This window comes from Martes martes (assembly GCF_963455335.1).
Source record: "Martes martes genome assembly, chromosome: 12".
NCBI classification, from domain to species: domain Eukaryota; kingdom Metazoa; phylum Chordata; class Mammalia; order Carnivora; family Mustelidae; genus Martes; species Martes martes.
In genome coordinates, this window is record NC_137900.1 from 19,517,866 (window position 1) to 19,589,954 (window position 72,089).

Consider the following 72,089-nt stretch of genomic DNA (forward strand, 5'->3'; position numbering starts at 1 on the left):
CGTAAAAAAGAGAGAGAGAAAAGTTAACTATCAAAGGAATTATTTTTTCCCCTGGGATGACCCTGTGCTTTCCAGGTGACCGAGTTGACAGAAGAGAGCATTCACTAATGAATTCCCATAAATAAGAAGAAAGCCACATGCCCAGGTGGCACTTTCTTGGAGGTACTTAATTTATTAAACAAATATTTATTGGTAAAGTATGAGGTGAATAAGACTGTGCTTTGTTTTGTGTTACTGTGGCATATTCAAATAATTCTGATACGTGGCTGGATTCCCCTTGCTCCCTTTGGACTTACTCCCCTGCCTCTCCCATTGGTGGGGGGCGGGGAGGGGGCAACTGTGAATGGAGGATGCCAACACAGAGGGTGTTGTGAGCATGTTACCAGGGCAACTCGGGCTCTGTCTGCTGGAGGCCCTCTGTGGCATGGTATGGAACATGCCTTAGCCTTGTCCTACGTTAAGGGCAAGGAAGGTAAGACATGTATACATCACTTCCCACTGTCATTTGGTGAGAGGTCCTCATAGGGCATTAACTCCCAGCCTGCCTTGTGTGTGGTTTGGGCACACCCCCCAGAGATCAGAGGAAGCCCTCAGACAGTCAGTGGCTGATGTTTGCCCTCAGAAGCTGCCAAATTGTAGGGAAGCAGTGAGTCCTGAGGGCATCTGGGCAGGATACCCATAACCCCCACTGTAATACATGGTCACTGGATATACTGAGTATAGTCTCATTGCGAAGATAATAATGAGTACATTTATTGAACGAATGTCTGTGTTTAAGTCCCTATATTTGGCATTTTCCGTTTAACCTTCACAAGTGGATGAAGTTAGGTCATATTAGGATATCCATTATGTGGATAAGGAAACTGAGGCATGGAGGCATTAAACAAGTGGACCACGTTTGCCCTAGCTAGTAAGTGGTAATTGTCATAGTCATCCAGACAGGATGGCTCCAGAGCCCACATTTGTAACAGCTTTTCTCCATTGCTTCGCTCTATGACTCATGAACAATTAAAAAGACCAATATGAGGCAACATAAAGGGATATCCTTGCATCAGAATGTAGTCTCAAGAGATGCTTTCTTTCTGGAGGCAATTGCATTTCATGGAGGACAAAGACATAATCCAAAGGAATATGTGTCTAATAATGGAACCACCAGCCCCGGCGACAATGATAGAGCTTTGAAGGGACTGGAGGACCTACCGCACTGAAAGCTCAGTGTGGGTAATGACTCTGAGGGGACTATCACTTCCCCTAGCCACGCACATTTGGAATAAAAAGCCTCTGACCCCTGCACTGAACTACAGTCCAATAATGCTGACCTTGGATAATCAGAAAAATGAGCAAAGTTATATGAAGAACGCTGTCCATCCCAGAACTCTTTATGACCACAAAATGTCCAGCAGCAGGGGACTGCTCAAAATGCAATATACCCAGATGGTGGGAACAATGCAGCTTGTAAGCAGCTGAGGGAACACTCTAGAGACAATTCATGTACAAACTCATTGGTTTCCAAAAACCTGTTTGGAAATTTACTTGTTTACAAACCCAGTTGGACACTATAAAAATGACTCCTAATGCCTTCTGTTTGTGGCAGGCAGAATTGGTATGCTTTTAGCTCCAAACATTAGCTTTCTTTCATTCTTTGAACTTTGTAAATCAAAAATTTATCACAGGGAAATTTCTGTATTTATGGACATGAAGGAGATGTGCATAAAACACAACTAGGTGAAAAGCCGTTAAAAACAGCATTTTTGTCATGAGACCAATTTTGAAATTAGGTATACTCAGACACAGAGGGTGTCAGGTACGTAAATCAGAATGCTAACAGGGGTTATCACTGCCTGGTGAGACTCTGGGTGATTTTTGTTCTGTTTTCTCTTTCTATGTTTCTAACTTTTCTATCCTAAATGTATATTCATTCTCTCTCTCTCTCTCTCTCTCTCTCTCTCTGTGTGTGTGTGTGTGTGTGTGTGTGTGTGTGTGTTTACCTTGAGCAAGATTTAGGATTTTCGTAAAATATGGCGGCATGAGAAATTGGGGAATCTTCTCTCCTTTCTGCAACCAATATAGCAATTGTAAGGAAGAGTTTGATATTAAGAGAACCTGAGTCCCTGACTTGGTTCTGCCATTTGTTACCTTTATATCTTGACCTCTTGACCCTTTCTCTCTTATATCTACAAAATGAGGATGACAAGATGTCCCACTGGGTAAATTATAATACATGACACTGGTTTGGGGGATTATCAGACTCTCTGGGAATGGTCTTCATTCAAGCACAGTGGGATGACAAGGAAACATGCTCTGAAAATTAAAAGGCGCGGAAGGCATGAATGCTAGAAAGGGTACATCCGGGATTTTTAACCCACCGAGCCACCCAGGCACCCCACATCTGGGATTTTTAGAGCAAGGGAAGATGTTAGTGCCCAAAGAGAGCCGTCAGTCAGTGATGGGCGCTCTAGGAGGAAGAGCCCAGACACCATGTTCCAATCAGCCCCACCAATAGCCTGACTTTCAGCAGCCCCAGAATTGCTGGCTTGGGCTGCTCAGCCCACCACTAATTGGGGAAATTTCCAGAATCTTCCTGCGATTTTCAGGAAATCTTTCCGAGATTGAATCTCAAGAAGTGAGAGAGTCTTCCTGGCATTTTCCCTTCTGAAGAACTTGAAGTAACGGGTTAGTGTCCGCTGTAGTAATTACGCATAAGGCTCACTGCTATTTTTCTTGGGGAAGCTGACCCCCAGAGGCCTCAGATCAAACACTGCATCTGCCTTCCCTGAATGATGTGAGCAAAGGGGAGGCCTTTGTCATGTTTGGCTCCTTTTCTTGCGTTTTTGTTTTGTTTTGTTTTGTTCTGTTTTTTATCTGCGGTCATGCCTGCTGCTGCTGTTTGCTTTTGTAATTGTTCTTCGGAGGCCTCGGGCGAGAAAGCTGTTCTAATTGTACAAATCACAGTGTCGCTGAATCACAGGAACCGTCCCAAGTAATCTGTGCAGTCGTGTGACTGAACTTTCAGACTAGCTGGGGGCGCTTCCCGTCCTCCCGGGAGGCCAGTGTCTGATGGACAGAAAGCGGCCGCCAAATGAGACGCGGGAACAGTTGTGTATTGTAAGTGTTGGAGATTCGGTTCTGGGCAGTCAGAAGTCAGGCTGCCCTCAGCCACGTGGGATTGGCGGCGTGCTAAGGCAGACTCCCAAGCTGTACCCCGTCTTGTTCAAGTGGGGTGCTGGATGCAGGCTGGCATAATGAGAGTTGATGTCTCATGGAACCAGCTAGTGCTGGGTTCAAATTATTCTCTGCCACTAGAGCTGTATGAAGGAGGCAAGCTTTTTGGAACTCGCTGAATGGATTTTTCTTTTTTTCTGTTGCCTTAGAATTCCAGCTAAAGCCCAAAGAGCAGACTGATCTCTCCCACGACCCATCCATGTAGGATCAAGAGATGACTCATAGCTCATCACCCCAAAATAAGTCACCCCCAATAAGGATACATTGAGGAGATTGATCAGAACAGGGGTCTTTGGAGAACGTCGTGTCCTAGTAGGAAGTTCCCCAGGAGAGGAAGCAAAAGGATTGCTATCCACTCCTTCAATCATTTAAGAAATTTGAACTGAGTCCCTAATGGGTTCTAAGCACAGTTCAAGGCTCTGGGGATATAGCAGTGAAGAGAAATTGCTAACCTTCAGGCCAGGTGAGGAGGGCTCCCTGAGCTGCTCTTGGGAAAATGTGGTTGTTAGGGAAAGAGTGAGGGTCCATCTTTAGGTTCAACTACGTAAGGTGAGAGAGTATAGGACCAAAAATCTTCTAGGGGCAACCTGCAGGAATGCAGTATTTGAGTTTTTCTGGAGGCTGAGTGACTTCTGTGAAGGACAGATGGGTGGAAATTGTCTTTAAAGGCCCATGCTCAAGACCAGTAGCACCCTAGGAAAGAAGGAATTTGCCCTGGCGCCTGCACTTTAGTGAACTCCTCTGGCCTTCCTCCAGCCATGCTCCTTTCATTCAGAGAAATTGGTTCATGACACCAGGAAGACATGCCCACCTTAAGGATATGCTCACCCAGAGACTATGCCTTCTTCTAGACCATGACTCCTGTCCCTGGGACTGCAGAATTCTCTCCCCAATGGCCCCAAGACAGGTCTACTCCCAAGGGTCAACCTCATCATTGTGTGCATATGCCTAGGCCCAAGGGCAGTTCAGGAGCTAGTATTTTGCTGGTGGGTGTGAGAACAGGGCTGTCTACACACGTATGCACAAGACCCTTTGGGATAGCCACAGATGAGAGAGAGCAGAGATCAATAGTAGGCCGAGGCCTCAATCTTCAGGAGCCGGATTCTAGTATGAAATTCCAGGGAGTGTAAGAATTCTAGATACAAGTCTCCCTGGCCCTCTGAGTAATTAAGAAGGTATGGTTGTTAGGGAATAAGGATAGAACACATTTTATTAAATAATTTCTAGCTTGACTTACAATTTTAAGACATACCTAAATATTTACAAGTTGTGGGCTTCTGTTTATACTCTTGCCTTGGGCCCCATGAGTGTCAGAAATGCCTGGATCCTTAAGGGCTGCCTGCCAGGTGAGACAACCCCCTAGAAACAGGCTGAGAAGGGGAGTCGTAAGTGGACAGAGAGAAGATTCATCTCCAAAGTAAAAAAGCACAGGTCAGAAGTGCCTGGTGCCAAAGGGAGGGATAGGAGTGTGAGGAAAGGTTAGGGGAAGTGAAGTGGGAGGAAATAAAGGGGTTAAGAGGTGTCATGGAGGAAACCATAAAGAACTGCCCAAAGCCTTCCATATATAGTGAGAATTTGGACATATGCCTTAACAGAGGGCATTGAACAGCCAAGAGAGAATCACAAACACAGCTCTGTAAAATGCACACACAGTCTACTCTCCTTCCTTTCATTGCCTGGACCCTAGGGCAAGGGGAGCACAAGTGCTAAAATTATAAACCAGCTTTCATTCCCCACTGTACTTCCCAGAGCCTAGGTTCAGCCCGGGCTTGGGTAGACGAGGAGCTTTTATTCAGATGAGAGAGCGAAGTTTGATTTAGATTTCACAGGACTTCTTAAAAATATGAAGAGGAGGCTTTTTGAATATCTGAAATGAGCTTGGAAAGCTCTGGGATCAGCCAAGATGTTCTCAGGGAGCAGGAAATGGTGGTTTGACAGAGGGGGTTTGAATAGCAGTGGGCAGGACGCAAGTAGCACTGTTTATTGACTGTACCCCCTTTGATTCACACCATTCAGTTGATACTGACTTTTCTGACCTTCGATTTCCTCATCGCCAATAAAATGAGAACATTTGAAAAAAATGTTCTGAAGAATAGGGATAATACAAGTAACATTTCTAGCACATTCCACGCATCTAGTGAGACAACTAGTATAATTGTTGTTGTTATGAAGAGCATCATTATTGAAATTCCATGCTAACAATATGGAGCTTCACTTTAGTTCTCTTCACCCACTCCTCGTTTCCTGAGGGGCACTGAAACTCCTAGTAAATAGAAGTTTCTAGAAGGCCCCACCTTTGAATTTTGTAAGGCATAAACGTGGCAGCATTCTAATGGAGAGTGATTGTCCCTGACAGAGGGATTTCAACACTGAATCAGTCAATAGCAAGAGTAGTGAGAGAAGTTAATATTCATGGAGAACCTACTAAGTATCAATGCTACAATGCTGGGTATTTTACAGATATTTTCACCATTTAATACAAGAACTAGGGCCAGCTACAATGTGCCCTGAGCACCACCCCCGCACCCCAGCCGATTCTCTGAAAAGTGAAAGAAGCCCAGAGAATGTTTCTGAAACTTCAAATCTGAAATCCTGGGAACTGGAAGGTTACTGCTATGTAGAGGCTGCCTGGGAAGGCTTTCGACTTTCTGCAGCAAAGGCCACTAAGAGCTCTTCAGAGAGCACTTACGGTGACAGGAAGGGAGGGACAATGCGTGGAGGATGCGCCTATGAGCCAGACCCACTTGAAAGCTCTGCGAATTGGGGAATCTTGCCTGATGAGGAGAATGGCTATTCACTCCTCCTCTAAAGTCTGCCATTTTGGCCAAACTTGCACATTAAATTGGTGCTTCATTAGATAGTCAGTAATGAATTTTAGAGCAAGAAACCAGTGCCAGAGTGCCGGAACACAAGAACAGGCAACTGGTCAGAGATTTAATAAAGCCGTGAAACACCCCTAGGGGAGTCCTGCCAGGAGTACTCTCTGGGCAAAAGACTCTTTCGGTTTGCTTCAGTGGGTGGCTGAGGTCGAACTGCCAGGACCAGCATTCCAGCCTTCATGGAGTTCGGAGAAGGATTTCAGGGAGGGGCTTTGTACCTGAGGGATTCAAATGGGTTCCTCCTGTGAGGACTGGAACACATCCTCTGGGGAGCATGCCTCCCGCATGGTGTCTTGTCACCACAGGAACAGACATGACAAAATGGCCTGGCAGACCACTCACAGAAAAAAACAAAACGTGTATACACTAGAAAACCAAAAGGGGAAAGGATTCAACCAGCCCTATAATCAAGAAAACAAATTCCAGTAGCAACTGTTTCCCGGCAAACATTCCCTAAGCCCCTGCCTACCCCGTGCCAGGTTGTAAGTCCTAAGAATTCAAAGATGAAAAGGCAAGTCCAGCTCTCAAGCAGCTAGCACTCTGGTTGGTGAGAAAGACACATTCATAGATGGGACCAGCACAAAGCCATAAGGCACAAGATATAGGTTGACTTGTCCTATAAGGTGTCATAGGATACCTCACTCGAATCTTGAAGGTCTGGAAGAACTTCATGCACCAGGGGAGTGACCTCTGGTTGGAGACTTGAGACAAGTGAAGGTTAACGTGGAGAAGATAGGGCAGGGGTGGGGGAGAGGGACAGGGAGCCAGAGAGGCACACTGAACAGAGGGCACGTCTTGCGTGCAGGCCCTGGAGGAGGAGAGCAGGGCTGGTGGTTCAAGGACTGGAGCCAAGGACCAGAAGCGTTAAGTGTTGAACAAGGAGCCCAAAGTACACAGTAGGTGGACCACGGAGGGCGTTTGACACCCAGCTAAGTCCAAGGCATTGGGACTCCTTCCGGGGAACATGGCTAAGTCTGGCGATGCCCAGAGCAGATTTGCATTTGAGTAGGATCACAGGGATGCTGGGTGGAGAAAAGCTAAGAGGTCTGAACTAACAACAGAAATAATGGAATAAGTAGAGACACCTGTGATTAAGGAGGAGGACTTATTCCAAGACCCATCTCCCCTGCCCCCGTGCACAACTTGAGACAAGGATTTGCTTGCAAGTGATTTATTTAGGATGTGGGTCCTGCAGTATGAAGAGGGTAGGAACAAGACAAAAGGAAGGGAAGAGGACCAAGGAAAGGTATGCTCACAACCAAGCCTCTGCTGTGGGCAATTAAGTATGAAGGAGACATCTAGGAAACTGAGCTTTTTATCCACCAACATGCCTCTCTAATAGGTTGGCTCCCTGGCATTTCCCAGGCCAGAGGGGAATCTCCAGCAGTGAGATACAGGAGCTTGGGGAAAGAAGCCACTAGGGGACTCTCCACAAAAGCTGCAGGGGACCTCCAGGGTGGGCCGAGTGGCTCTGGGTGACAGCAATGAGTCCTTTCTCTGCACGGAGCTTCCAAGACCAGATCTCCCGACGTCTCCGCATTTCTATGGAAATTTACACATGCCTGAGGTGTAAGCAGACTGTGAGTTTAGACTCAAGGAAAGTGGCAGAGTCCCTGGGGCATCAACCTAGCTCACTGTGTATCTGTACAGACGCCCTGCCTGGATCTGAGCTGGGCTAACAGCCCCTGATTTCCATAGGTGTCAAATATTCACAATAATTACTATTGCAAATATTTACTGACTGACAGGGTTCACATAGAAAATGTTTTGTAAAATAATTAACGTTGTAAAAGATGCAATTACTTGAATTTATTTCTTGAAACAGATCCAAAAGTACTAGAAATTACCACCTGTAACAGGAAGGAGGTGCAGTAGCCAATGAGAAGCAGGTTGTGTGTGTGCATACAACCTGGTTTTCACCAGACCTAAGCAGCCGTAGGCACAAGACATAATGACCCAAAGCCAGATTATTGTCTCCTCATTTTAAAATAGTTGGTACTTCTGGGTGATTAGTGTGTATGTGAAATGGTTGAGATTATGCATGTTAGCATCATGAGACCCAGAGTCTGATGGTCCTGATTCAGTTGCTTCCTGGCCGTGTGTCTTCGGGGATGCCTTCTCACTTCCCGTTCAGCCTCAGATTATACAATTATAAAATGGAACAAATAATCCCTTCCTCCCTGTACAACATCTGGATCACAGTAGACACCCATGTTCGTCAAGAGAATGAATGGAGAAAGATGTGCAGAAAGTATTGAGCACATAGTAAGAGAGCAAAAAATGTTAGCAGTTATTATTGCTTTTGTGTTTTATAATAACCCCAAGCTATTTGACAGTCAGACTCATTTCACTAGAATTCCTACTGCTATCATTACTTGGTAGATCATATAATAGCAAAGTAAGCTATCTTGTACAAAGTGCTAAATTTGGAGGGAGAAGACCTGGGCCCAGGCCACGGCTCCATCTCTTACTGGCTGTTTGATCTCGAGCAAGTCACTTAACCTCTCTGAGCTTGGGAGCTCCACTGTCTATAAAATGAGATGACAGTGCCTGACCTCTCCACCTTGCAGGTAGGGGGCAGATTTAGAATAAGTTCTCCGAAAGCACTCATAAGCTGCAAAGTGCAATGTAGATAAAAGCTTTTGTCATTTTTCCTCTAATGTTGTGTGTTATGTGGGATTTAAAACATTAAAACATTTGAGACACTAATTTCCATCCTTGGAGGCCTGTTCTGTTAAGGAAAGCACACTGAAGGACCTGCTGGTCACTGGAGGCCCACGGGAGCTTTTATGCTCTCCTTTGCTTGTGACAGTTCAGCCACTGGCCTCTCTGGACATGCTTTCTGGTAGCAGTGACGGAGTCTCCAGTCAGCTCCACAAGCCCTCTGGGTGAAGAATCTGCAAGGTGCCCATTCAGGGTTGGGTTTCAGGTGAAATTCCAGAGAACAGAGAGTGGCGGATTGTTCTGAGCCGCTCTGACACAGGCAGGCATAGCCGAGACTTGGGATGCGTGCTGAAATCCCCGTCTTACAATCTCCCCATCATCATAAAAAGGAAAGAGCTTGGAGAGGACTGTATTCCCATCTAGCAGACATATCCGTGAATAGCTCACATTGGCAGTCCAAGAGCCAAAGCCTTGATAGCTGTGTGTTGTCCATTAAGTCACTTATCCTCTCTGAGCCTTTGAGTGTTGTAATCTAAATTGTGGGTAAGAATAGCTCATAGCATCGTTCTAGCAATTAAATGTGGTAACCGTACAGAGCCAGGCTTGGCATCTAGCATGGCCTTATTAACCCTCGTTTCTCTCTTCTTGCTCCCCAGGCCCCCTCAACAATTAATAATCCAGGGGGAAAGTGGAGTCTGATTAGACCAAAACAAAACAAAACAACTTTCATTAACATGACAGGCAGCAGAGAATAGCGATCAATAACATAGACCCTGGGGCAGATTTCTAGGGCTCAAATCCCAACTCTGACCATTACAAGCCATATGCTATCTCCACCAAACTAGTAACCCTCTCTGGGCTCCGTCTCCTCATCGGTAGAATAAGAAGAATAAGACCCGAGGTATGAAGATTAAATGAGTCCACATTTGGTGTCTGGCACAGTGTAAGTGCCAGATGGGCACTCGTGAACTCAAGTCCAGTCTTGCCTGCCAGTCTTAGAGCAATGACATGAGCCATGTCTGCCCGGAAAATCTCTTGCAGAGAGGACCAGCACTTCAAAGGCATCATTTGGCCTCATTTCTTGACTGACAGCCTCAGAACCACAGATGCTGCCTCTCGTACCATCCCCCAATGCTACATAAATCTTTATAGAACTGGATTGTAAAGAGCCAAGTATTGGAAAACTGAAAACCCTAATATCCCAATCGATTGCCTGAGAGTAGTTCAATGGCATTTCTTTAAGCTCTGTAGCATCATCCAGGACCCGCTGTAATGGTCCTCCACCTCGGGCTCAGAAGGCAGAAGGCAATACCATCCTGCAGTTTGTCCCGGAGTCTCTCTGACTGCTGTCAGAACAAAATAAATGTTCCACGGAGTCAGGGTCTTCTCATTTAACACCAGTGCACGGGATCCAGCTGTGGGCACTTACTCCCTCTAGCATATCCCCGGATTGGCTGCATCTGATTGTGTGTTGAGGGGCAGAAGGGGAAAGAGAGCCAAGGAGGAAGTAAGGTGCTGAGGGAGAGGAAATGCCACATCGGTTATAACTACACTACAGTCTGGGTCTGGGCCAAAAAAAGGAAAATTAAAAAACAAAACAAAAACAACAACAACAAAAAACCTTTAAAGAAGCAGCACTCAGCAAGAGGTTGGTGTGGGTCTCCTTTCCTTGGGTTCTGTGACTACAATTCAGAGTCTCTTCTCTCCTGGACTGACCACAGGTAAAAAATGGTGGGGTGAAACCTCCTCCAAGGATAGCAGCTGTCCCTGGTCACGGTGTGTGCCTTCCAGCGCACCCAGCCACAGAGCAGGCTGAGTCCCGAGCTCCCCACCAAGAGGGGCACAGAGCCCTTGGGAGTCTGAGCCAGGCGAGAGGAAAGGCTCCGAAATCCCATTTGCAGCAGGTCGTTATCCTCACCCTGTCTTTTGTTTCCTCTCTTGGCGATCCTGAGCCAGTGCTGAGCAGGCGGTCTTCAGGCCTGTTTGGATTCCCGTGCACTGAGTTCTCGGCAGCCCTTAAAAGCCTGAGAGGAGGCAGTGGAGTCGCAGTGATTGAGGCCAGCTGCGCTGCACCCCCGCCAAGGCACGCGAGCCACCCTTCACCGTGCTCGATTCTGATTGCTGTGCCGCAGGGGTCGGATCGCCGCAGTCCGCAGAGAGGGCCGGGGGCGGGGTGGGGGTGGTGGGAGGCGACGAGGTGGTCCAGGCCACCGTCCCCGAGGTCATGCCAGTCCAGGAAGTGTTCCTCCCGCAAAGCAGCTCTCCTGCAGACGCCACTCTGAGCTTTTCCAAAATGACAAAATCACCTCAAGGGAAAGAGAAGAAAGAATGTGTAAAAATGTCTTCTGAATGCTGGGTCTTTCATCAGCCTCTCAATTGCCTGGTACATTTGCTTGTTAGGCTGCATCTCGCCTCTCGTATTAGTCATTCCGGCGGCCCCCACGCAGGCTGCGATTTGGAACTCTCAGGGTGCAGTAGATTGTGAAAATGGCTATAATCCTTCGTCTCTCCCTATGTCAGATCTCTGGGCGCTGTGACTTTGTAGGTCAGCTCGTGAAGAGAAAGCGTCTCTTTGCCCTGCCCTTGAATCTGGACTTGCCCTGGCTTGCTCTGGCCGGGAAGTAGAATGTTGTGGACATGACAGTGTGACATTTCCAAACTCTTGGCCTCAAGAAATACTTCGCTTTCTTTCTCTCTCTCTCTCAGCCCTGCCCATCTGCCATGTTAACAAGCCCAGGCTGGCCTGTTGGATGCCAAAAGGCCATGGGGAACAAAGACAAACCATCCCAGCTGAGGCTTTCCTATACTGACCAGCCCCCGGCTAACCCACCAGCTAACTACAGACACATAAGTGAGTCCTGCTGAGATGAGAGGGAAGCCAACCCAAAAGGCCAACCCGAGAGTCATAGGCCAAGTAAGTGTTTACTCTTTTAAGTCACTAAATCTTGAGGTTATTACAGAGCAAAAGCTCCTCATGTAGCGGTTATTTTTCCAAAATGACAAAATCACCTTAAAAGGGAGAGAAGAGGAAAAAGAAATTTTGAAAAGGGTTTGGCGGGGGCGGGGGGGAAATGCAGAGAATTTTTGAATGTTCTTTCCTCCAGCCTCAATTACCCGAGATAGACTTACTCTGAATCTCACCTGCCACGTTAGCGGCTCCCGTGCCCTCCAGGCATGTGCAGCTGCAAATTCCCGGGGCTCGTGTCCGTGTAAAGAGGTTTCTGTTCACTAGGATCCCCAGCCCGGCCGACCCATTTCTGTTCCTGGGGAGGTGAAAGCCTACTGGGTGGACAGTTGATAAAATCCCACCTGTTTCTTTTATGGTAATTCCGCCTTGTAAAGTGGAAAGTGGTGTGCTCGGAATATAAAGTAACTTTATTAACATAGAAAAACACCGTGTCTTATCTCTGGGGCTGAAAAACTGAGATGCAACAGAGACCGTAAGTAGACTGTCTTGAGAAGCCGCAGATTCCCGGGCTTGGGTGTGCATGCGTGCGTGTATGTGTGTTTTTGTACGCCCCTTGCTAGTGGTGGGGGGAACAGATGTTTATTTAGTGCCTATTATGTGCCTGGTATATTCTAGGTCTCTGCTATTTTTGATAAAATCTCACAACATCACCATGAGGTGTTTTGATTAGCACGGACTTGTAGGTGAGGACACCGAAGTCCCAGAAGGTTAAGTCGTTTGCCCAAAGTCACACAGCCAGCAAGTTGTAAAGCTATAGCTTGCCCTGTGCTATCTGTCACACCTTGAGCTTGTTGAACTGTATTGTCCAAATGGAAGGCTTCTGGATACAGATATCAGAAGTTCTACAAATATTTGGTTAGAATAGTTTTATTTCCCTATCTAAAGGACTATAATAAAAATCCATACACCCTAAATATGCTACATTCCAACATTTAACATATTAGAGAACACCATTATTTCATCATTTGAGGGTCTCCATATGCATTTGATAGTACACACCTCAGAATAAAGCAGCCCTGGTATATCTGGCACATATTTGAGTATCTGTAGGGATGCCTGAGTGGCTCAGTCGGTTAAGCATCTGACTCTTGACATTGGCTCACGTCGTGATCTCAGGGTTGTGAGATCCAGCCCCACGAGGTGAGAGTCTCTCTCTCCCTCCTCCCCCATGACCCCCAACTCGTCCTAAGTAAATAAATATATGTATAATATATGTGTGTAGGTATATATGTTATTGCTTGAGAGTGTAAGAAATCTACATAGTTCTTTCTCTTCTTTTTTTTTTTACGTATAAGCCTATGCATATCAGCTTAAGTAAGTGAGCATGTGACCATGCATATATACACCATCCTTTTTTAATTTTAACAATATTTATTTATTTATTTGAGAAAGAGAGAGTGTAGGGAGAGGAGCAGAGGGAGGGGGACAAACAGACTCTGCCCTGAGCATGGAGCCCAACGTAGGGCTCCATCTCACAACCCTGAGATCATGACCTGAACTGAAATCAGGAGTTGGATGCTTAACCTACTGAGCCATCCAGGCACCCTGACACCATTTTTAATGAAATACCAGGCTTGACCTGTGCCCAGATGTAATTCATTACACAATTATTTGGGAATCCATCATGATAAATCTGTATTATGGATGATTTCAAACTTTTTTCTGAGAGTTTGGAGTGCTCCCATCCTGCCATTTATATTTATGATAGAAGGGCAGGCATTGGGTGGGAAAGGAGAGCCAAGGTTCAGAGGGTCATTATGGTGACAGTGTCCAACCAAGCTTGGAGTTACAGTTACTGAGGGTCGACAGAATCACCATGATTTAGGTGATAGCTCATCACCAGGGTCTTGGCTACCAGCCCAGTGTTGGGGCCACAAAATTGGGAAGGGAGAACTGCCCTCTGGCCTTCAAAGTGGGCCTGGATCACCTCCTGCGTAGGGGAATCCTCCCTCACTGGACCATTTCCACCTTCCCCACCTTTCCAGTGGGAAGAAAGGAGTAAGTACAAAACAGTCATGACCATGTTGCATAGAAAGGGGGAAGTTGCCTTCCTTGTCAGAGCAGAAGAACCCTGGCTAAGTGAGACAGAAGGCCAGGTCTGGCTCTCCCAACTCTTGAGGCAGTGGGTGATTCAGCTTTGAGACAAAAATGTCCGACTATTCCTCTTCCAAGCTTCTTTAACATTTAATTAAAGCCTCTTCTGAGATTGAAAAGCAAGTTACTTACAAAAAATAAAACAACAAAAGAATCTGCTTCTATTTGTATACTTCCATGAGTCCAGACTCTCTGCTAACAAAAAAAGAGTAATAATCTGAAACAAAGTCAATGAAATTAGTAAAGTTGGTCTTTGTTTGCAAATACTGTAGTATGAAGAGCATCTGTTATAGGATCTGACAGATCTAGGCTTGAAGCAGCTTTGCCACTTAGAAGCTGTATGAGTTTGAGCAAGTGAGTTCTTGAAACTCAGATTTCTAATCTGTGAAAGTGTGGCTAATACCAATTCACAGAGTTATTCAGAGAAGTTAATGAGATAAATATGTGAAATTTCCTAGCACAACAAAGAGGTGACAAATAGATCCATTTATTCCATTTTCATCCCTAGGGCCCTCTCCACCATTGCACTTGATACGCCATCTTATTTTCCTCCTACTCAACAAAATCTATAAGTCTGATGAACTAAATCCATTCTGAGTTGTCAGTGATGCTCAATGATTTTAATTTTCACAAAGGTCTGGGGCTGAAATTGGATAATTTCAGAATCAGATACTCGGAAAGTCAGACATTATTTTGGACAGGGAGACCTTCCTGACATCCCTGAAATCACTCGTCTATCTAGTTAGTGAGCAAAATCACCCACCGTCTTGGTCAGTGACCTTGAAAATGATCTTCAAGTGTGTTTTACACAGGGGTTGTACCACGCATCCCACTAAGGGATAGGGAGAAAATATTGAGCCCTTTATTTATATTTGTCTTAAAAAGTAAGAAAGAAATTAAGCTTTCCTAATAACATATAGGTTGGTGCTAGCAGCATCCATGGGCTTTTATGTCTAAATGTCATATGCAGAGAAGAGTCTGATTTCTGCAACACAATGACACATTTTCTCATTCTTTGGTTTCACTCTGTACCTGGCTGGTGATTCAAACTTTCATTCTAAAAGACAAACCATTAGTTGGCCTGATAGTAAAGAGTTCTGCAGTTTTCCATTAACATATTTCACTGGACTTGGGATGAATGAAACTCTGTGGAGAATATCCTGGATTCAGATTCATTCTTCCACTGTATGGAAGCAATCTAAATTTCCCATTGATTTTTTTTTTTAAATGTAGTGTTCCGTGATTCATTGTTTGTGTATAGCACCCCATGCTCCATGCAAACCATGCCCTCTTTAATACCCATCACCAGGCTCACCCATCCCCCTCCCCCCATCCCTTTTAAAACACTCTGTTTCCCAGAGTCCATAGTCCCTCATGGTTTGTCTCCCACTCCAATTTCTCCCCCTTCATTTTTCCCTCCTCCTAATGTCCTCCGTGCTATTCCTTATGTTCCACAAATAAGTGAAACCATATGATAATTGACTTTCTCTGCTTGACTTGTTTCACTCAGCATAATCTCCACTAGTCCCATCCAAGTTGATGCAAAAGTTGGGTATTCATCCTCTCTGAGGGCCCCAAACTCTCAAAAAAAAAGTTTGAAATCATCCATAATACAGATTTATCATGATGGGTTCCCAAATAATTGTGTAATGAATTACATCTGGGCACAGGTCAAGCCTGGTATTTCATTAAAAATGGTGTCGGGGTGCCCAGGTGGCTCAGTAGGTTAAGCGTCCAACTCCTGATTTCGGTTCAGGTCATGATCTCAGGGTTGTGAGATGGAGCCCTACGTTGGGCTCCATGCTCAGGGCAGAGTCTGTTTGTCCCCCTCCCTCTGCTCCTCTCCCTACACTCTCTCTTTCTCAAATAAATAAATAAATAAATATTGTTAAAATTAAAAAAGGATGGTGTATATATGCATGGTCACATGCTCACTTACTTAAGCTGATATGCATAGGCTTATACGTAAAAAAAAAAAAAGAAGAGAAAGAACTATGTAGATTTCTTACACTCTCAAGCAATAACATATATACCTACACACATATATTATACATATATTTATTTACTTAGGACGAGTTGGGGGTCATGGGGGAGGAGGGAGAGAGAGACTCTCACCTCGTGGGGCTGGATCTCACAACCCTGAGATCACGACGTGAGCCAATGTCAAGAGTCAGATGCTTAACCGACTGAGCCACTCAGGCATCCCTACAGATACTCAAATATGTGCCAGATATACCAGGGCTGCTTTATTCTGAGGTGTGTACTATCAAATGCATATGGAGACCCTCAAATGATGAAATAATGGTGTTCTCTAATATGTTAAATGTTGGAATGTAGCATATTTAGGGTGTATGGATTTTTATTATAGTCCTTTAGATAGGGAAATAAAAGATTAACCAAAGAACAGATCTTAACTATAGAGAACAAACTGCTGGTTACCAGAAGGGAGACGGGTCGGGGGGTGGATGAAGTAAGTGATGGGATGAAGGAGTCCACTTGTCTTGATGAGCACTGGGTGATGTAGGGAATTGATGAACCACTATATTGTATACCTGAAACTAATTAAAAAAAAAAAGTAAAAGAAATTTGTGTAACCAGAACATTATCCCCACTTCATCAGACCCATAGTGATAAGATTCTAGAGCAACCCATTCAAACCTCTAGGCCTGCCTGCAGCAGAAGCTGTGTGCATCAATGCAAATCATCAAGTTTTTACCTTGATAAGAAAGAAGCAGAAAGCCCAGTATGCCTATTATATAAACAATGGATACAAATGATAATCAACCTACCCAAAAAAGAATAGACACTTAGGCAAAGCTCAATATTAAAGCCACTAAGGTCAGGGCTACAACTAGCCCATATAGTGCCTTTGTCATAATTAGAAATGGACATCCCATGCCTCAGGTGAATGCACGCCCACAGCAGTGAGCTCAGTCCTACCCACCCACTAATTTAGTACCCTTGTGAAGGACCCAGTCTCTAAAACCATTTGTTCACAGTGACCCTGGCAAAAATCATGCATGAATGCAAGGACATACATCAGCCTATTTAGAAAATGCTACAAGAAAGAGCAGACATGTATATTTTTCTCCTGAGTTCCTAGGCTCTTTCTCCATGACTTGTGAGGGGTGAAAGCTCATGTATGCAAAGGGAGAGGGAAAAAAAAATCTAGTAGCCTAGCCATCCAGGTAATGTTTGCTAGAATGGATTTGGGTAGGATTGAATCTCTCTAACTTGACCTTGTCTAGATGTCTCCCTCCCTTTCTTCCTTCCTTCCATCTTTCCTTCCTTCCCTCCCTCCATTTCCCCCTCTCCCTCTGTTTCTTTCTTTCTTTCTTTCTTTCTTTCTTTCTTTCTTTCTTTCTTTCTTAGTATGACCACATCAACCAAATAATGAAAATAACTTAACCAATTCATTTTGCAAATTAATTTTAATCATCTAGTAGTTATTTAGTACCTATGATATATTTGATTCTAGACTAGGGAATATAAAAGTCTCATGAGAAATAAAATCCTGGGGATTTTAGCCACCTAGCTAGGGAAATATTACTGATGCACAAGAAATAGGATGATTTAGCCCTTAAGCATTATTTACCCCAACTGGCAAGGAATGTGACGATGACATTTGTTTGAATATTCTGCAAGTTATTTTAAAATATTTATCCCCTAACCTTACAAAATATATAGTTCTCATTTCACCACTTTTTTTGGTATCTAAGAAAATTTCATGGCCCTGAATATTTTTTCTACATCAAAGTTTCCTCTAAGCTAAAACTGTAAAACCAGTCTGTGATTTGGGCCTGGGCAAGAGTGCTCTCTAAATATTTATACAGTTGAGCCAAAGGGAGAGGGAGCTAGGAACATGAGAGTTGGGCCTCCAGGAATATCATATCAGTGGTACTCCATGCATCATTAAATTTGCTGAGGCGTCGAGGTATCTAGCCCCCATAATATTTCTAGAGCCAGCAGCCTCTATATGTGTCCACAAATATAAATCACTTGCAGAGATGGATCCCTGCATGGCCTCTGCTCCATCCCATTCATCACTAGGCAAGCCTGCTATTGGTGCTCCTGATACTCTCACCCTGACCTAAAGGCACCACCTTTTCTGTGAGGCAGAGGTGAATGAACCTACTTTATCCCTAGTGTTTCCAGAATGTGAGTCCTTTCCCTGACCCATGAGTCATGCTCCTTCCCCTAGCTGCACAAGGCAGCTTGTTTTGAAGTTTGAAACACTACAACACCTAACACTAAGGTAATGTTCAACTACAAAAGAAAATGAAAATGAATAGGACTCTGATGGTTTATGGGGAGAGAGAGCTTGATGACTTTTGCTTTTTGTTTGTTTGTTTGTTTTGTTAATGAACGATCAAGGCACTTTACAGGTTTCTTTCAAAGGTGAAATTACAAATGGAAAGTTGTGCTGTGTCCATTTTAGTCATATAATGGTCCTCAAGACTAAGGGTATTTAAAGATCACCTAGCAAAATTGTTTAAAATGTGAATTCCTGGGCCTCCAGTCCTGAGAACCTGAAACCCCACAACTGGGGTGAGCACACAACTGGCATTCCTATTAAGCATGACAGGGAAGATTCTGATGCAAGTGATGGTTGGATTGACCTGTGAGAACATTAGCATATGGCCATTGCTCTTGTTGCTGCTGCTGTATTGGTATTTTTGGCAGTGTTGTTTTCATGTGTACCCATCAGGGGCTTACTTGCTATTTACTGGTGTTGGTGGTGGTGGTGTTGCATTTCAAGTCAGAGATAGGTGTTTGGGACAGAGCATTAGCCAGGAGTCAGGAAACCTGAGTCCAGGTTCTACTACTAAACAACTGTATGACCTTAGGTCAATCAATTAGCCTCTCTCATATAAATAATTTTCAAGGCCCTTTTCAGCTTAAAAGTTTCAGATATAATGAACCTCAATTACAGTGACCAGTCTGTACTTTCTTTATTCCATCTTTTTGAAAGCATCGGAGAGCTCTGACTTCTGTTGTTGCAGCTACCACTTTACCATTTATGTTTATTTGAAGAAGTTGCTCAAACTCCCAAATTTCATTCTTCTCATCTGCATAATGAAAGATTAACTCCTCCCCTGTTTACCTCCTGGAGTAATGTTAAACTCAAATGGTATTAGGAATGCAAGATTTTACAAAGCATTATGGAGGCATAGTATCTCATGCCCTCCAAATCAGAAAATGCAACTGCAGGTCATAGAGCTGGGTTTGTCTCATAAATATATCTTGAAGAAAGCCTGACTGGGTTGAGTTCAAACAGAATGGAAGGTAAGAAAATGGAGACAGGAGGTATAGATAATATTTTTAGGAGTTTGTTTTGTGAAAGGAGTAGAAAAATAGGCCTGCGCTGTAGGGGTTCATTGAGGCAAAGAAGATGGAGGAACGTAAGGTGAGGGTTATTGTAACATTTCTATGTTCAGAAGAGTGACCTGGTACAGAACAAGATAACAAAATGAAAGGATCAGATTGTAGGAAGCTGTCCTCAAATGGATGTGTAGGATTGAGTATTAGTTTAGAGCAAACATCATAACAGGGAAAAAGATAATACAGAGGTATACATGAAAAAAAGTTCATAGATTCTTGGTGGAGGTTGTGGAAGCTCTTTCTTACTCATTGTATTTACCAAGTAAAATAAAATCAAGGTCAGTTTCTGAGACTGAAGAAGATGGAAGTTTTGGAGGTTTGAAGAGAAAGGAGAAGATGATGCCTCTTTTGGGGGAATAGTGGGAAGTGAACTGAAAGAGAAATGACAAAACTAAGAATACACTTCACTTTAAAATGATGACTATCAAGTGAAACCATTCTATATGATTGTGTGTTTTTCTTCAACCACATGGGCTGCTTGGTTCAGGTGCAGAGTAGGTATAAAATTGGATTTTTCCGTGTTTTTTGTTTTTTGTTTTTTTTAACTAGTAGAGCATGGTGGAGTTAATGGGTCAAGGAGATGAGGATTTATGCAACAGGGTGATTATGGTGATGGGCCATTATATATAAGCTTAGCAGAGACATGTGTCAGTGGATTGATAGTTCTAATAACTTTGAAAAACTGGATCTGATTATTAGAGGAAATAAATGGAAAATGGGAAGTGGCAGCCAGAGAGTGGAATGTGTGAAATTGAAGGAGAAGCATTGACAAGGTATAGGGAATGACCATAGAAGTGGGTGACTAAGGTAGAATGAAGAATGAAAAAATGAAAGCATCATGGAATTTGAGTAGGCCAAGGAACTGAGAAACCAGGGTATTGGATGGACCATTTACATCACTGTTTAACTTCCCAGCATGCTGCATGAGCGTGATTGTGAGATAGATACTAGGACATGGGCCAGTATCTTCCTTTAGTGAATGAAGGGAGTAACCAGAGGGATAATAGAAGAATGGATAAGATAGTCCTCTGGCTTGTGCTTCGAAAGAATATATTTGAAAGGGTGTGATGGTAAGGGAATAAGGATGGATGGTGGTCCTAAAGAGACCCCGAGGAGTGCAAAAGACAAATTCAGTCCCAGTGGTATGCAGGTGTTTTTATAGGAAAATACAGATTTTTATTTCTCTTAAAAAAAAAAAACATGAAATTCCATCACAAGAGACCCCATTTCCACAGATTAAAAGATGTCTGAAAGTGAGCCTGGCTGCTTCTCCCCTCCCCCCCCCCCTTTTAGAGAGAGAGGGGGGTTTGAAAGAGAGAGCATGGGGAGGGGCAGAGGAAGAGAGAGAATCTGACTCTGGACTCTGTCTCAGGACCTGAGCCAAAATCAAGAGTCAGATGCTTAACTGACTGAGCCACCCAGACACCCCCGGCTGCCTCCTTTTTTGATGGGTTATATAACCTCCATTCTCCCTAGTTTAAACACATCTTCTCTTCTCCCTGAAACCAGGATCTTGGGTTAACTTCCACTTACTATGAATTGTGTTTTCTAAATATAGACCTAAACCATCTGTAATGTTTTACTATGTTACCATTTCTATTAAAGAAAGGATGGAGAATAGGGGGAAAATATTAGACCAAGAAGACTGTATGTTTAACTTAGTCTTCTCTTTTTTTATATTAACAGCCTGACCCTAGTAGGCATTCGATCATGAGACTCCTGCCCTAAATCTGTCTGATGAATTTATCCCAATTAAAATCTGCCAGAAGTTATTTTCCATAGACCAGAAATTAGTTTCTCTTATGTGATAATCCTTTGGCTTTGAAATCCCAATTAGGCTTGACAGCACAATAAGAAATGAAACTCAGAAATAATAAGGTAACCTAGTTGCGGCTCAAAAAGAAAGTGTTTGCCAAGCATATGGGTGTTAGGAAGAGTAGATACAGCCCTATGGGCATTTCCCTCCATCCATCACACCAGCCTTAAATCTAGGACTAGCACTGTCTATCTAAGACTGGGCAAGCCCACAGTCCTGGGATCCTTTGCCCTGGTGGGTCCTTTATTCTGCACTAGTTGTCAAGACCACCCCACTTTGAATGTGCCTCCAGGAGAAACAAAGGACATGACAGGAGATACATTCTTTTGCTCTGTCACGGACTTGTGACCTCAAGCATATCCTTGGCATTGTTCAAAAGTTAAAAAGATAATAAAGAAAGGGAAATCGACCAAGATTAAGTTATGCCTGCCAATGCATCACCCATGGTTCAGTCTTATGGCTCTGGCCTAGTTACTCTGAAATGCAATAGGTTCCTAATCTCCTTGCAAGTTGCATTCTTAGAATTTTTCCCAATAAAATACTGCATCAGAATAGGTCACATTTGGGATACTTCTTTAAAATATTCCATGACACTTAGAGAGTAGAAATGTTGTAGGAGCCTAAAACATAATTAGGAAGTTCCCCAAAACATAACTAGGAAGTATACCTTGTTGCTTGAAGATGAGTTCTAGATAATAATTACGGTGACCTTATGATTTATTGTCCAAACTAGGACACTGAGAATAAAGAAGTATCACTATTAAAGGTCATTCCAGGACAACAGGTGTGAACAGGACTTGGAAGCAAGCCAGGTGGCATGGTCACCTTAGTTCCATGCAGCTCACCTCGTTCCCCGGGGACTAGAGAACAAAGCCATGGACAAGATTTAGCAGGATTTACCCTTCTAGCAGCATTTACAGAGCTAGCCTAGGTTCTCTCCCTCTCCCTGCTCTCAACTCAGGGACAAGTTTTTCCAAATATATACTTGATAAACTAACTTTCTTTGATCTCTACAAAAAGCTTAGAGGGATTTCAAGGAGGAATGGGAAAGTCAGTTCTTTAGCAGTAGTATTTTATGCCTTGCCCTAAACTGTTCACTCACCACTCTGCCCTTGTCTCCTTCCTAGCACCCCTACCCCCTCTCCAAACCCCACCGGCACCACCCTCAAGCATAACCCTGTTCACAGCCTCGCATAATTGACAACAAGCTTTGTTGTTGGTTTGCCTTCCAGATGCCTCATTACTGGAAGGTTGCCAATGTTAGCATACCAGCTCCATGCACCAGTGGTCTGATCTGGGATGGGAAATCCTACTGTATATTACTGTGCAGGGGAGAGTGCACTAAATAGTTCTGAAGAGGAACTAGACAAATGTTTGAATAAAAAGCAACTGAAGGGTAACTGGTAATTCAAAAGAAGAGATGGTCCCAGCTGACTTTCTTGGCTTCGTTCCATCCTAGATTTTCCCGTGCTCTTTTGTTATCTGTGGCTTAATCCTCAAATATAGTTCTGGTCCTATCCATGAGGCAGCATTTCTAAGTGCTGACATATTGGCTCAATTATTCCAAAAGAAAGGAACTAAAAATGTTTTTCCTCTTGAAGCTCCCACAACTTCGGACAGCTTGCTTGTAAACACACGCGAACAAAATGGTTCTCCCCTTGCCTTCATACTGAAGATTTTCTTTTCCTAAAGAGGTAGCAGGAGCCATGATTTATTTTTTAAAAAGGGACATTCAGAGAAAAATCTGTTTCATTTGTTCATACTATTTTTGAAAGTGTTTCTCCTAAGAGAATTTTCTCCTCCTAGGCCAGCTCTCCCAGCAAGGAGGAGTTAATAGTATCTAGAAAACCAAGAGCTAAAAGAAAGCCCCCATCTTTTCTCAGGTTAGTTTTTCAAAAACTTTTTTGTTTCCTATGTTCATTTTTTTGCCTCCATTTATAGGATAAGCAAATAAGTATTTAAAGTATCTCAGTAAAATCTTAGAGACTTTTTCATCAAAATTTCAAATTCATAGATATACATATTTATGTGTGTATATATCCCTGTTGCCTCAAGGGAAGGAGTGACCCTACTCTGGATTCCTATGGGGTAATAAATGATCTTTTTTTTTTTTTTTTTCAAGAGCGGACTGCCACTGAAGGTTGCATGAAGACTTTTTTTTTTTTAATCTGCTAACTGGTTTCCATTGTGCTTATTAAAATCCCCCAAGCTACTTCTGTTTGTCTTCCCCCCTCTTCCTTCAATGGAAAGCAATGACACAAAGGACAAGCAAAGCCTTGACTTGTTCTTGATAAATATGGCCCATATAGCATTCCGTACAACTTGGAGCTGAGAGCATTATTTCAGTGAAGCTTGTGATTGTTCATTAGCACAAAGAGTGTGTAATAAATATAATGAAAGACTGCCGGCTTTACTCTATCTTTGTCATCGAAAGCAATTCCATGAATAACTATAGGGATTTGTCTCCAAATGACTTATTTGCTTCCTTTCTAATAAATAACATGTAATTAGGGTAATATATTGTTTCCTAGTTATGTTAGCAATGTAGTGAAGGGAAACAAATGCCCAATTTTAGATATGAAAGAATAGTAGATAATTTTTATATTATCCCTTAAAGTATTTGGACTCATGCATAAGTTAAACTGCTGGGAGGTCTAAGTACAAAGCAAGAGCCGAGATTCTACATTTAATGAGTTTCTTTATTACTCAGGGCATGAATTACCACCCTGATACTATAAAACTGCAGCGAGCGCTCTGCATCTCAGATGAGATTCTCTTTGAGGAATGCACTCGTCAGTGAACTGTCAGCGATGGGACGGACTAATCTGATTTAGAAAGGATTAGGTTGGGAACTATGCCTCTGAATGTCAAGGTATCTACATCTCCCTACAGAGTAGTGGAATGTTTTAACGCTTCATATCCAGGGCCACGGGTGTTAGGAGAGCCTTGTGAGACACAAGGTCACATCTATTACTGAGCATGGAGACAGAAATAAATTGCACCAATGGCCCCCTTGGGTCCCGTGAGGGAAATCCATCTTCGGTCCCATGATAGCAGGAGCTCTTGGCAAGTCTTAGCCTTGGAATTCGAAACATTCTTCTGGGAAAAAGGAAAAAAAAAAAAAGAAAGAAAGAAAGAAAAGGAAAGAGGAAGAAGAAGTCCTCTGTTAATTATTAGAGAAAAAAATAACAGTATGCACGAAATCTAATCTCTCTTACAGGTCCCCTCCCTTCACTGGGCAAGAATGACCAGATGATTACTGGAGGTAGAAACTGCTGAATGTCTGCATATAGGGCGGGGGAGAGGAAGGCATCAAGGAGACACACCTCAGTGGACCAAAGCGAGGTCTGTGGAGTCTATGACAGTACAGACTCCCCGTAGCTTGGGGTTCATTACTTTGGAAAGCTAGATTGCCTGTTAACAAAATAGACGTTGGTACGGTGTAGACTCTCCTCTCTAAGCTTGTAGGGCAGGAGGCACTGGAGACTCCTCTTTGCTGACTTCTTGCCTAGCTCCCTCAGAAACCTGAGCCCTGGGTCACCAGTTCACGGGCCCCCGGCAGGCTCTGCACAGGCATTGGTCATGTATTAAGGGAAGGTTCACTGGAAAAAAAAATCAGGAGTGCCTTCCTGGACTCACTGTGAGCCAGGACTCCAGTGTCACCCACCGTGCCCCGAGAAGGGAAAAGGGATACCTGTTGGTGGGGTCTGTTGAGTAAATCTAAGTTTGATCTAAGCCTCCATACATATCGATTCTTTCAATCTTTGCAACAACCCTGTGAACAGGCATAGCCTTCCCTTGTTTTTCAGATGAGGAAATGAAGGGGCAGAGGCTGAGTACTTTGGCCACTGCCTCACACTGAGGAAGTGTCAAGTCCAAATTTGAACTCTGCAGACCGACCCCAGAGCCCGTGCTTTTAGACCATTCCACTGTCTCCCTGAAAGGAAGTGTCACCTCATTTCTCAGTTTACCTTCCCAATAAGTTAGAACTGGAGCTAAGTCCACATCACATGGCCACAAAGCTGTGTCAGGAATGTTGCACCCTAAGACCTTACATTTGCAAAAAGAAAATGCAGTAGGCATCCTGTCGATTAAGGGAAAAAAATTCAAGTATGAATTTAAATGGAAAGTTCCAGTTTTTCTTCTCATACTCGAAATTGTAGAGCCACAGCTAAAAACGTAAAGAACTCATCATTTGCAGAGCAAAATTTTAGGTCCAGAGTGTCTGACTTTAAGTATATTTATGAAAGAACTTATTTCAACAAAAAATCATTTCAATGGAGAGCCAGAAAGAACTGAAGAAGGCTTTCTTCTCAAACCCAAAGTTCTCCCTCCAAATTGCACAGAATGGATCGAGAATAGTTTGGGGTAAGATGTGGAAAACAGCAACCAGTTTTCTAAGCAAGTAAATTGGAAAACATAAAAGGGCATGTTGGAACACATCCTTTAATAATACATGCTGGAAAAGTAATTTCTATTAATTAGCGTGTACATTATTAATAAAGTATTTAGAACTCTTACCTTAATTTAGGTGTTATCAGGAAATTAAAGTGCTACTAATTCCACTCTAAAGGTTGATGGCTGAATATTCAAAAGATGGCAGGCAAGTCCTGACAAGCTGCAAATGCACAACTTCACGTGGAGGAAAATGCTCCGTGGCTCACGAAGGACGTATCTGATTTTAAGTCACGCACATCCCACTTTTAGTATCATCAAGCATGTGCACGGCTATGCGACTTTTCCCTTAGAAATTCTGCCAGCACTTCCACTAAGTAATTCTACCTATAACTCTGCACACCATTAGCTCTGCATTCTGGAGAGGTCATTAGCATCTCCCTTCACGTTTAGCTCTCAGGATGGGGAGGAAGCCTACGGAAAGGACCCGCTTTATGCATACGTGGAATTAAGGGGTTCCTTGGGACCCCAAATTTCTTTCCCAGTGATGCCTAAAATTTCTCTTCTTAACCTGGCCTCCACCAATTTCTCCTCATTCCAGTCCTCCACGTATCATTACCAGTTTCATCTTCCTAAGACACTAATATGTGCCACCAAGGGGGCTCAAGGCCCTTTTGGTCTGGTTTCTGGGTGTGATATTCTGCACCCCTATATGACTACTTTATATGACTTTATATGACTACATGACTACATACTTTATATGACTACATGACTACATGCATACTACTATATGACACCCCTATATGACTACATACCCAGTGGCCCCATCTAGAATGTTCCACTCCTTGCTAAGGGTCATTCATGGGTCATATCCAGCTCAGATCCTCCCTTCTCCATTAGATGGTGTAGACTCCCTCTTCGGAACTACCATTGCCTTGGCGTCTCCACAATCGTATTTACAGGTCACAGTGCATCGTAGTTGTTTGTGTTGTTATGTGCACAGGGGCAGTTTAAGTACATGGCCTGTATTATTTCATAAAATCCTCAAAGCCAGCCCTGTGTGATAGGAATAATTGCTCCCTCCATTTTACAGATGAGGAGACTGTAGCACACAGAGGCTAAGTAACTTGGCTCAGATCACAGGGCTAGCAAGTGGTGGGACTGTAATTAAAACCCAGCCAATCTAGGCCAGGAGTCTGTACTTATTTGCGAAATCTCGTGCTGCTGCTGTTTGAATGTTGTGTTGTTATTTATAGCCTTGTCATTTCACTTTTGTGGACTCAGTCTTGGTCAACCCAAGGAAAAACGTCAGCCTCTGAAATCACGGGCCATTTCTGAGAATCCTCATTCTTCACAGAGCCTTACATATTTAGCACTCAGTAATTATTAAGTGAGAGCTGTGGTTGTTACTGGGTTTTTTTTTCGTTATCATTAATTACTGATCAATATCATTTATTTTACACCTTCTCTTCTTCCTGCAATCCTCCTGCAAAGTGCAACTTTTCTACATGCCCTGTAAATATTTCTGTGCTTTCCAAACGCTTTTATGTGGATTCAATGATTAGATTTAATGGCCAGAGAAAGAAGCAACAGAAGCGATGGGATGTTTCGAAAGACAAGCAAAGGTGATGGGATGGCCACTGAAAGCAAGCCACCTACATCCCAATTATCCAACTACAGCTGGCTCTGCCTTGTGACATATTGTTCTTGATTAATTGTATGGTCGCTAATAGAAAACATTAACTAATGGATATTAATATTAATTTGTGATGAATAGTCATTGGCATGAGTCTCAGCGGCTTGCCGTATGACCGTCTGAATTTGATTTTTGAATCTGCGTGTATGCCTATGGAGAGCCTTTTGAAGACCATGGGAGCCAAGGGTGTAGAGTACATATGGAGAGAATAATGTTCATTATCTTATTAAACCCCAGTTCCTCCCAGGGAGTTTAGGAGACAGCTGGCAAATTTTATCCCTCATTTACAGATGGAGACTCGTTGGCTTACAGTAATTCCGTAATATGCCTTAAGTCCAGAAGGGAGCAAAAGCTAAGAATGAACAGTGGATTCTTTGGTACTGCCTGACACCTTCCTATAGTTATCACATACTGAAGGACACAGGGCATGGTGGCAAGAACCAGTACAATAGGCTGCCTGGGACAGTAAAATGAGCACTTTTTTGCTTCTGCTAAAGCATTAATTCTTTATGCTAGCATCTAGCACAATCAAATGCCTTCTACAATTCTCTGTATCTTCACCAAAGATGTTATAAGGTCAATTACAGTATACACGTGTGCCATGCTTTGACGTTTTCAAAGCATATTCACAAAACTGGTCTCACTTAATTCATAGGGTCTTCATGAGGTGTTGTCCCAATAAGGCCCAATTTTTATAATCACCTGCCTTTTCATGTTTCAGCTTGGAGAATAAAATACTTGCTCAAGTGCACCCAGCTAATACGTGGTAAAACTAGGAGCTGGCCCCAGGGTCTTACTGCAACATGGCCAAGGTTTCTCCCCATCACCTGTTTTAACTTTCTGTCCCTCTGCTTGCATTCTTCTTCCCTACAGGTGCTTCTCACACACAGTGTTTGATGCTGCTGATGCTGATGTTGAAATGATGCTTGAAAAATGCTCACCTGAATACTGGCTTCTACATTTGGCCCACTGAGATCTGGTTCACTTTACTTAAGGAAGAAATAAGGTTTTGAGTTTTAGTTGTTCTAATTCTGGACCTCTAGTATGAATAGGAGCCATTGAATATTAGCCTCTCTTGGACGTGGAAGCTGTTCATTTTCTTTCCCCAAGGAACATTTGTGGAGTATCTACTCGGTCCCAGCCACTAGGGACACAAAGACAAATAATAGAAGCACAACCCAATGCCAGTCTTCCTGAAACTCACAGTCTAGTGAGGAAGGTGGAGACAGAAGTAGTCTAGACTTTGGTTGGAATATTCTGCAATTTAAGAATTCACTGAATCCCATTTCCTGTATTTTGGAAAGTCCATTGTGCTCCCCAGGAGTGTGAGAATCCCCAAGGCCTTACCTATTAATCCCATGTCTGGCTCTGAGCATCCCCTTATGCTGAATTAGTTTGGTTTAGGAAACTTATCACTGTCTGGTATATGTTAGTGCTATTCTGTACTACGTTTTCACCAGACATGAGAGTCAGCCCTCTTCCTTTATTTACACACATAGACACACACACATGGGTCATTCGTAGCTCTGCTTTAGAGAGTGAGTGAGACTTAACACAAGTTTTGAGAGATGGAGAAATACATCACAGCAACTTTGACAACTGCATCTTGCAAATATAGCTAGAGTTTGACCACTTCTCACCACCTCCAAATTGACATTATTTCCTCACTTGGATTATTGCAACAATCTTCTAATTCATCTCCCACTTGCCTCTAAAGTCCATTCTTTATGCAGATCCTTTTAAAACATGAATCACATCGGGGAGCCTGGGTGGTACAGTCAGTTGTGTGTCTGACTCTTGGTTTTGGCTCAGGTCGTGATCTCAGGGTTGTGAGATGGAGCCCTGCGTTGGGGTCCATGCTCAGGGCAGAGTCTGCTTGAGAGTCTCTCTCCCTCTCCCTCTACCCCTCCTACTCATGAGCTCTCCTTCTCTCTCTCTCAAATAAATCTTGAAAAAAAAAAATGAAATGTGAATCAAATCAAGTCCTAGTCTGCTCAAAACCCTCCACTTCCCTATCTCACTCAGCATAAAAGCCCAAGGGGGCTACCTGTTTACAACCCTCAACTCCTTGCTGACCTCATCTCCAGCATTCATACCCTGTCCATCCTGCTACAGACATAACAACTATCAGGAGTTTGCTCAGAAACAACAAACACACCCCCACTCAGGGTCTTTGCATCTTTGGTTCCCTCTGATTAAATCATCTTACCCATATATATGGGTGCATGACATTTCCCCTTGATTTCTCCAGGTCTCTACTTAATTTTCAGTTTATGAGCAAGGCTGCCTCCCCCTACCTCTGAGCACCAGATCTGAGAGCGGTACCTAGCATATAGTAGGTGCTCAATAAAATCTGTTGTGAATGAATAAATGAGCTCCAAGTCAAATAGAAATGCCACTTCTTAAAATGTATCCCTTTGGCACCTCAACAGCTTGATCTCAGCCTCCCCCATGTGATATATTTTGCAAGCATCTCTTCATCTCTGCCTGTCTATTTGGCCGCTGCTGTCTCTCTTGTGCCCCTTCTCTGTTAGGACCATATTCCAGCTATATCACTTATTCCTGGTGAACCCTTAGAAAAGATTTCTTGCTTCCTTATAAAATAGGGATAAGAATGGTACCTCTCTGAGAATGATGGTGAGAAATTAAGCGAGTTAATACATAGGAGGCCCTTAGACCAGGCCTGACCCATACATAGTAAGTCTCCAATAAATAGGGGAAATAAGCCAAACAAAAACTTCTCTTATTTTTTTATGTGGAACAATTCAAATCTTTCCATCCCTAAATATAACTCAGCTGCAACCCCAACTTTGATTACTCAAACCCAAGACACTCCACAGAACCACAGGGCTCTTCATCTGAATAAGACCCAGCCCTTAGAAGACATCCGTGGTTATAAATGGTACTTAATTTCCCAGTCACACAAGTTACCACAAGAAAATATTCATGTCATGGGATTTGATATACATGGGGTGAGGAGGAGAACACAAAATAACCTGGATTAGAGATCAGGGAATTTTTCTCCAAGGAAGTGATGGTTATCTGAGACCTGGAGAATGAGTAGGAATTGCAGGATGAAGAAAGGCCATTTCCAGGCCAAAGAAGCAGTGTGTGTGCAAAGCCCAAGGAGTGAGATCACAGTATGCTCTGGCTCTGCAAATGGAGCTCAGTGTGCACCAGGAGGTCAGAGCAAAGGCTGGGGTGAGACCACAGTGGTGGCCTGGGGTTAGGAGTCTGGGGCAAAATCTTCAAACTTTGTAATCTGAATGCAGCGTTTTGATGTTAGCTCAAAAGCAAGGGAAAGGAGCCCAGTGTTCCTAACATTGAACTTGTTCGGTCTGATAAAACAGTATTGGACTTGCTTTACCAGAAGATCTTTAAGAATGCAGATCAGGGAAGGGATCCAACTCATGAAGTGGCAGATGAACTAGGAGGCCATTGGGTAGCTGGGCAGGAGGCAGAAGTGTTCAGTGGAGAATGAATGCCATGACCCATCGCCCACTCTTATTAGGAATTTCTGGGTGATCCTTCAGAGTAGCTCTTCTTCCTACATCTTATGGCTAATAGTACCACTGTAACCCCTAGGGGTCTTTTTGAGAGTCAGACAGAAGTGTCCCTTCCTCAAGATACTTAATGCCTGCCATCAAAACTATTTGACTCACTTACAAAAAGGCAAGTTCATTCTTTTTTTTTTTTTTTTTTCAAATATTTTATTAAAGAAGCCTAGGGAATGCTCCAATAAGATCACAATGGCATCCTTAGGTCTGGAATGTAACTAAAGCAGTTCTTACTCAGAGAAGGCAGACTGCATGTAGAGGGAGAAGAATGAGAATTTTCAGCGTTTATACTATATTACTTAGTGGACACTTCTCCCTTGTCCAGAAGGAGAGGTTTGCCCTACTTATTTAGATGAAAATGTCTTTTTCTTAGAGAAAGGACAATGCACCTACTAATGATTATCTGATGTAATTGAAGACAAATTCATTCTCAACCATAACTAAAAGTGTCTCTTGGAAAAAAAAATAAAAATATCTCTTGGACACAACTCTTGAATGCCTCTTACTCCACTCATGCACAGAGGCTACTTCTTGGCCATTTCTTTCTTATTCATGTCCCTATCTACAAGCCTTTCTACTTCTATGTTAATCCAAGACCCTAAAGAAATATTTGACACCTAATGTGACTAAATCAAATAATTCATGTTACTTTCTATTAATTTTGGCAAATCTAATTTGTCGTGGTTGTGAGTGGCAGCCACCTAGAACTGAGTCCCTGGAAAATCCCTTGAACACATGAAATTAATGTAATTCTATTTGTGAACCCAGGTTCCTAAGGCAGTCCTCCCATGAGGTGCTACTCAGAATTCTTGTCTTTTGTATCTGTGTTCTATTAAAAAGTTAGTCTGCTTCCTCTAAAAATGTTCTATTTTTGCCAGAGTTTGTACCTATCTTGCCTGGCCAAAGGTAGGTCTGCAACCAAGAGCTCCAAATCTGAGCCCCAGGAAAAGTGTCATATGATGTGACAAGTGGTCAGTGAGCAGGAGACCTGGTTCAATGTCTGATCCTGGTTCAATGTCTGACTTTCCCCAGATTAAGTTCATGACTGTGGGCAAATCTCAGCACCCTCTGAACCTTGCTGTAAAGAGCAGCGGCTGGACATTATTTCAAATGAAATCTTACAGAGACTTCTGCCCAATAATTAACGCTAATTAGGCCTGCTTTGGCAGTGTGGCTGGGATCTGGATCCTGTGTGCTTGGCCTCACTGTTTCCACTTCTCCAGACCCCAGGATGTCGTCTGAAAATTGCCCAGATCACCTCAGAAATCTCTGCCCTCTCCGAGTGCCTTTGGTCATATTGGCTGTGCTTTGCATTCCAGAACATGAAGGGCAAATGATTTCTCCAACTTTAAGGTTTACCACTGTGCCTATACCATGGCAGTATCACATGATTTCTCTTCTTATTAACTATCTCTTGATCCCTGCACAGTATGACTCAACAAATCCTTATTATAAAGAATAATGATATGTTATATTTGAATAGAATTTGACAGTTTTTTAAAAACTTTTCCCTTCATCTTACTTAACCTCTTAACAACTCACGAACTCCATGTATAATTACCACCCGTCTTTGGCAGCTGAGCGAACTGGAGCGAAAAGAATTTAGGTGACTTGTACAAAGGCACAGGATAGGATTTTGTCTTTGTTATTGCTGTTGTTATTGTTGGCTTATGTATTCATAACCTGTTCCGTCTTTGAAGGACTTGTAATAATTTAGAGAAAATTATTGTTCAGCTTCTTACCGTAGCTTTACAATAGCCTTCCTTTTTAATCTTACAATAGAAAAGAAGTAGGTAAATAATTAGATATTGGGACTACTGAAAATTAAAATCAAAATAGAAGATCAAGACCATCAGTGAGGAAAGGAAAAGATACATTATAGTTCACTTATCTACCACAGGGAAGAATGCCAGGGACACTCTTCCTGCTTTTCTTCCAGGGATTGTTCTAGACTTCCATACTTGCCTTTCATACACAGTGTACTGCTCTAGTGCAGTTGGGAATAGAGAAATGAAGAACCCTCCGTTCTAACCTTCTAACAATCTGTGACCAGATTGTTGAGAGCCTCTACTCCTTGGGGTATAGACCTAAAATGGTCTTATTTTTCCCAATAACATCCAGTTCTGTTCCCTCAAGCCCCCTCCCCTGCCTTATTGGTTCTCTTAAGGAAAACTCAGTTTAGTTCCATATACAGTTCACCCTTGAACAGCACAGGTTCAAACTATGCAGGTCCACAGAGATGCAGATATTTTTCAATAAATATATCGGAAAATTTGGGGAGATGTGTGACAATTTGAAAAAAAACTTGAAGATGAATTACATAGCCCTAGAAGTAGAAAAGAAAAAAGAAAAAGATATATTTGTAAGAATATAGTATATAATACATCTGATATACAGAATATTTGTTAACTGACTGTTTATATTATTGGTCAACGGTGAGCTGTTGGTAGGTAAGTTTTGGGGAGTCAAAAGTTATACATGGATTTTCAACCAGCTAGGGGAATCAACACCCCTAATCCCCATGTTGTTTAAGTGTCAACTGTATGTTTCATCTAATCTTGAATGTTAGAATAGTCATTTAGTAGTTCAGGATTCAGTCCTCTTCTTAAAACCTAAATTTCACACTTAATTCATGCCCTGCCCTCCTGTTCTGCCAAGGGCAGGGTGGACACCCTGGACATCTCCCAGGCCCAGGCAGAAGAGGGTGCTCTCTCACATCCCCTCCCCCCTACTGAGCGTGTTACTCTGTACCAGTTCCCTTCCTTGACTGTCTTCAGTAAGGCTGCTCTCCCTGTCTTGGTTGCCGTGGCTTCTCTCTCTCTCCCTGACCAGCCAAAGTTTCCTCCATTGAAAGGGGTTCAATTTCTGAATCAACCCCAAAGCTCATTACTCATTCTTTGAGGGGCCCATGCAGACCTCCTACTGCACAGCCCCTCAAATGGGTTTGCAACTTCAGAGTGACTGCCTCGTGTCCCTCAGAATTCTGCCAATGGCCCATTCTGTACCCTTTGGCTGCTGGGGTTCCCTTGCCCAGCAGGTAGCCCACTGGGGGCCTGGTGGCAGTGGGGGGAGGGGATGGAATCCATACCAACCTGCAAGCCTGACCCCAAGTAGCATTAGCCCTTCAGGCTGGACCCACGGGAAATGCTGCGTTGCTATGCAGGCTGCCCCACCAGTACCTTTCTCAATGTCCCACCATCGATCTCCTGACTCCTCTTGGTCTAGAATCATTAGGGGTTCTACTGTTTATTAACTTGGCAGTTTTCAAGCAAGAAACAATCACCAGTCCTCAGTTCAGGAGAAGAGAAAGACAGTTCAGACGCTGGAAATATTTGTGGAGAAGTGAGGAATGACCCTGTTTCCAAGTGGTGCCCCCCTCAAGAGCCAACCTCCCTCGTCAGGGTTCCTCTTACAGCAAAGACAGGGGTTTGTGATGACGGAGACTTCCTCTCAGATAAACACTCTCTGGCAGCACTTGGGAGATGCCTGGTCCAGAGAGTCTGAAGGTTCTATCAGGTACTTAGTATAATGTCCAAAAATTAGGAGAAGTCTAATGAGAAAGGTGTTCATTCTGTTATAAGTGCCTGGGAGTAAATATTTAAATTAACTAGAAACATAAGGGTAAGAAATTAAATTCAAATCCGAAAACTTTTAGCAGTAGTAGAACTGACATTTTCTTTTGCCTCAGGCTCCCACATGGTTCAATGTGGCACTGGTTAAGGGATACATTTTATTATATTAGGAAATAATAAAATGAATAGAGATGGGGGTGCTCTAGACCCAGATGCCAGCTCATCCCTTCTCTGGAACAAGTGGGAGAAGAATCGAAAGCATAGGCTGAAGTGAAAGAGAAAACAATTTTAAGTAAATATCTGAAGAAAGCAGGGTTATCCAAAGTCAGAGGCTGGGGGATGCTGGTGAAAGTTCGTGGGCAGTCAATGAATATCTAGGATTTTCTCATCTCCCCCATCTTGTCCGTAATTCCCCCATCTCTGTCATTTGTTTCTGCCTGGTCCAGAACTCATCTGATACAAGATCAAAGCAATCTCGTCTCCTACCCTGGACTTGTATATTTCTGGACTGATTCTATTATCTGTGTCTGAGCAGATTACATACACAATAAATCTTCAACTCTGATATGTTTTTATTAAAAAAGAAGTAAAAGGGAAGAGGTGGGTTTACCAGAACACAGGAGTTTGGAAGATGGGTTCCCATGCAGCTGGCTCTCAAACCTCATTGAGTGTGCAGAGCTGGGCAGCTGGGTGCTGGACCCCGGGCCTGTCCCTGTCCTCTGTTGCTAGAGTGATGCTAGCAAGAACTGGAAGTAAAAAGGAAGCCACTTATTCCCTTTTCCTGCTTCCCAGTCTCTCTCTTTCACCTCCATTGGCAGAAGCCAGGTGACAAGTGCATCTGGGGAAGGTAGTTTGTAGACCTGGCTAAAGCATCATTGAGCACAGCAAAGTATAGAAGAATTAGCTTGGAGCTGAAGGGCAGTCATTTAAGAAGTGGAACATGGGAACGAAAGGAGGGCACAGTGGATAGGAATGGAGGGAAAGGCTCAGGGGAAAAAGTGAAAAGATCAGGCCAGATTCTTGCCCCTGTATGGCTAAAGCTTATGGTTTTGAGGAAGAGGGAAGAGCATACACCGGTTTATAAGATTAGGAAGGTAGACTGAGTTCACATTTTTTTTTTTTTAAGATTTTATTTATTTGCCAGAGAGAAAGAGAGAGTACACAGAAGCAGGCAGAGAGGCAGGCAGAGGCAGTGAGAGAAGCAGGCTCCCTGCCAAGCAAGGAGCCCGATGCGGGACTCGATCCCAAGACGCTGGGATCATGACCTGAGCCGAAGGCAGCGGGCTAACCAACTGAGCCACCCAGGCGTCCCGTGAGTTCACATTTTAAAGAGCACCCCCCACCCACCATGCCATACAAAAGAGTTTTCTTCATTGGAGAATCGTAGATAATTTTTTGCTAACAAATAGCATGTTTAGGCCCTGTTTAATGGAATAAATATGTGTACTTACTGGCTGTCACCCCAGACGTGCCACCCAAGGTGTCCTGACAAATGGTTTCTCCAGCTCCATTCACTTTGGCGCTCAAAACTTTGCGATAGGCCATGATGGTTGGATGGGGAGTGGGGATTGGTGGCCTGTGCTGTCCGTGTATTCCTCACACGAGGGGCCCTGGGGCAGAAGGGCAGGCGAGGAATAATCAGACCATCACAGAGGAGCTCCAGGCTTAGTCCTCAGGAAGGAAGTGGTAGAAGGACGGAGAACTGGGCAGCTTGCTGAGGGATTCTGGTATTTTTCATTAAAAGGGTTAAAGTAGATTGTGTCAGGGAAAAATCACAACGCTAAACTTTGTATTATTACTGTCATCTCTATGAGGGAGGCGACTCAAAAGCAAATGAAACAAAAATGAAAAGCTTTTTTTTTTTTAATTTTATTTATTTATTTGTCAGAGAAAGAGAGAGCACAAGCAGGCAGAGAGGCAGGCAGAGGCAGAGGGAGAAGCAGACTCCCCGCTGACCAAGGAGCCCGATGTGGGACTCGATCCCAGGGTCCTGGGTTCACGACCCGAGCTGAAGACAGAGGCTTAACCAACTGAGCCACCCAGGTGTCCCAAAAATGAAAGGCTTTTTAAGGACATGAATCCCATGTATCTTCAAATCCCTAGAATTTCTGTTCTTATAGAAAAATAATAAATGACTCTGAGCAATATCAATTCATTTATTCCTTGTGTCCATGGCCAGTCATTTAGAACATATATATATAAAAATATGTATGTAAGTATGAACTCATGCACTGACCTTGCGGAAATAACATGCTTTCATTTTAAAGGGAGTATTTCTGTATGTGTAAATATTTTTCTTCCCTCCGTGCTTGTGTAAGTGTTAAGTGTCACTGTTTCTTTTCCGGTCATATATAAACACATGCAAAAAGACTGCAAACTGCAAATCCTTCAGCTAGGGTCATTGGACTTACTGGGAACTTTGTGTTTTCACTCAGTGGAGTTGCCTCTACCCTCAAATGAGAAAATTTTCCACTAAGGGAACAGGTGCAGAAGGAAATCTTAAAGTGCAGTTTTCTGGATGGGAGGTTTCTTTTATCCCAGTTAACGAGGGTCAAAGTAATTTTTGTCAGTGGACTTAAAATAATTAATCAGAGAAACTGTATCCTCTAATTAACTTGAGGAACATCGGTGTAATGGGCCAGCCACTCAAGGCAATCAGATGGCGAGATGTTGTCCCTTTGCTAGTGTGGGAGAGAGAACTGTGGAGTCAGAAAGGGAAGAATCATCTGTCCCGCTGGAGGGTGTGCACCATTTATCATGCTGACTGGGCTGTCATATCAGTGGGAGGACCCTAGAGAGCCCTGACCGTGAGATTGAAGGTTGGTGCCAATTTACAGCAACACAAATGCATTGAACAGGAAAGAGATAGCTCCTAATCTCTTCAATTTTCTTACATTACCCTGAAGGCCAGAGAATTAAATGAAACAGTAGCTGATGACAACTTTAGAGGGTCCTGAATGCATGACAGGAAAAGTATTAAAATAGCTCAATAGTTTTATTGTATATGTGTGTTAATCTTTCCCCTGAAAGAGGAACAAGGGGAGAAGATGCTGCCTTTTGGTTATACCTATTCCTCAGTGAGAAAATGATACACTAATTCTGTTTGCCTGTCAGATTCATATGCAGGCACAACAGAAAAAAAGGAAGAACAAGAATCAGAGGGAAGACTGAACCTAAAGATACCCTGCCACACACATTATCTGGATAAATGGGACTCACAGTTTGTGGGTGTGTCTTTAATGCTGTCTAGTGAATCCAATAGCCTATGCCTGCCAGCCTTGTGTGCAGGAGAAGATATCTTAAAAAATTAAAATTAACCCCTGGTCACTTTGGGCAAAATAGTCTCTGTTTTATGGAGACATGTGGTTAGTTTGGATAGGATTAAAACAACCAAGCCATTTCAGGACCATATTTCATAGAAACTGAGCAAGTCCCCAGCCAAACAGGCCCTTCTAGGCAGGCCGATAGCCCATTTGCCAGTTTACGAAATTGTTGTTGAAAGCCTACTAAGTTCCGGGAACTGAATTGGGTCCTAGAAATGCCAAATTTCATATGTTCTTGGTTTTGTCCTTAAGAGAAATTTATTAAGGAGCAGTAAAATAAGAGACAAGAGCTTCAGTTCGGGGGTCAAATAACCTGTTTCAAATCATGGTAGAGACACATGAGCAGTGCAAATTTGAGCAAGTCATCCTTACTAAGTTTGTATCCATTTCTGAAAAACTGGGGGTGATCATAGTGTCAGTCCCATAGAGTAAGTGTGAGGAAGTGTATAGTAAGCATTCAACAAATATTCACTTTTATGGGCTATAATCTGATGTATAAAGAGTTATGGGAACAGATGAGGAAGCATTTAATTCCACAAGAGAAGGAAAGCTGAAATAAGGAGGTTTAATATCGGAGCTATGTTTTAAAATATGAATAAAATTTGCCTGCTAGAAGTGATGATCTTAAGAGTGTGAATACAGCAGTTCAGTTCAACTAACTCAGACAGGTAGTTCTTTTCCCTTGGTTAGAGCATGGAGATCAGAGGTCAAAATCAGAGTAAAAATTAGAGCTTCTGTGTGTAATGTAGAAATGTCACATCACACAAAGAGAAAATTACTATTCTATGACCTCAGGTCATACCCTCAAGTCCTACTTAATGGACACTGATAATCCATGGGCTGTTTGAGTATTAATAGGGTAGGTTAAGCCCATGGAGAGTTTAGGATTATCAAAAATAGCCAAGATCACAAGTATTATCTTTCTCCAATACTTGGAAGGTACCAAATTAATAAACCAGGAGACACTATATTCTGTTTTTCTTTAAAACTAAGATCAGAGGAAATTTTCAAGTTGAAACACAGACTACTCAATTACCAAACAAATATTTCGTGGATAACTATTATGCAGGAAATATGCCAAGCCCTGAGAATACAAAATAAAAACATAATCTAAGATCTAGAATTTGCAATTTAGAAGGAAATGTTTATAGATTTGAATTAGTGAGTTGATGATTTGTAAATTTATGGTATAACCAAGCTCCATTGCATTTTATAAATACCCAAGAAAAAAGAATAGGCTAACTTTCTAACAATGCATACAAACAATGAAAGAAATTGATCAAGGAAATAACTGATACATTTAATAACACAAGAATAACAAATTTCATTGAGCTATAAAAAAGATCATAAATAAAATTATAATACAATACAAATACAAATAGATTTTAAAGGGTTAATATCTATAATCAACTTTTCATTTTGATGATACACACTTCCATATTGATAAGATTCTGCTAGAGTCAAGAGACAGAAAACACCAAAAGCTTGAAAAATACTGCATGGAAAAGGTCAACCTCACTAGTAATCAAATAAATGCAAATTAAAATGAAGTAATATTTTTGTCTATCAAATTAGCAAAAGAAAATAAAGGATAATTTCATATACTGATGAGGATGTGGTGAGACAGATGTTTTCATGCACTGCCAGTTGTCAGTAAATTATAATGACCTTTCTAAAAAATAATTTTGCAGCACATACTAAGAATCTTAAACGGACACTACTCCTTGGTACTGCAATTTTACTATTAAGATGTATCATAAGAAATTGCTGAGAAATTTGGGCAGTGACTTATGTAAAAAAAAAAAAAAAAACCCAAACTTTGTTATACTAGTAAAAAAAAATAAATTATGATAATAACATAGGTATTCCCAACAGAAAGATAATTCAATAAATTCTGGTATATTCTCAGGCTGAGACACAACACACCAGCACACCCTTTGCAAATGATGTTTTAAAAAGGGAAATATTAGGGGTGCCTAGGTGGCTCAGTTGGTTAAGTATTTGCCTTCAGCTCAGGCCCTGATTTCAGACCTGTGATCAAGCCCCAGGTCGGGCTATCTACTCAGCAGTGAGTCTGCTTCTCCCTCTCTCTTTGCCCCTCTGCCCTCCCCTGTTTGTGTGCACACGTGCGCTCGCTCACTCTCTCTCTCTGAAATAAGTAAATAAAATATTTTAAAAAATAAAAAGGTACATTTAAAAGGGATCATGATATAATATTTTGAGGAAAAAGACAAGTAAATGGAGATTTTAGTCAGCAACCTAAGTCAAGAAAAAGAGTGTTTCTACTGTTCAGAGTTACATTGAAAATCAGAAATAATCCAAGAGATTATTTTTACTAATTAATAAGAGCATTTAGCAAGATTCTTGGGTATGAAATCAATATACAAATACCAAAAGCATTTCCACTTTCAGATAATATATAGAAAAAGTAATTTCCAAAGAAATACCAATTGCAATAATAATAAATAATAATATACAGAGGAATAAATTTTATAAAATATGTGTAAGAACTTTGAGGAGAAAATTAAATTATAAAATGTGTAATGAATACATCAAAGAGAACCTAAAAAGTAATGATAGACCTGGTTTATAAGAGTCACTATTATAGAGATGTCAGCATTCCCCAAACTGATTTATGCATTCAGTTGAAATTTGCATTAAAATCCCAATGGGAAATTAACAAACCAACTCAAAGTTTATATGGATAAGAATAACAAGGTCATCTTGAAGTAGAAAAAGACCTGGCATGGAAGATCAGTGGGAAAGGAAAGACTCTTGATAGATAGTCATAGGGTAGTTGGGTATCTAATGATATAATATGGAACTGAACTTATACCTCATTCCATATATAGGAATTAATGCCAAATGGATAAGAATAAAATGTGAATAGCAAAATTTTAACCTTTTGGGAAAAAAATGGTAGAGAATCTTTATGTCAACAAGCCAGGAAAAGATTCCTTGAATAAGACATATGAAAACACAAGCTATAGTAGAAAAAAAAAATTTTTTTTATTTATTTACTACATTGAATTGAAAAACCTCTGTTCATCAGAAGATGCCATTTTTAAAAGAAAATCCACACCTGGGAAAAGATGTTTGCAACACATACAGCTTGCAAAGAATTAATTTCTAGAATCTATAAAGAGCTCCTAAAATGTAATAAGAAGAAACAGAAACAAAAAAGGCTAAAGGGATAGGAATAGGAAATTCATAGACGAGGTAACGGGGAATGGCCACCAGTCCATGAAAAGATGTGCACCCTCGGAAGTAGTCATAGAAATGCAAATTGATGAAACGCAAATCGACTTACAGGCACTCAGTTTGGAAAAGATTTAAAGACTGACAATATAAATTTTGGTGAGGATGTAGAGCAATAGGAACTTCATAGTGGGGGTGTAAATTGGTTCAGTTAAAAATGTGATTTAAGTCAATAATAGAATTGACATTTTAAAAAGAATAGAGACTACTGAAAGGGGGCAAAGGTAAAGATAATGCCCAAGACAAGGAACTGAATGCCAGAAGGGCAGTGACTAGCAGGTAAATTATTTCTGTTCAACCCATAATCCACATCTTGGACAGAAATAAACACTTTCTTAATTCATTCCCCTATAATTTTTAAAATAGAATTTTTTGAGGATTTTTTTCTCCCATGATTTTATATTTCCAGCTTTATAATAATCATGGTAGTGGACACCAGGTGCTTCATCTGTCCCAAAATTCCTTTGGGAAATGCACCTCCTCCTTTGGGATACATTAATTCCCGTGCTCAGGCATTCTGGGATGATATTTTAAAACCTTAACTTCACTAACCACAGAGTTTGGTCGGAGACTAAGAACCTCATATCAGAGATAATGAGTCACAGTCCTTCTACAGAAGGCTAGAAGACATAAGTCTCATAGTTATTAGTGGCTGTGTTTCCACTGATGTGGAAAAATCTGGACTGAGAGAATAAAGTTTGAACATGTGAAGAAGCAGAGATGAAAAAAGAAGGTAAGATACTTTTGAGAGACTATGACTCCTTATAGTGAGGACTAGATACATTATTGCCCTTCTTGCAGTTATATTATGTGAGTCAATATATTTCTATTTTGATCTAAGCTAGTCTCAATTAAGTCTCTTTCATGAAATCCAAAAATTCCTAACAACAGCTAATACGAATTTAAAATCAATTTACCCAAATTTATCATATGGGTGATTTTGTTTAAAATTATATAATGTGAATGAATAAAAGCACTTCTTGCAATGAGACAAAAATCAAAATTGATAAATACAGTCACATTTATATTTTTAAAAGTAGTATGTTATTTTTGCAAACATGTATGGTAAAATGAAATAAATTATGATGAGCATTTCTTAGACACATTTGATGCCACATACAAACCAACTGTTTTTGCAATAATTGCTTCTAGTATGTGCTTTTCAAACTGTCTACATTCTTCTAGCTTGGTGATACAAATAGCTATCCATCCTTTTAAAATATTGGTTTATATCACATACTCTTGCAATATTATAAATATTGTCACTGACTTAAAGTTGAGGTTAGTTTGAATTTCTGGAGCAATGAGATTACAAAAAAAAAAAAAGAAGAAGAGGGGCGCCTGGGTGGCTCAGTGGGTTAAGCCTCCACCTTCGGCTCAGGTCATGATCTCAGGGTCCTGAGATCAAGCCCCACATCAGGCTCTCTGCTCACCGGGGAGCCTGCTTCCCCCCACCCCACCTGCTTCTCTGCCTACTTGTGATATCTGCCTGTCAAAAAATAAATAAAATATTTTTTTAAAAAAATTTAAAAAAAGAAGAATCAAAATGCAAGTGGCATACTAGAAAAATACATTTGTATTACACGCTTTTAACAAAGAAAATATCTGAAAACATGTATTTTAAAACCTACAAATCAATAATCAGTAGAAAAATCAACATGAATTTGAACAAGTGCAGGAGCATTCAGTTCGTAGAAGGCAAAACACAAAAAGCTTTTAAATACATGAAAATATATTTAATCTCATTAGGAGTCATATCTATTGGTTTTGTTACTTCAAAATCAATTTGGCAAGTATCTGTTTAAATCTTGCATGTTCTCTGACCTGTGATTCCTTGATATTCCCTTGGAATTTTTCACAAAAATGGAAAAAAATGTTTAAAGATGCTTCTTACAACACTGTTAATTGATACTGAAAAAGAGGATATAAGGTAACTGTCAATTAAGTATTTAATTATGCTACATATATTCTATAGACTACTGTTCAAAAATTGGAAAGAATAATTTGTTCACCCTGTACTAACGTGGAATATTCTCCAAGACATACAGTTATGTGAAAAATACACCTAACAGAACAATTATTACAATATTATTCAACTACTTTAACTTCATGATAGTTTATCTGGGTATAGAATTCTAAGTTGAGTGTTCTTTCATTTCAATACTTTTAGAAATATAAATTCATTGACTTCTGATATCTAGTTAATGTGATATCTACATAGTTCATGTACATATATATCTGTCCATTGTAGGCCTTCTATCAAAATTGCATTAATTCTAAATGTCTACATTTCTAGGTATCTATATAGATTTATTGTTATTTATCTAGTTCAGCACTTAGTATAAACTTCCAATCTGAAAACTCACCTTTCTTCAATAATTGAAAATTATCAACCATTTCTTTCGGAATATTATTGTACTTCCACTCCTTATTATCTATTTCTAGTACTCCCATTACAAATATATTGGAGCCTCTTGTCCCATCCTCTATTTCATTTGCATTCTCTGTTATATTTTTTATTCTTTTATGTCTCTACAATTTGTTCTTAATGTTGTCTTCATTTTTATATAGCAATCCATTAACTCTTTCTTTGACTTCAAGTCTATTATTATTCTCACCTATTGATTTTTATAATTTAAATGACTCTATTTCTTATATTTTCAATTTCCATTTTTCTAAATCTGGATTAATAATATTTTATTTTGTATTGTTTTATGGGTTATTATCATTTTATCCTTTTGAGAATCCTAAACTTACAGATTTTTTTTTAAGATTTGTTTTTTATTTATTTATTGGTTAGAGAGAGAGAGAGAGAGCGCACAGGCAGACAGAGTGGCAGGCAGAGGCAGAGGGAGAAGCAGGCTCCCCACCGAGCAGAGAGCTGGATGTGGGACTCGATCCCAGGACGCTGGAATCATGACCTGAGCCCAAGGCAGTTGCTTAACCAACTGAGCCACCCAGGTGTCCCTAAACTTAAAGATTTTAAAGTCTTTATCAGATTGCTCTATAGATTTTTTATTGCATATATTCTTCCCACTGTTGCATTTATTAGTGTTTTTTGCTGGGCTACTTTTCCTCATGCATTTGGAATTTTATGAGGAATTTTCAATGAATGTTATCTCTTATCCCTCCTTGTCTGGTAGTTTTAAAGATGCCTCTGCCTCCCCCACCCCCTGAGTTCCTAGGGTATAATTTGTGTCTTACATTGGCTTTCTAGGAGTTCTCTTCTGTATTGGGAATACAGAAAATCCAGTCATTGAGCCAGCAGGCAGTTTAGTACAGTTTCTCATTATGTCGTCACTTGGCTCCCTCTGACCACATTTGTTTTGTAACCAAATAAAAGCTACATCCCTGGGAAGCAGTCACGGCTTTTTTTTTTTTTTTAATATTTTTATTTATTTATTTGACAGAGATCACAAGTAGAGGCAGAGAGAGAGGAGGAAGCAGGCTCCCTGCTGAGCAGAAAGCCCGATGTGGGTGGGGCTCGATCCCAGGACCCCAGGATCATGACCTGAGCTGAAGGCAGAGGCTTTAACCCACCGAGCCACCCAGGCACCCCACAGTCACAGCTTTTATCATTCTTCTTTACCAGTTTTGTGCTTGAGGACCCACTTGAGTCCAGCCAGATGTGAGGGATACTTTTTTTTTTTTTAAGATTTTATTTATTTATTTGACAGACAGAGATCACAAGCAGGCAGAGAGGCAGGCAGAGAGAGAGGAGGAAGCAGGCTCCCTGCTGAGCAGAGAGCCCGATGCGGGGCTTGATCCTAGGACCCTGAGATCATGACCTGAGCCGAAGGCAGAGGCTTAACCCACTGAGCCACCCAGGCGCCCCTGAGGGATACTTTTTTAACCAGATCTGTGAAAAGAATTTGTCCATTAAGAATATTGGGGCACCTGGGTGGCTCAGCGGGTTAAAGCCTCTGCCTTCGGCTCAGGTCATGATCCCAGGGTCCTGGGATTGAGCCCCACATCGGGCTCTCTGCTCAGTAGGGAGCCTGCTTCCTCCTGCCTCTCTGCCTACTTGTGATCTCTGTCTGTCAAGTAAATAAATAAAATCTTTTAAAAAAAAATAAAAAATATTACATTGCCCTCTGAGAGGATGAATGGACAGGATGTAGGGGAAACATTTATGGCACTTTGACTTATGAGAGGTACTAAAAAGTTGCATTTGGATCAGAGAGCGCAACTCTGATCTAACTAAATGGAAAAAAGTTATTAATATTAATAAACACAATTAATATGTGAAAGGTGCCAGAATTCTGCCAGAAAAAGCAATTGATGTATGCATCATGACTAACCTGAGTTTACAAAGAAATAAGACACTGATTAAAAGGACTGAACAAGGTACATGTTTTGAAGTAAATTTTTTCTTGTTTTGTAAATTTGCTCTCTTTGATGTCATATAAATTGAGACTTCTTATTTGTAGAACATACTTAAAGTGTTATGTTTGGGTGTGAACAGGGAATAGCTAAAATCTGAAAGCATCTTCATAGATCGAATTTACACAGTATCGATTCTATTACACTACTAACTCAAAATAGTGGTACCTAGGCAAATTTAATGAAAAATACTTCAATGGCCAGGTAAATCTTGCTTAAATCTTGAAAATCCTAATTAAGAATTACTTTTATCCTAAAACAATAATAAGAATAGTTGATCAGTTCATTTTGGTAAATGTTACTCACAAATGTTGCCTACAGCAAGTGTAACTTCCTTAACATCCAAAAAAACAAATTTAATTCCCAACAAAGATGTGTTACCAATTTTATCCAAATCCAATCTTTTTCCCTAAAAAGAAATCTTCCTTTCTCTAGCTTCATGATATTGTGTTTGAAGGACATTTTGTGAAGAGCACATCATATTATCCTTTGAGGATATTAGTCTATCAGGTATTCAACCTGGATTAAACAGCCCTGAACCCTCATCTTAATTTCTTCCCTTACATTCAGATGTGTCCCACACCATTTAAGAGACAGCCTTCAATGCTGCTGCTGGTGGTTTTAGTTCAGCTGTTTCAGTTTGATGGCAGCACACTAAATTAACTCTGAATGGAGACAGTAAAATTAATTCTCACTCCACCCCCCAGCCATCTCCAACTAAGGCAAGCACTGGCATTTGGAATAATTTTTTTTTTCTGTCCCACAAAAATCCTAGCACCCAGCCGTGCAGAATTATAAAACTAAACCTGAAGAATGCATTCCCTGTAGAGACAAAAATATGTCCATTTCTCCTGTACAGTTCTATTTTACTGCTATTTGCTACACCACTTCTTGCAGCCGTTGATCGGGTTTAAAAACTTTTCCCCAGTATTCCTTGAGAGAACTGAATATGAATACATTTACTGGGATACTGGTTTCAATTTTCAACCTTCCCGCCAACTTGGGCTGCAACTTCTGGGGGTGACCTAACCTTTCAGGAGAAGCACACCTTCCAGTCTGCCAGCTTTACATTCCTGCTCTGCCAGTGGGCTACTCAGCTCTCCTTTATGAAAAGTGAATTCTAATTTGCATAAACCTTTTAATACCAAAGTTGGGATGGAGGAAGTTAAAGGGAGTGAGGCTGAGTAAGAACAATGAGTGTGTCCATCCATGAAAGGAAATACGGGAAGACAGGGCCAGCAGCAGATTCTTGCTTAGATTCAACTACATGTTGCTGCTCTATTTCAGTCATGGACCCATAGTCTAGAAGGCTGCCTGAATTTTGGGGGATCGGTGGAACAGTACCATTTTTTCCATTTCTTATCTTCACAAATATCTTCATCACTGCTTTATTTCTACTTCCCCTATATCTCGTCATGGCATTTTATCTGTCTTCATCCTAAACAAATGACCCTTTATGTGGTGGTTAGTATGGTCATTGGAGCTACCAGATCTACTGGCTAATGCTTTCCACAAATGCAAGGACACAAATTGAATTTACCGTAATCCCTAGACCTTTTCATTAGTGTAAATGAGAACATGATTATGCTACATACATTGACTGCTGTTCTATACTTGAAAAGTTTAAATTATGAAATTTATAAGCCTAATCAAAATATTCGAAAGGAGCTTACATTCTAAATGGAAGACATATTCTCTTAACTTTTTGTCTTAAAAAAAAAAAACCAGCTGCAATCTATAGCAACAGAGGAATCAGTGACTCCCCTTGTCTTGACCCACTGCTGGCTGGTTCAGCAGGAAGATTCAGGTACAATCATTTTCCTTCCAGCAGAGTCCTATAAGCAGGTTTTGAGACATAGCCTAAGATCACCTATTTACACTTGTCATATCGTAGTAAATGTCATGCACATTTTCGAAAATGACAGTATCATTCAGGTGACATCTTCTTACCAGAAAGGTAACTTATCAAAGTTGGTTTCTGAAACTATCAATTTATCTTTAGCTTCAACCCAATAGCCTCAGTAACAATGCCCTTTTAGGTAGGAAATACCATGACATTTGATCTAGTCATGAAGGGATTGTATGTGAATTCACTTCAAAAGAAAGAAATGATTAAATACTTCCTCCAAGAGAAAGAGTAGAATTGAATTACTGTTTCCAAAAATGAAATTATGATCGATGAACTAATTAGCCTCCAAGATTTCCTTACAGAGAAATGAGGGAAGAGATAAAAAAAATCACATATACTACCCAAAAGAATAACTAAGTACTCATGGTAAACGAGCTAAGGGATGTGGGTAATGCAAAAATGAATAATTTGACAATATAAACTGTCATTGGAGGGTCTATCATTAAATTGTCATTAGAACGGCCTCTTGTTATTGAGTGACACTTCTATGAAGAAAATAAATATTGCCAACCACAAGGAGACATAGAGTTATACTTTGTAAATCTCAAGACACAATCTCAAGAGAAGTTTATTATAGTATTATTTTAGATGGAGAGAGCCACAAAGAGCACACTCTCTGCTGGAGCAGCTATTAGACAAACAAACTGATAAAAAGCCACAAACAGGGGCGCCTGGGTGGCTCAGTGGGTTAAGCCTCTGCCTTCAGCTCAGGTCTTGATCACACGGTCCTGGGATGGAGCCCCACATCGGGCTCTCTGCTCTGCAGGGAGCCCGCTTCCCCCCTCTCTCTGCCTACCTCTCTGCCTACTTGTGATCTCTCTCTCTCTCTCTGTCAAATAAATAAGTAAAATCTTTAAAAAAAAAAAAAAGCCACAAACAGTTCCAAACAATACTATTTATTCTAGACTAAGAGATCTTTAAAACTCAACTGTTTGTACAAAACAATTTCTTCATTTTAACAATTACAAAATCAGTATCTTTAGGGTTTCAGGATCCTGTTTAAATAATTATTTTAATTAAAACTGTGTAGTTGTATTATTGATTATAATAATAGAATTCTCTCTGTGGTTGACCAACTTTCAGAAGACAATGTGGACTAAAACTAGATCATTACCAGTTATGCTGGGAGAAGGTGGGAAATTAAAGCCAGTCTATCACTCTAAATATCAGTTTTGTCAATAACTTTAACATTTTCTACCAAGCATGATGCCACTCAAGAAGAATTAAGACATATTTTCTGTTTTCATTTCCATATATCACATTTATCTTTACTCAAAATTAAGCATCGGAAGGAAGAAAAGCAGCATTTTTTGAAGTGACAACTAACTTAAGTTTTGGTGGTTTTGCTGTGACAATAGAAACAGATTTAAGTTCTAAATCTGTTCTAGAAACAGATTTAGGTTCTAAGTTGTCAAAGGGCAAGATGATCTCACAGCGAAATTGGAAAGCATTATAAACCAGTATAATTACCACCTAATGCCGAGACCAGACAACCTACGTATCAGTAAATGGCACCACCTTCTGCAAAAGTTTCAAGCCCAAAACCCAGGAATCATCCCAGAGGCTTCTATTGCCCTCAGTCTTCATCTCTAATCTATCAGCAAGTCCAAATGGCTTCACTTCAAAATTATATTCCTTGTTGGTCCATTAATATTCCTTCCTTCCATTTCCATGGCTATCACTCTGATTTAGGCCACCATCATTTCTCACCTGTTTCATGGCAATATCTGGCCTTCATGAGTCCCCTCCCCCACAATCCATTCTCTCAACAGAGTAGTTGATTCTTGTAATTGATATCCCCAAAGTTTATATATCTAATTCAAACTCAGCTTGGCCCATAAAAATCCACACAATCTGCCCCCTTTCCCACCTTTTCAGCTGCATCTCACACTTCTCTCCCCTTCTCCTCTTCTGCCCCTTGGTCTTCGGCAGTACTAGTCTCCTTCCCAATCCTGAGGACTTTGCCTTTAATGTTTTCTCTTTCTGGAAGGCTCACAAGCTAGCTAGCACCTTCCCATCAGAAGTGGGCTCAAGCCTCTTCTCCAGAGAAACTGCCCTTAACTACTATCCCAGATAGCCTTTGAGATGACTCTCCAGCACACTCTCCATTAGTAATTGCTTCCTTGCCTTTCTCTGTTCACTAAAATGTGAGTTCCATTAACAATTGTAACTTACCTCACTCGTTCATTCATTTATTCATTCCACAAATATTTTGATCTCCTACTGTTTGTCAACCATTCTTCTAAGCTAGTATGGAGCTAAATCTAGGGGGAGACAGAAAATAAATGCCATAAAATTTCAGTAACAAGAGCTGTGAATAAAAAAGCAGTATGAGAAGCTAGACAAAGATGGAAGGTGTGGAGGGAGTGTAGACAGGGAAGGCATCTTTGAAGAGGAGCAGAGACTGGATGACGTAAGGGAGAAAGCCATGGGAAAAATCTAGAAAAGGTCAAAGTGCCTGTTAAAGATGTGTGCTCAAGGAAGAGAAAAAAAAGCAAGTGTAACTGTCTGGGGTATCCTGTTCCCTGCCAAATGTCTAGGACTTAGCACCAGGTCTACTATGCTCAGTTAAATTTGTTCTATTCAATAAATATTTGTTGAATGAATGAATGAGGAAACATTCCATAAAGATTTATTGAAGGAATGAGAAATGGGTGTAAAAATCTGCTGAAAAGATGAAACCACTAGTTTGAGCTGACCAGTGTAGAATCAAATAAGAATTTCTACCTGTTTTAACAGGCCATTAATCAAATGGATATAAAATTTCTCAGATTTATTCTTAGCATTGCCAGTAACCAGCAAAATGACCTTTTGAGGGTTGATTATTATTGTTGTCTTTTGACAGAATTAGCCTGATATCTGGTATGGGCCGAGTGGAAAGATAACATAAAAAGGGTGTAATATTTGGTCAGACTTTAAGAAAATATCTGTATCAGACAATTTAAGTGGCTATTACTCCAAAAAAAAATGTATTTCACATTGAACATTGCTTTCTTTTGTGTCTTGAAAGGTTGTCAGACTTTGGATCTCATATCGCCAACCAGTTTTCAAAATAACCACAGTTCCAAATCAGGGGGTCAGACTGTGCAGATAACAGAGATGGCCCTAAAAACATAGGTACACGTTGCTTTTTCGGGTTTGGTGTCCATTTTTCCCTCTCGTTTCTTAAGTTTTCTTAAAGTCCATTCTTTCTCCTGAGGTAATTTTTACCTATGTCAATACTAGGTGCCAAACCTACAAGATTTCAATTTCTGCTAAAATTGTAACTGGTGTAGTAGATGCAAAGTTAATCCTCACGGATGGACAACTTCATTACCAGTTAGCCAGTGTCTCCTTTTCATGTTTTCCCAGTTCTTGGACAGAGTAACTAAGTCCTCCATCCCATTCATTTTTGTATCTTTCTCCTCATTACCACTACAGGTCTTAAAAATAAGATTCCTGGGGCACCTGGGTGGCTCAGTGGGTTAAGCCGCTGCCTTCGGCTCGGGTTATGATCCCAGGGTCCTAGGATCGAGCGCCGCATCGGGCTCTCTGCTCAGCAGGGAGTCTGCTTCCCCCCTCTCTCTGCCTGTCTCTCTGCCTACTATGTGATCTCTGTCTGTCAAGTAAATAAATAAAATCTTAAAAAAAAATAAGATTCCTATTGATACATTATCTGAATTCAATAGCATGAGGTATTTTCAATGTCTAGTGCCCTCCACTTATCTTTTTTAAGCAACAGGCAATAGCTTCCTCCCATGTCTCACTGTATATACTCTGCCAAAGATGACTTTTATGGAGAGTAAACACTCCATCCAACTGAGTGGTGAGTCTCCATGCTAAAGGAGCCTCTTTTTTCCAGAACTGTGCTAGACTCTCTTATTCATAGTCAGATTTTTCCCCCTAAAATCTTTAATTTATACTTATAGCTATAGCTTTTTGGGCATTACTGGTGCTTTCTTCATTTTTATCTGGAATTAAAAATAAGTAAGAAAAATATTTTACATTTCCAGTATTTCTATAGGCCTGATTTCTTAGAACCTTGTCTTTCTCCTTACCTGGTACCTTCCAAAATAATTTCATACTAAGAATGTTATTGGAGTGGTAATTTGTGTACATCTCCCTTCATCCCCAGTCACCTGTGAGGTAAATAGCCTTTCAGCCTGCAAGTGACAATAAGAAACTAAAGTGAAGAAATCTTAAATGACTTGCCCAAGGTCACCCACTACTAAGGGGGTAGATCTAGAACTTGAAGATGGATCCTTCTGATGTGAGTTTCTACTCTCCTTGAGCTGAGCCCAAACACCATAGGCCAGTACATCTCTCTCAACCAGTTGTCTCTCATTATTATTTACATGTAACTATGACTTCTTCCTTATTTTCATTCTAAGAAATGAAAGATTATGCACACAGATATACTACTTTAATATTTTATGTTACATTTTTTTCCAAAAATACATTGTTAATAGTTGTACATTTTCTTGTGGAATCTGATCTTCAAATTAATGATAGATTGTAATGATTTCCCACAGTCTTGTACCCATGTAATTTTTAATGGCTTCTGTGAATTCTTTCTTCTATGGTTCTCCTACAATATATTTAGCCAGTTTCCAAGTTGGGGACAGTTAGTCTGTCTCTAATTCTTTAGTCTTATAAACTGTATTGAACAGTCTCTTGATTCTATATTTGTACCCTTCCATAAACATTTTTGTTGGGATATGTAACTTGAAAATGAATGTTTTGTTCACAGCATAATTAAAATTAGCCAGATAACCCTTCAGAAAATTTTCCCAATCTAGTTTTCCAGCAGAACCATAGGTGTATATACATTTCAGTGTTCTCCAACTTAAGGCATTATAATTTTTTAAAAATTCTTGTCCAGTTTGATAGTCACAACATGGTTGCTTGTTTTCATTTATGATTTTTTTATTTAGAGTGAAATTAGATTTTTTTCATATTTATTCATATTTTTATAGGTTGCCTGTCATATATCATAAATCTTTTCCTTCTTAATTATTGAGAAAAATTTATGTATGACTTGCAAACATTTTTCTAGTTTATCTTTCACCTATAAATTATGTTTATAGCAATTTTGACATATAAGAACTTTTGTTTGTGTGTGTGTGTATATATATATATGTTTGCAAAACCTAGAAATATTTTCCTTTATGCTATCTGGTAATTGGTATCCTAATTAGAATGGACTTCTACTCCCCAAGGTTATGTAAATATTCACCTGTGTTTTTCATCTACTTCAATGACTTCAGTATTTATGTATATATCTAAATTACTTTGGCTTGTTTTGGAAAGCAAGACTTTAACTTCTTTTTTTTCTCCAAAAATCAGCCAGTTGTCCCAATAGCATCTGGTGAGTCATCCTTTCCCCCACCAATTTCAGATAGCATAATAAACATGCCTCAAAACTTTATATGTCCTTGCATTGATTCATGGAATTTTAATTTTCTCCCATTTTTCTTTTCTCTTACTTGGGGTCAGTTCAATCTTACATTGTTTGTTTTGTTTTGTTTTGTTTGGGGGTTTGTTTTTGTTTTTGTTTTTTAATCTAGAGAGTAAGTTTTCTTTCAGTGTTCTTTTTTTTTTTTTTTTTTTCCCAAAAATTCTATAGCTATCCCCAGGCAATTAGACTTCCAGACGAACATTACAGTAATTTTGTTAACTTGAAAAAATATTACCCTGGAGACCTCCTTGAAGACAATCAATATCTTTACATTAAGTATTTCCATGGACTAGCGTGATATGATTCTCCACTCATTCAAATCGGCTTCCATAAAGTTACTCTTAACAGCCTGTGCAATGTAACTGCCATATACTGGAGAATGCATTGACCTATATGCTGATGTAAATGGAACCATGTTTTTTCATTACATTTTTAAATTATCTTTCTGAAACTTTGGAAAGCCATTGATTCTTGTGTATTTTATAATCACCATTTTCTGAACTGTCTTACTAGTCCTAATGTTTTTAACCAATTATTTACATTTCTAACAATCAAATCATCTTCAACTGATGATAATTCACGATCTTTCTTCATGTATATTTGTATACTTTCCCCTCATCTTATGAATCGGAGTAAATCTTCCTACTGAGTTCTATGTTTTGCTTTTTTTAGTGGAAAATTTGGAAGTTTTCACTATTAAGTATAATGTCAACTGTTGGTGTGAGAGATATTCTTTACTAAGTTAAGGAAGTTTTCTGTTATTTTTAATTTTCTGAGAGCTTTTTATTCGGAGTGAATTTCAGTCTTATCAACTGCTTTCCAGCATTTATGCGTAACATGTTTTCTTCCTTCGGCCTTGGTTATAATGAGTTATAATGAGTTATAGTATATATATATATATATAATGAGTTATACTAGTGCAGCTCCTTGTACTGAACTGTCCTTTCACTTTGAGAATTAACCATACCTGCTCATGCTATGCTGTTCTTTAACTTACTGTTCAATTTTTAACTAATTTATGATTTTTGCATTTTCAAAATATAAGTGAAACTTGGGTCGGTTTTTTGCCTTCTAATATACTACAGCTTTCAGAACTTGGTATTGGACCAATGTTATTTGTATGAAATAAGATGATTTCATATGTGTGTACTTCAGAATAGTCTAAATCCACATTTTTAGAAGAAATTTTGATAGCCTGAGTAATATTCCATTGTGGATACACACTACATTTTCTTTATCCATTCGTCTGTCAGTAGACACTCAGGCTGCTTCCATGTCTTGGCTATTGTAAATAATGCTGCAGTAAACATTGGGCTGGACATATCTTTGGAATTCGTGTTTTCATTTTCTTTGGGTAAATACCCCGTTGTGGAATTTCTGGATCATATGGTAGTTCTGTTTTTAATTATTCAAGGAATGTGCATACTGTTTTCCACAGTAGGTCCATCAGTTTACATTCCCATCAGCGGTGCATGAGGGTACTTTTCTCTCCACATCCTCGCCAACACTTGTTATTTCTTGTAGTTTTGATTCTAGCCATTCTGGCAGGTGTGAGGTGATCTGTCATTGTGGTTTTGATTGACATTTCCCTGAGGATGAGTGATGTTGAGCCTCTTTCGATGTGTCTGTTGGCCATCTGTACTGTATGTCTTCTTTGCAGAAATCTCTGTTCAGGTCTTCTGCCCTTTTTTTTTTTTTTTTTTAAGATTTTATTTATTTATTTGAGAGAGAGCACAAGCAGGCAGAGCAGCAGGCAGAGGAAGAAGCGGACTCCCTGCTGAGCAGGGAGCCCAACCTGAGGCTCCATCCCAGGACCCTGGGATCACGACCTAAGCCAAAGGCTGATGCTTAACTGACTGAGCCGCCCAGGCGCCCTTACCCTTTTTAAAATCAGATTTGCGGGGAGGGGTGTTGAGTTGTGTGAGTTCTTTATACATTTTCGATATTAACCTTTTATTAGAAACATCATTTAGGTTTTATCTGGGTCCAATAACATTGATCTTTTGACAAATCTTTTGACAGTGCTTTTGATTTCTTATAGTCATTCGTACATTCTGGATTTTTATCTCATTGTGAGTCAGTTTTGGTCATTTCTGTTTCCTACAAATGTATAAAATACTTCTTATTAATTAATATAAATATGTCATATATTCTATTTTTTAATTGTCTATGATGTTTCCTGGGAAAGTAATCTAAGTAGATACAATATTTTCTAATCAATTAATATAAATATTCCATGGCATTCTAATACTTACCTCTATCTATCTGAGATTATATCTTCTTTTTTATTCCTAATGTTCTGCGTTTAAGTTTTATCTCCTTTTTTTCATTTAATTTTCAGAATCTTGCTTTTTATTTAATCCCTTTAAATAATTGGAGCTTATTTGTTTTTAAAAATCAATTTTACATTTGGACTTTCTTATCTATTATTTATTTAATATATAAATTACTGATTCCCATTTTCTTAATCATTATTCTTCTCTTATAAGCTTACTTATTTTAATTTTTTCCTGTGTGTAGAGTTCTGGCCCCATCTCATAACTATGGCTAATCAAAACTCTCATTAAAACTATATTCTAAATAATTAGTAAGCATATATTTATTTCTATTTTTGTCTAGGAGTTATTGATTAAATCTCAAAATTAAAAAGTTATCTTGCTATTAATTTCTAGTGCTACTCTTCTGTGTCAGACGGCAAGGCCTATACAAATTTATAATTTGGGGAATTTATACCTTTTCTGACCTAGATTGCTATCAGCTTTTATAAATATTTTATAACTAATTTAGAAATGCTTATTTCCTGAAAGGTAGAAAGTTCAGTAAAGGTCTATTAAGTCAAGCTTATTAATTTTTGTTCACTTGATTTATCAAAGATTAGGAAAGGTACATTAAAGTTGTTCTGATTATTATTTTTTATTTATTTATAATATTTTTGTTTTATATTACTTAGTACAGGCATACTCATGATTGCATACTCATGACTTTGGATTCTATTGTATGGATCTGACTTTCAGCTTAATCCTTCTTTTCCTTATACTCCACTTTGTCTAATATTCCTGTTGCCAACCCTGGCTTTGTTTTCCCATTTCCCCGATACAATTTTGCCCATTCCTTTATGTTATGTGTTGAATTATGCCTCCCCCCAAATTCATGTGTTAATAACTTCGAGCATCTCAAAATGTGACCTTATTTCAAAATAAGATTGTTGCAGATGCAGATAGTTGAGATGAGGTTATAATGGAGTATGATGGTCCCTTTATCCAATATGACTGGTCTCCTTATAAAAAAGGGAAATTTGGACACATATATGCACACAGGAAGAAAGCCACGTGAAGATGAAGGCAGAAATCAATGTGATGCGTCTCCAAGCTAAGGAATGCCAGAGATTTCTAGCAAACCCCAGCAGTTAGGTGAGAGGCATGGATCACATTCTTGCTCTCAGCAAAATGTTGATCCAGAAGAAACCACCCCTGCCAACACCTTGATTTTGGACGTAGAACCGTCAGAACTGAGGCAATAAATCACTGTGGTTCAAGCCATTTAGCTAGTGGGCTATGTTACAGCACCTGAGAAACTAATGCACTTTATTTTGAGCCTTCCTGTTTATTTTTACTTCTGTGTACAACTCTAATGAATGGTATGTAATTAATGAACTGAAGATTAATAAGGATAATATAAGCCATAGGGTCACAGATAACCCCAAATCACTAACAAAATAAAACTCCAGTGACATCTTATTGTCCAGTTTGTCCAGTTAGTATTGATTAATCAGAGTTTAGATGAGTCATGATTAAAGTACCACAGGTAACTAGAACGCAGTAACTTCCCCAGTTAGTGTGTTATTTGGGTGCTTGCTTATTAATGCTGATTATTAGTCCTTCATAATCTGCATAAGATGATACAAGCCTTGAGGTGGAACGAAACTCAAATTCTCCTCACCCTGAATTCAAAGGGGCTACTGTATGTTCACCTCAAATCCCGTCCTGAGAGGACCAGAAGCACTAATCAAATTTATGGTCTCCCTACCCTCCTACCTACCATTGCTTTGTGGTTGAAATGACCTGGCATTTTAGGCCAAAATTATTGGTATTACATTTGTCTTGTATATATATGGGGGGGGTATATACACACACAGGCACACACATTCTCCTTCAAAAATTGATTTTTTTTTAAGATTTATTTATTTATTTATTTATTTATTTGACAGACAGAGATCACAAGTAGGCAGAGAGGCAGGCAGAGAGAGGAGGAAGCAGGCTCCCTGCTGAGCAGAGAGCCCGATGCGGGGCTCGATCCCAGGACCCTGGGATCATGACCTGAGCCGAAGGCAGAGGCTTTAGCCCACTGAGCCACCCAGGAGCCCCCTAAAATTGATATTAATGCTACGTGTTTCATAATTGTGATAATGGGACTTCTCTTTGTCTTATCATTATTTAATATTTAAGACCATGTTTTCAACATTATTTAGGTTTTTATGAATTTATTTCATTTTTGCAGATGCTTATAACTTCAGCATCTGTTCAGGAATGTTACTCATGTTTCATCATTGTTTTACCTTTTGTAGAATCTGAGAAATTTTTTTTGTTGCCCTCACACATGAATGATAAATATACTAGATACAGAATTTTCCTGTAACAATATTTTTATGCTGAAACTCCACAGTGATTTTACATTTTTCTGGCTTTTTGCATTGCACAGAAGTCTGTTGCCCATCTTGTATTTTTTCCTTGTTGGTAGCCCCTTTCTTTCGTTTGGATACTCACAGGATTTTTCATTAATACTGGCAGTCAAAAAAAATTCACGAAATCTCATCAAGTAGTGCATCTTAGTTATTAATTTCAGTTGTCACTCAGTGTGCCCTTTTACTTTAAACTTATGAGTTCTTCAATACAGGAAAATTTTCTTTTGTTCTACCTTGAGATATTTCTCTTCTTCAATACTTCCTCTCATTCTGAGATTCCTGATATGCAGAATATCCTTTCTCCAATCAATACTTTTTCCTTATCTTTTAAATCTCTTTTTTCTTTCCTCTGCGTTCTTTGGAGAATATCTGGTTTGTGCTCTAAATTTCTGACATTGTTTTCTGCGGTATCCAATGCATTTAAATAAAAATTATTTATTATAAATATTTATATCCCAAACTCCAACTCACTGTGAGTTCGGGATTCAAATGGATCATACTGATACCAATTTCTGCTTACATCTTTGACTTTGGCTCTCTGATATACAGAGTTTTACTTTCCTCTGAGCTTGGCTATGGATTTGTAATGAAGCTCTGAGATTAGTCTCTGGACTTGTCCTATCTGGCCCATATTGCTTTTATCCCATATAGTGTGGTCTACAAAGGGATGTTTGCATCTTGCTTCATGATCCTGATTACAGATCACAGCGTTTTTGTTCTCTACTTGTTAAACCTAGTAATAAGTAGTACATCTCAGTTTATCTAACTGGAGATTATATTTCAAAGTGACTTTTAAACATCATAGTGTATAAACTTAGCTCTTCTTAGAGACCCAATGGAAGATGAATTCCTCGGTTGCTCAGTGCAGGGACACTTCCTGTGTGACATAAACAGCCCAGGGCCCAGATGCCTCCTGTGTGACATTATTAAATTCCTATGCCACCTTTTTACTCCATAACATTTTCTCCGGAGGGCAACTTAATCACTACAAATGTAATTCTGGGTAGCTAGCACTGCTACAAATAGAGAATTAATGCCATATTTAAAGTCTTTGAGCCACGTGTCACTATGGACAGGCTGATTGGAAGTCCAGGAGGATGCAGATTTACCAAGGCCCCAAGAGTTATGGTAAGACCATGTCTAAGGTGATGTGAAAATATAAATGCTTTATTTTAACTATCTGAAAACAGAGAAAGTCTCTCTCAGGCATTATTTTATACAATCTAATTTGTAGTAATAGGTTTTAAAGTCACTGCATTGCTTTAAAACAGAATGTTTGATTTCAATGGGACATAAAAATCATTTAGTCCAAATTTAAAACTTTAGAGATGAGGACACTCAGGCCTAAAAGGTGTGGATGACTTGTCCTAACATCTAGCTAGGAGTTATGAACTAGGTTTCCTGTCTCCTAGTGCAAGCACTGTTGCCTTCACTCTATGCTATAAATGTATTATAGAAAAATTCTACATGGCACTATTATGCAACATATTTCTTTCTTTGTTTTATAGCTTGAACCAGTGATTGAGATTTTTTTAATCCATATTTTAGTCAATTATAAGCTCATTAATAAGCTCCTGGAAAATCACAAAGGCCCTTTGGGGGCCAGGAGAATCTGCTAAGGACCAAATGCTGGACACTACTACTTGTTCAAGGAGTAGGAAACTTCTAAGCACGTAACAACTCAAAAGCCCTGACACATACTGTAGGGAAGAAAGGAATAAAGTAATGTTCCTCATTCTCCAGGTTGTCAAGTTGACAATCAGTGTTGGGATTCATCTCTGAGGCCTGCTGACTTGGCATTACCAGGCAGTAGATAAACATAATGCAAGTGACAGTGTTTAAATCAGAACTGATTTGATCGTTCACTTGTAATAGATACTAGGAGCCAAAGAACTCTTTCACTCTTCTCTTTAAATGGGAGAACTTAGAAATGACAAAAATGCTTTGATTTTAATGTGCAGTTTTTATTACCTTGATGAGAACCTCAATGCCTTGCTAACTGTCAAAGAGAAGCCAAATTTTCCGGTGAAATTCACTAATTTATGAAATTATATCTACATTTGGCAACTGGAATTTTTTTAAACTCTTCAGTGCTTTGCTCCATGGAATTAAAACAGCCAAGATGTTTGAGAGAAACTACAATTTGTAGAATGATGGAAATGACACAGCTCACTTCTATAATAGAGAATAAAATGAAAGCAGATTGAATCAATATGAGGAAAGGCCTCTTTCTAAATTCTATACAGTGAATAAACCCATTGTTGCTCTTTGAGAATAGAAAGTCATGGTGAACCAAAATTTTCTCTTTTGTCTGAATTTATGCTCCCAGAAGCCCAAATATATCTTATTATTTAAATGAAAAGTGGAAAGAATTTCATTTGTTTGATAATAAACATTTATTAAATGCTTATTATGTGTTAAGCCATATGCTAGAGAATAGGGTGAGTAAGATAAGGCATCATATAACTCATCATATACAGGGGAAAGAATTAACAATCTATTAAGCATAACTATATTCCACAAAGAAAATGCATGGAAAGTGAAGTAACTCTCTCATGTCATAATTGCGTAAGGAGGGAGGACAAGAGGCAAAATGGAGCACATACAAAAAAATATTTTTGTAAATCTGTAACCACATTCAGAAGGAATAAATTAAATCTCCAGGTACCAACAAAAGAGAATAGAAAGCAAAAAAAAGTAAGCAGAAACTGATATCAGCCTGACAGGTTTGGGACCTAGACTTAGATAGAAGAAGCCCATGAGGCTGAGGACTTGGATTACAAATGCTCATGGGAAGACAGGTATCATGGTTCTTAGCCCTGCAAGGCAAGGGACTGGTACTAATAACTATGCTTAAAACCTGGAATCTTGCAAGACTAAGCTTTCTGTTAAGAAAGGATCAAGAAAAGTTTTGCTCATTGTCCCAGAGAAGTGGCAGTTAAACTTTCATCCATTAAGGGTGGTGGATGAAGAGAAACTCACACACATAGAAACAAAACCCAAGTTTGAGTCGTATTTCAACTAATAGAGAATTATAGTTGTCAAAGCATAAGAAAGTAACAGAATGTCTTAAAAGGACTGAGAGAAGATAAAAGTCAACTTAGACTTTTATATTCCTCTAGCTATCATTCGATAATAATGGTAAAATAAAGACAGAGTTAATACACATGGATCCTTATGAAAAACTTACTGAAGAATGTACTTCTGCAAACTAATAGTAATATAATAATGATAATAATTACAGAAGGAAAGATCAGGATAAATAAGCAATGAGAAGCAGAGGAACTGATAAGTATTTTGGCAATATAAATAAGCATTGACAATGATGATGATAAAATGAATATAAAAAAGCATGTTAAGGTTTAAAAACAAAGATGGATTCATAGTATGGGGGCAGGGGGAAATTATGGCTGAATATGTTTAAAAACATGCTGAATTTGTTGCAACTGCCCATCATTCTTAACCGTATTTCAATTGACTTAGCCCTCTTTAATCAAAATAATGCCTTATTTTGCCTATGCATTATTTTTCCGGATACTTACACAGCTTTCTTTTTTCTTTTTTTTTTTTAAATTATTTGTCCAGTATATCTTTTCCCATCCTTTTACTTTTAATCTTCTGGGTCCTTCTATTTTATATACAAGGACCTCACATAAATACCATACAGCTGAATTTTGTTTGTTTTAATCCAACCTCAGAATTTTTTTTTGCAAATAATAATTTATTACATTTATATTTCTTGTGATTAATAAAATATTTGAAATTCTTTCTGCCATATTATTTGTGCTTTCTTGCTTTTTTCTATGCTTTTTTATTCTCCTTTCTTTAAATTAATATTATTTCCATTCCATTCTCTTTCCTCTATTGCTGTTGATATTATACAAGTTATTTCTGTTCTCTTAGAGTCTAAAGTTAATCATCAGTACCTCTCATTTGAATAATACAAGACCTTTAGAATAACAGTCTCTCATACATCCTCTCTTACCTATTACTATTACCCAATATATAATTACATCTTGTATTTATAACCCTCAAATTTAATAATATAGTTAATGTTTTATTCAGTTAAGTATTTACCCACGTTTTTACCAATTCCTTCACTCTCCACTCTTCCTTGGCTCTCAAACCTTTTGCTAGGATCACTTTCCTTCTTTTTTACATAATACTGTAAAATGTCTGTTAATATGGATTGGTTGGTGGTAAGCCCTCAGTTTTTGCTTTGCTAAAAATCTTTATTTCACATCTGTTATTGAACCCTGCAAGGTAAATAATTATGCATTTAATGTTTTCAGTGTTTTTCTATATGCCGGTGGCAAGTAATACAGTGTTTTTCTATTCTTTTAGTGGTTATCCCTGAAATTATAACACATACTGATTTTTTTTAATCCCACTTAGACTTTGTTAGGAATACTAAAGTGAAGGCTTTGTATCTTTCTCCATTATCAAAAACTCATTTGATATTACCTCTCCCTCATTATATGCATTGATTGACAAAAATTTAAGTTTGGAAATACCAAGTTTGAATGATAACTAGAGAAATATTAAAGTCTAGCATGACATGTGGGATATGGGAAGGTCTATATACCTCAGGAGAAATTATAAGTGGGCAAATGCTATGTAGAGCAATTTGGAATTATCTAACAAAGTTGAAAATGTTCATCCCTTATAATGCAATAATTCCACTTTAAAGTATATACACATACTCACATACATTCGCAAGGAAATGTGGGCATCCATAGCAGCATTATCGGTAATTGCAAAAAGGTGGAACTACCTAAGTGTCCACTCAGATGGATAAGCAAACTACTATATTAATATAATATTAAATTAAAAATTGTATAGCAGTTGAAATTAGTGAAAGCAATCTAATATGGATTATTAGATGGATAGATGTTGAGTACACTTGCAGTATGATGCCTTTTATTTATTTATTTCAGTCAGTACTATCTATTATGTCCGTATTGGCAACTTACAAAGATTTGGTTGCATGCCACCTTCAGGGAAGGGAGGGAAGGAAACATTTGGGAAGGGAGAGGGAGTTAGAAAGGTCAAGAGGATTCAACTATATCCATAGTGTGTTTCTTTCAGAATGAAAAAGTTCTGAAGCAAAATGTTCACTTTACCCAGATTTGTTCATAGATCAAATACTTTTGATATTTTCTACTTTGATTTTTGTCTGTCCCTTTCTGTATATTTTAATAATTTGTGCATATGTGCATGTATGTATAAATAGCAGTACAGAATTAAAATCTGAGAGAGACAGCTTTAAGACACAGTTTCATCTTCTTGATTTATGCCTCTGAACATTCTAAGACGTGGCTGGCAGCCACTGTCTCTAACATTCTTGCCATAGCTCCTCATCAGCTCAGTATGCACGCAGACAATTGTACCAGTCATGGGCTCTGTCTACTAATCACTCCCTAGATGGCACCCCTCCATGACCACTGGCTTCTACCATCTAACTTCCTAGCTCACTCCAACTTATACTTCAATCCCAACAATTCTTCAGCCACAAAGAGACTTATAATTCAAACTGTCCCACTGCTCTGACTGCCTGTTGTTCCATGTCCTCTGACTCCCACCTCAAGTTCAAAAATCTGTCATTATCTCTTCCCTGTTCAATACTCTTCTAGCTGAACCAAAATTCTGCTTGATCCCCTCCCTTTGTCTACTCTGGACCTGTGCCAAGATGGATGACTATGGCTGGTGAGAAGCCCACAACTGTGCTGAAGGGCTTCTCTTTAATTCATGACCCAAACCTTCAAAAGATCCTTACTGCTGCCCAGCAATGAAACTCGTTTCTTTACTTTATCCTCTTTTCCAAAATTTTAGAGCATCATTTTATTTATTATATTTCCTTTCACCTCCATCACCTCCTTCTCCCTCTTCAATCAGTTAATATTCTTGATTCCTGTTTCTCTTGAATAAATAAGTTAAAAAAGCATTTAGAAGAGAACTTGTATACATTCCCACCATTTTATTCACCAGTCCTCCTGAATCTGCACCCACTTTCTCTGCCCTGTTTTGTCCCTGCCTTTACTATAGATAAATTGTCTTTGCTCCTATCCATATGCAACTTCTCCCATTCTGCACTGATCCTATTCCCAGTTACTTATTCAAATCACCTCTCCCTCCATTGTCTCCTCCCTCTTCTATATCATCCATTTTTCTCTATATATAGATTCATTCTCATCAGTATGAAATATGCTATAATTCCTCAAATGTTAAAACAAAAACCACCTTGCTCCAACATTCCCCTCAACTAGACGTCTTGAAAAAGTTATATCTACAGGCATATAGCTTTTCTACTTTCTTTCTTCCCATTGTCTTGAAACTCTGCCAGTCTTCCATCTCTACCTCTCTACAAATAGCTTTTGTCAAGTTCATCATTAATCTGTACATTGTCAAATCTAATGGATGATTGTTTGACTTCATCTTATAGGACTTAGTTGTAGAATTTGAAGCATTTGATTTCTCTATACTCCCTGAAATGCCTTCTTCATTTGGCTTGTTAAATTCCACTCTCTTTTTGTTCCCATCTTTCCATTTTAGTGGAAATCCGTTTTAGTCCTCTTTTTCTCCACCTTTGTTCCTTCTCCTGACTGTGAACATTGCAATGCCTCAGGGTTCAGTCCTTAAACTTCTTCTCTTACATTATCTTTGGTAAATCCCTTGATGATCTCATTGAGTATTATGGATATAAAGGTCATCTCTATGCTGATGACCCCAAACGTTTTATCTCCCAGCACCAGCCTTATGTAGCCTTATAGTGTGTACTCAACATTTCCATCTGAGGGTCTGATAGCCATCTCAAATTTATTATGTACTGAACATAATTCTTAACTCTTCTCCAGCCTCAAACGTGAACATCTAACAGTCCTCCTTGCTCAGTAAGTGGCAAGTCTGTTCTTTCTGTGTGTTAGGCTAAAATCCTCCGCTTTCTTGACTTCTCTCTTTCAACTCATGTAACATTAATCCTGTTAGCAAATCCTATCAGATCTACCTTCAACATATTTCTAGAATCATTCTATTTTCAACCATCTCCATCTCTATCACACTGCTCCATACCACCATCATCTGTCTTCTAGACTGCAGCAGGACTCTCTCACTGGTCTTCTGTCCTCGCCCACTCTTAACCTCCTCTCCACTAAGGCTACAAAGTGATCATTTTAAGATGTAAGTCAGATCTTATCAGTCCTCTGCTCAAACCTTCCAACAGCTACCTTTTATAAGTTAGAGTGAAAAGCCAAGTCCTTAAAACGCCACCCCACCCCATGGTGCTCTCTGGCCTCATCTTCTAACTACTACATCCTTCCCCATTGCTAATCCTCCTCTAACTACTTCAAGTTTTATTTTTGTGTCCCAGAAAATGGGCACCTATGGCAGTTAACAGTATGTTTGCCAGGACTCTTACTTGGGTTTGGATTCCAACTCAACCTACTAGATGCATCATCCTGTGTGTTTCTTTCAATAATTAGAAATGACAACAGAACCTGACCATAGGATTACATCAGCACTTCTCAGTGGGAATGGTTTTGCCCCTTGGAAGATATTTGGCAATTTGGGGGACATTTCTGTTTGTCACATCTTGGGAGGTGCTACTAGTTCTAGTGGGAAGAGTCCAAAGGTACTACTGAACATCCTACAACACATAGGCTAGCTTCAAAAAAAAAAAAAAAATTATCTGGCTCAAAATATTAGTAGTGCTGTGGTTGAGAAAACGTGGATCATGTTGTAATGATTAAATGACTCAATATCTGTAAGTCATTTAGAACAGTACTTAGTATGTGTTAAGTACTTTTTAAGTATTGGTTAAAGTTTTAAAAAATACATACCTTCTATGTATATACATAAGATAAACATAGACTCCTCATCCAACAGTGTTGGCAGCTCCCTGTACATGGAAAGCTCTTCCCATGTATAGCGACATTGTGTACTCACCCACTTCCCACAAATCATCTTACCAGAGGGGACTTCTCTGGCTACCTATGTTGCCACTTTCTCCACTCTTGTTCTGCTGTGGTTGTCTCCCATTGCATGTTCAGCACATGAGATACCATGTATTTATTTATTGTTCCACTGTCCAGACCCCAACAATAATTGATTGCTGCTCCAACATTATACTTATATCCCGCTGTGAATTTGTTTTAATGCAACAAAATAGATTGCAAGATGCTTGCACTCATGAGTCATAATTTATTGTGTGTTATTGTCTGTGAATTCTTTTGTAGCACTGTACAAACAGTGGGTGGCCAGCGAAAATTTGTGGAGTTACTCAGCAAGCCATTGGAGACATAGGCTTTAAGCGGGGAAGGAGTATGAAGTCAGATACGGCGCTTTTGGAATCATTTGAAGTATGCAACTATCCAAATAATTCAGACCCAAATAAATCAAAATAGCTTTTAATTGAAAAAGTACTTACTAAGAGGAGATTAGCCACCTCATTGGTCTTCATTAATCTTACGATCAATCCCTGAATTCTTCCCCTGAAGATAGAATGATTTTGATGGTTGTGGAATATAAGTCAGGTAGCAGTTCAGAGTTTCAGAACCGATTGCCAGAGGGCAATATTATATCAGGAATTGGGAAAGGAAGGGGAAGGAGAGCAACTGGGATTTTCTTGAGTAAATACAATATAGAGTAATTCACCTGTGAAGAGCACATATGAGACCCCCAGTGCATCTACATTTAGGGAGAAATGGAACTTTAAAGATGTGCTTTCATGTGGGAAAAGCCCTTTTTATTACAAATATACTCCCCGTAAGTGGCAGTTTTCATACCAAAATGGTGCCACATTCAAAGTACATCACCTGTCTCATGTGACAAAAGCATGGAATGTGCAAGCCGTTTCTGAGTGCTTTGAATTCTTTGGAGACTCTACAGATTATATTATATGGTATTTACGGAAGTAAGTGCTGCTTTAGTCAGTTGGTAAAAACACTTGCAATGTTACCCTCCCCCATTTTTCACAAACACAAAACTCCTGAGATGAGTTGTCAGGGGCTGATGTCGACTCACAAGTGCTGTTTGTTGCTTTTGTTTTAATTTTATTTCTCACCCACCTAATAGGATGATTTAAGATCATCTTGACACATGTCAATTATAAACATTTTTATTTAATTTTTATTTCAAGAGAACTTTTTTCAGTTTGAGCAAATAATAAACAGACAAGCTGAAAGTTCAGACTTCATGAATGCCTAATTCCTTGGAAAATTGCCCTCGTACTCAGGAGATAAAAATTTGCAACAGATTTGATGTATGCTTCTTTGTTGTAATGCTTTTTCATTACACTTGTGTGTGCATGTGTGTGTGTGTATGTGTGTGATCCAGGCAATAAGAAAAGTTCCTTGGAGAGCAAATTTTTTTTTCTTGGGTTTTTTTTTTTTCTTTGTTTAAACTATCCTTCAGTGTTACTTAATATGAACCTCCCTTCCTCTCTAAGCTTATTTACTAGTTATCCTCACCATGTTCTCTCTTTGCTGGATCTACTGGCCTCCTTATTTTTTCCTTTATGTATCCTCACATATGCCTGAACGTTTCCACCTTGACCTCATTCCTCATGCCATGCCTCCATCTCCTCCTTCTCTGCCTGTCTGAATCCTGTCCTTTCTTAAGTTCATACCTCAAGTCCTCCATTATCAGATTTCTGCTTTGACCCACAATGTTCTATCTGTCCTCTAAACTTAAAATAACTAACTGATTGTGAGTTTGAAAGGTAGATGAAGGAAGAGACACCTGCAAAAGAGAAAGAACTGAGGTACAGATGATTCTGGCTATTCACTGTGGTTATAATCTATTAGGTCACCACTGACACTGAATTAGAGAATACTGAGCCTTTGCTCCTAGGGGAAGTACAAGGTTAGGTTCCTGTAAGCCTCTGGTCATAATATTTTCATCAGCTGATGAATTTTTTATGTGTGTTTGTATTGTTTTATGTGTTTTTATATTCAAAGGCACCTTATTTAATAGATACTGTTGATTTATTCGCATTGAATTCATGGCCAACAGCACGATATCTTATACCTAAAAGACCACATTTTTTTCATAAGGCACATCAGAGTTTTCTTGCTCTTAGACATTAATAGCACTTCAGCAATATGCTTTAGGGCCATTTTAAACAGGGAAAATCACCAGTAAGGAGCACAAAAATGTAAAAAAAAAAAAAAAATGAGGATCTACTGTAGTCAGACATGCTCTAAGAAGCCATGGTGAATTTATCAGTTCTTGGATCATAGAAACGGAAGAAGACCATTTGCAGCGGAGCGAAGAGGATGTGTTCAGTGCAGTGAAGTGGCCAAAGTCTTTCAGGAATAAGTCGAGCAAGTTTGAAGGGGAGGGACTAGAAAGTAGAAGGCTTCCTAAAGTTAAAAAAAAAAAAAAAAAAAAAAAAAAAAGCCTACCCTTTTCCCCAACCAGATCCATGATGCAGAGATTAAACTGATTCCAATATAAGTATATGCTACCTAATTTAAGAAAGCAGCCAGAAGAAAGTGGACACTTTGAAGATTAAGAAATGAGGGGCGCCTGGGTGGCTCGGTGGGTTAAGGTCTCTGCCTTCGGCTCAGGTCATGATCGCAGCGTCCTGGGATCGAGCCCCGCATCGGGCTCTCTGCTCAGCAGGGAGCCTGCTTCCTGCTCTCTCTCTGCCTGCCTCTCTGCCTACTTGTGATCTCTGTCTGTCAAAATAAATAAATAAATAAATAAAATATTAAAAAAAAAAGAAAGGAAATGCACCTGCTTGACAGCTCCATATGAGATGTTGATAATCAACTTTTCTTAAAAGAAAAAAAAAAAATTAGCCTTAGGTGGAGCAAGCAGCCCAGGAAGGATAATTCCATCGGTGGCAAATAAGATGACTATAAAAGAACGTAATGATATTTGACACATTGTCCTTTTTGTAAATTTTGAGCCTCTCTCTCTACTTCGCACATTAGCAAACTCAGTGGAGGAACGTGGTTTTCAAATGAGTATTATTCTTTAGAGTTCAAAAAGTAATGTTTACCCAAACTTAATTACAATCATAAATGTTCCTAACATTTAAAAGTACAAATAAAAAAAAGAAAAGAAAAAAAGCTGTGTCTTTTAAAACTCTGTATAAAACTAAAAAAAACTTTTAAATCGATAAATGATATATCCTTAATCTGTTCTTTTGAGAGACCACTAAACACATCCTTTTACTTATAAACAATTTAAATAAAATGAAAGGAACAAAATTCTTCAATTTGCAAAATGGCTGTTGAATCAACAACCAGAATTTGCTGCAAGAGAAGACAGATGTTTTCAACTTTTTTTTTCTCACATAATCTCTAAACTCATATTTTATGTGAGGAAAAATCACAGTTTGTAAAAAAGACCTCTGTGAAACAATTTATAGGGTATTATTTATATTTTCAACCATTTCTATTACATTGTTGTAACAAAACACTGAGTAGCCAGAATAAAAGAGGATATTTAAGCAACTGGAGGAAATTCACTGTGTAAACATAGTTTGACAATTGAGGTCAATATCAGGTAAAACGTTGACCCCAGAAGCCCTCAGTATAATAAATATGTCAGAGTAAGTAGTAAGAATGGTGCATGTGGAGTTCCATTTTGAGCATAACTAAGTTCCTTCCAGATGGTCACCTCAGTGCTCCCTCTCCTAGGTGACAACAGTGAACTCTGGCCAAACCTCAAAACCCAACTCCTAAAAGCACTGTAAAGTGAACAAGCCTACAGCTTTGGAAGTCAGTCAACACCTAGAAGAACAGAACTACCCAGGGTAAGTTCCCAGTTTGTTTTCAGCTTTCAGCCTTGAAGTTGGGTGTGGTTATCACCCTGAGGGACAGGTAAAAAAAAAAAAAAAACCTCCAGTAAAAAACTTGCAGTGGAATGTACCAGAAGGAAGGGAAAGGTGGGGAGGAAGCAGGGGAGCTTCGAGAAGCCCAGCTGACTGACACAGTTGATGTAGTTTCCGTATGAGTGTATGAGGCCAATAGAATTCTCTGCCATGGCTGCCTGAGAGCTGCTAAAAGATGACTCTCCCGCTGAAACATTTTATCCCCTTACTCCATCGAAAAGTGGAATTCAAACGCCAACTTCCTCACAGGCTCCCATCCTTCAAAGCTACACATCGTGTAGGAGGTTACTTCCCTCAGTTTTCTTTGGGGCACCTGCCAAAGAAAAATGACTTTTCTCAATTCTTGGTGGGGGTAGGGGAGCATCAAAAAAAACGACTTTGAAAAAGATTGAAAAAAGTCCACAGAGAAAGCTCTCAGCCACCAAGTATTGGGTTGGGATGATTTGTTGCCCCAGGGAACAGATTTCAGATGTTCAGTCTGAAGGGCACACAAGCCCAGGACTCACATTCTCTGACCTTCTCTGCATGTTATTGTCTCCTGAGCAAGTTCTCTCTCGAGAGTGATCCTTAGGTTTTGGGACGTGTGAGAATTTTGCCTCAACAATGAACCTTGTTGGCGCTAGTCTGGTTGAAACCTGCTCTTCATCTTTTTGCTTGTCCAAGGGGTGGGAGTAGCAAAGAGGGGTTTGAAATGTTGTTTTATTGTTTTATTTCATAGTAAGAAGAGGTGTAACCTTGCTGAGAGGGTGACAAATTCAGTTATAGTCAACCAGTACTTGACAGGTTTTATCAGAAAACCAAACAAGGAAAGAGTGTGTACGCCTGCTACCAGCTGTCACAGTATTGAACAATGAATGTTTGATGAAGCGACCTGCAGATACATCTCTGTGGAAGTCGGCTTTAAGTATCAACTAGCTGACAAAATTAACAAGAAAGGGCCTTGGTGGAGGGTATCAGAAGAAAAGGGGGGGATAAAAAAGGAAACTGAAAATCTCCCAGTCCCTTTATTTGTTTAGGTGCTATATTGAAAGAGCCTCCACACAAGGTAGAATTTGAAATGCAGTTGCAGTTCTGTTAAGATAAATACACGGTCTTCATCTCAGCCCATATTGAAAATACAGTTCGGGTAATTGTCGGATTTTCCAAATTAGTCGTGCCCTGAAAACGGAAGCTGGTCTGCTGGAAATGGGAGGGTTTGGTTGTGCTTCTCAAGCAGCTCCTGGCCTCTTGCTGACAGGCCAGGGGATGGGGAAGTGGCCAGTGTGGCACAGGAGACGGGACCTGTCCCCCTGCCCTGCGTCACACAGGCCAGGCACAGATTTGGTGATCCTGTTCAGAAGCATTTTTGCCCTAAAGTCTGAAAAGGAACTAAAAAATCTCCTTGAACCAACACAAAGACCTGTAGCTAAAGATTCCTTTTCTTACTCCAAGGCTCTTTTCCTCTGAAGTCAAAAATCAGTGGCATTTTCTGCCTTCGAGAGAAAATGCCATGATTCTATTAAGCTATATCGTTAACCTAGTTTCTCTCAGACCTTTAAATTAGAGAAGAATAAAGCATTATTAAAATCATACTTCAGGGATGCCTGGGTGGCTCAGTCAGTTAAGTGTCTGACTCTTGATCTCGGCTCAGGTCTCCATCTCAGGGTCGTGAGTTCAAGTCCCACATTGGGTTCCACGCAAGGTGCGGAAACCACTTTAAAAAAACAATACTGCGAGTCAACCAAAAAAAGGTTTTCCTCCTCTTTCTGCTCCCCTCCCCAGTATTTGCACTGTACTATTTTGATATTTCTAATACTAAGGCCAAGATGCCTCTTAACTTGCATTACTTTGTATGTTTGCAACTTCCTGATGAGGAGGGTCTGATCGTATTTAGCTTTCATTCCTCTGCAGCCCTAGCCAATTCTAGACACTTCTCACAGCAGGTTTCAGTGAGTGGAAATAGAATTGCCTGTAAACCCAGAAACAGGTAAGAGATTCAGCTGAACCATTCTGTGGCCATCCCAGAGTCCTATAGCCCCTGCATTCCTACTGTAATGATATTCCCTTAGTTCTTCTTTAGCAAAGCAGAGGAATAAATCCACTAACTATGGAAGAAAAACATAAAAGGTTACATCCCACACTTTCCATTCAGCCAACCAAAATAAGTAGAAAACTCAGGAAGGAAATTCCACATCCATATCCCCAGATAGAGGTGTTAATAAAATGTAATATATCATAATTAAACTATCTTTCAACCCAATAATGAATTTTCACATGTGCATTTTCCTTGTGAACTTTCATTCTGTTCATACATTTTTGAGCTCATCTCATGATAGCATCTAGTATTTTATGGCAAATAGAGTGGTGTTATAAATATAAATTATGTGTTCTGTCAATCTGAAAAAGCCACAAATATTATCTATTGGGGTTTCTCGCTTCTTATCTCTGCCTCTCCAAATTTTTCCAATCCATATTGTGCTAAAGAATTTTGAGGATTTTTTTAAAAAATCTGTTCCATTATTTATCTATTTCCAGAGTGGTGAATAAGGTTTAATCTTGGCAATAAAGATACAGAGATGAAAAATGTCTATGATGGATTCAATAAGTAAGAAATATCTGTAAAACTAAATTACCCTTCATGCTGCACAGATATGGGTCTTCATATGTGCGTGCAGGGCAATAGTTGGCTATAGTTTGATAATTTGCTATTAAAAATATGAAGGAGGGAGAGATTGGAGAAAATGAGTACATGGATATAAACAAAGGTAGGGCACAAAATTCCACAGAGAGAAGGGTCACAAAAACATACTTTATGGAGACCAGTGGAAAAAAGAAACAGAGGTGAAGGTTAACTTTACAATTGCTGTGGTATAGAAAGGCAACTGCCGGTCAACCTCCTAGTTCTCCTTGAGATTAGGAGGAATGACCTGCTAAGAAACCCGACCTCTGTCTTTAGCATAATGACTGAGGCACAACTTAGGTATCCTTAGGGCCGATATCAGGAGCAAACCTAGGGGACAGTTCAGGTGGCTCAT